Source organism: Aquarana catesbeiana, linkage group LG10, assembly GCF_042186555.1.
Source record: "Aquarana catesbeiana isolate 2022-GZ linkage group LG10, ASM4218655v1, whole genome shotgun sequence".
NCBI classification, from domain to species: domain Eukaryota; kingdom Metazoa; phylum Chordata; class Amphibia; order Anura; family Ranidae; genus Aquarana; species Aquarana catesbeiana.
Window position 1 is genome coordinate 205,479,400 of NC_133333.1, and position 72,089 is coordinate 205,551,488.

Genomic DNA, 72,089 nt, shown 5'->3' on the forward strand with positions numbered 1-72,089 from the left:
AAGTATTGCATCAAAAATTGTAATTACACGCCCCTGTTAGACAGGGGCAGAAAAATTGGGCCTTAGGCACTGGTGCTGGTGCCACAACACTGCAACCCCTCACAGACACTCTAGTTGGAACGCGCCCTGCTGCAAAGTATTGCATCAAAAATTGTAATTACACGCCCCTGTTAGACAGGGGCAGAAAAATTGGGCCTTAGGCACTGGTGCTGGTGCCACAACACTGCAACCCCTCACAGACACTCTAGTTGGAATGCAGGAACGAGCCCTGCTGCAAAGTATTACATCAAAAATTGTAATTACACGCCCCTGTTAAACAGGGGCTGAAAAATTGTGCCTTAGGCACTGGTGGTGGCGCCCAGAACCAAAAATGTTCTTACAAGCTATCAGCGTGATGATTGAGGAGGAAGAGGATAATTACTCAGGGATAGTCACTCAGCATCAGCATAGGCAGTCTTTGAAGGGATCTGAGATTTCAAAAAAAATTATTCGGTTACATCAGCATCAGGTGCTTGGTAGCTGGTGGTGATCCAAGACTCATTCATTTTTATGAAGGTCAGCCGATCGACCGAGTCGGTGGACAGACGCACCCTGTGATCGGTTACCACGCCTCCAGCAGCACTGAATGTGCGTTCCGAAAGAACGCTGGATGCAGGACAGGCCAGTAGCTCAATTGCATACTGTGCAAGCTCTGGCCAGTGATCCATCCTCAAGACCCAGTAACCCAGAGGATTTTCGGTGGGAAAGGTGTCCAAGTCTGATCTTGCCCCTAGGTATTCCTGCACCATGTAAAACAGACGCTGGCGATGGTTGCTGGAACCGATCATACCTTGGGGCTGCGGACCAAAAAATTGTCTGAACGCATCGGTCAGACGGCCACCTTCTCCACCGCTCCTTCTTTGACTGACCGAAGCCTCAGCAACACGTTGTCCAGAAACAGGAGTTTGTAACCTCCCAGTCTCTGGGAACGCGTTGCACAGACCTTTCTGCAAGGCCTCCCGAAGATGTTTCATCCTCTGCTCCCTCTGCGATGGCAAGATAAGGTCCGCAACCTTACCCTTGTAACGTGGATCAAGGAGGGTTGCCAGCCAGTATTGGTCCTTCTCCTTGATACCACGAATACGAGGATCCTTACGCAGGCTTTGCAGGATCAGGGAGGCCATGCAGCGTAGGTTTGCTGAGGCATTCGGTCCGGAGTCCTCTGGGTCACTAAGAACGACATGGTCCGCAGCCACCTCCTCCCAGCCACGTACAAGTCCATGTGTTTCTTGGGACTGATCCCTTAAAGACTGCTGCTGATGCTGAGTGCCAGGCTCCACCTCCATACTGACACAATCTTCCTCCTCCTCCTCCTCTTCCTCCTCGTCCTCTTCCTGTGTGATCGGCGGGCACGCAGGAACACTGTCTGGATAAAGGGGGCCTTGAGAGCTAAGGAAGTCCTCCTCTTCCTGCCTCTGTTCTGCCTCAAGTGCCCTGTCCATTATTCCACGCAGCGTGTGCTCCAACAGGTGGACAAGGGGGACAGTGTCACTGATGCATGCACTGTCACTGCTCACCATCCTCGTGGCCTCCTCGAATGGTGACAGGACAGTGCATGCATCCCTGATCATGGCCCACTGGCGTGGGGAAAAAAAAACAAGCTCCCCTGACCCTGTCCTGGTGCCATAGTCGCACAGGTACTCATTGATGGCCCTCTGCTGCGTGTGCAGCCGCTGCAGCATGGCCAACGTTGAGTTCCACCTGGTGGGCATGTCACAGATTAGGCGGTTCTTGGGCAGGTTAAACTCCTTTTGGAGGTCCGTCAGCCGAGCACTGGCATTATATGACCGGCGGAAATGCACACAGACTTTCCTGGCCTGCCTCAGGACATCCTGTAAGCCCGGGTACCTGCCCAAGAACCGCTGCACCACCAAGTTAAGGACGTGAGCCAAACAGGGCACATGGGTCATTTGTCCCTGTCGGAGGGCAGAGAGGAGGTTGGTGCCATTGTCGCAAACCACCATTCCTGCCTTAAGTTGGCGTGGCGTCAACCACCTCTGAACCTGCCCCTGCAGAGCTGACAGAACCTCTGCCCCAGTGTGGCTCCTGTCCCCCAAGCACACCAGCTCAAGCACCGCATGGCATCTTTTGGCCTGCGTACTTGCGTAGCCCCTTGAACGCCTACGGAGCACCGCTAGTTCCGAGGAAGAGGCCATGGAGGAAGAAGAAGAGGAGGGGGTGGAGGAGAGAGGTGTGTCACAATCAGCATTTTGGAGGCGTGGTGGCGGAACAACCTCCAACACTACTGCACCTTGTCCTGCATCCTTCCCAGCTGCCAGCAGAGTCACCCAATGCGCCGTGAAACTTAGGTAACGTCCCTGTCCATGCCTGCTGGACCATGAGTCAGCGGTAATATGCACCTTACCGCTGACCGCCCTGTCCAGCGAGGCATGGACATTGCCTTCCACATGCCGGTAGAGAGCCGGAATCGCCTTCCGTGAGAAAAAGTGGCGTTTGGGTACCTGCCACTGAGGAACCGCACATTCCACAAACTCACGGAAGGGGGCAGAGTCTACCAACTGAAAAGGCAGCAGTTGAAGTGCTAGCAATTTTGCCAAGCTAGCATTCAACCGCTGGGCATGTGGATGGCTGGGAGCAAACTTCTTTCGGCGGTGCAGCAGCTGGGGCAGGGAAATTTGCCTGGTACAATCTGACGTCGGTGTACCAAAAGCAGATTGCCCACAAGTACTTGGCTGTGACACACCTAATTCTACACCTTCATTCCTCTCACTGCAGGTCTCAGAGAGGACTGAAGGTCTAGTGGGGTTGGAAATCTCAGCTGATGAGGAGCAAGGAGAGATCCTCTTTGTTCTTTGGTGTGGGTCTTTTAGATACGCTTGCCAACGAACTGCATGGCAGGTCAACATATGTCTGGTCAAGCATGTGGTACCCAAGCGGGAGATGTTTTGGCCACGCGAGATACGCTTGAGACATATGTTGCAAATAGCAGCGGTGCGATCTGATGCACTCGTCTCAAAAAAGGCCCACACCAAAGAACTTTTTGAATAACGCGCAGAGACTGCAGCGCCCTGCACATGTGGAGCTTTGGGGTGTGATGCAGTCAATGTGCTGCCCTTAGGCTGGCCCCTGGAGGGCATCCTGCCTCGTTGGTGATGTGCCGCCGCCTCCTCCTCCTCCTCCTCCTCCTCCTCCTCCTCCTCCTCCTCTCTCCTATCAGGCACCCACGTTGAGTCAGTGACCTCATCATCCCCTCCCTCCTCATCACTGGAGCAAACCTGGCAGTATGCTGCAGCAGGGGGAGCATGACTGCCAGATTGCTGTCCTTCTTGGGCACCCCCTCTGTCCGTGCTCATGTTACTGCCTTCATCGAGCTCAGTATCGTCATCAGAGCCTTCCAAACGCTGGGCATCCTCCTGGAGCATGTACCCAACACTGTGGTCAAACAGTTCGAGGGAATCCTCATGAGGACATGGTGGAGCTAGGGAAGGAGTCACTGATGACATTGAGCTGAGGGAAGAGGCCGCTGCTTTGCCAGACAAAGCACCCTGGGCATGGGTGAGAGAGGATGAGGAGGATGAGGACGGCTTGGTCATCCACTCGACCAAGTCTTCCGCATGTTGCGGCTCAACACGGCCAGCTGCCGAAAAAAAGGCCAAGCGTGTCCCATGGCCACGTGCTGATGAGGATGCACCGTCTCCACGACCAGCACTAGACACAGAGCCTGCTTGCCCTCTCTTATTGGCTTGTGACTGTCTGCCTCTCCTTCTTGGCCTTCCAGACATACTAAGGGCCTGTAGCTGCACTAAGCTGGGATAGAACACCTGTAATTTTCTTCAGGTAGCTTTATATACTGTAACCAGACAAGCCTGCCTGTCAGTAGGAAGATAACAGGAACGGATCTAGCTGAACACTGTGAGCAGGACGCACTGTACTAAATGTAAATAGTCTAGCTGCCTGACCGTGGTACTAATAGGATCAAATAGAACACCTGTAATTTTCTTCAGGTAGCTTTATATACTGTAACCAGACAAGCCTGCCTGTCAGTAGGAAGATAACAGGAACGGCTCTAGCTGAACACTGTGAGCAGGACGCACTGCACTAAATGTAAATAGCAGGAACGGATCTAGCTGAACACTGTGAGCAGGACGCACTGCACTAAATGTAAATAGCAGGAACGGATCTAGCTGAACACTGTGAGCAGGACGCACTGCACTAAATGTAAATAGCAGGAACGGATCTAGCTGAACACTGTGAGCAGGACGCACTGCACTAAATGTAAATAACAGGAACGGATCTAGCTGAACACTGTGAGCAGGACGCACTGCACTAAATGTAAATAGCAGGAACGGATCTAGCTGAACACTGTGAGCAGGACGCACTGTACTAAATGTAAATAGTCTAGCTGCCTGACCGTGGTACTAATAGGATCAAATAGAACACCTGTAATTTTCTTCAGGTAGCTTTATATACTGTAACCAGACAAGCCTGCCTGTCAGTAGGAAGATAACAGGAACGGATCTAGCTGAACACTGTGAGCAGGACGCACTGTACTAAATGTAAATAGTCTAGCTGCCTGACCGTGGTACTAATAGGATCAAAGATAAAACACCTGTAATTTTCTTCAGGTAGCTTTATATACTGTAACCAGACAAGCCTGCCTGTCAGTAGGAAGATAACAGGAACGGATCTAGCTGAACACTGTGAGCAGGACGCACTGCACTAAATGTAAATAGTCTAGAAGATAACAGGAACGGATCTAGCTGAACACTGTGAGCAGGACGCACTGCACTAAATGTAAATAGCAGGAACGGCTCTAGCTGAACACTGTGAGCAGGACGCACTGCACTAAATGTAAATAGCAGGAACGGCTCTAGCTGAACACTGTGAGCAGGACGCACTGCACTAAATGTAAATAGCAGGAACGGATCTAGCTGAACACTGTGAGCAGGACGCACTGCACTAAATGTAAATAGCAGGAACGGATCTAGCTGAACACTGTGAGCAGGACGCACTGCACTAAATGTAAATAGCAGGAACGGATCTAGCTGAACACTGTGAGCAGGACGCACTGCACTAAATGTAAATAGCAGGAACGGCTCTAGCTGAACACTGTGAGCAGGACGCACTGCACTAAATGTAAATAGCAGGAACGGCTCTAGCTGAACACTGTGAGCAGGACGCACTGCACTAAATGTAAATAGCAGGAACGGATCTAGCTGAACACTGTGAGCAGGACGCACTGCACTAAATGTAAATAGCAGGAACGGATCTAGCTGAACACTGTGAGCAGGACGCACTGCACTAAATGTAAATAGCAGGAACGGCTCTAGCTGAACACTGTGAGCAGGACGCACTGCACTAAATGTAAATAGCAGGAACGGATCTAGCTGAACACTGTGAGCAGGACGCACTGCACTAAATGTAAATAGCAGGAACGGATCTAGCTGAACACTGTGAGCAGGACGCACTGCACTAAATGTAAATAGCAGGAACGGATCTAGCTGAACACTGTGAGCAGTACGCACTGCACTAAATGTAAATAGCAGGAACGGATCTAGCTGAACACTGTGAGCAGGACGCACTGCACTAAATGTAAATAGCAGGAACGGATCTAGCTGAACACTGTGAGCAGGACGCACTGCACTAAATGTAAATAGCAGGAACGGATCTAGCTGAACACTGTGAGCAGGACGCACTGCACTAAATGTAAATAGCAGGAACGGATCTAGCTGAACACTGTGAGCAGGACGCACTGCACTAAATGTAAATTGCAGGAACGGATCTAGCTGAACACTGTGAGCAGGACGCACTGCACTAAATGTAAATAGCAGGAACGGATCTAGCTGAACACTGTGAGCAGGACGCACTGCACTAAATGTAAATAGCAGGAACGGATCTAGCTGAACACTGTGAGCAGGACGCACTGCATTAAATGTAAATAGTCTAGATAGAAGATAACAGGAACGGATCTAGCTAAACTGAATACAGTGTATATATATATATGCAACACCTGGGATGCATATATATACACAATACACTGTAAGTGCAGCTAACTGACTGACTGTTCTGCCTAATCTATCTAACTCAAATCAAATGACACTGTCTCTCTCTCTCTCTATCTCTCAGCACACCGGAACACACACTACACAGGGCCGCCGTGCAGGCGGCCTTATATAGTGTGGGGTGTGTACTAAATCCCCTGAGCCATAATTGGCCAAAGCCACCCTGGCTTTGGCCAATTACAGCTCTCTCTACTGACGGCGCTGTGATTGGCCAAGCATGCGGGTCATAGTGCATGCTTGGCCAATCATCAGCCAGCAATGCACTGCGATGCCGCAGTGAATTATGGGCCGTGACGCGCCACACGAATTTAGCGCGAACGGCCCATAAAGTTCGGAATTCGGCGAACGGGCGAACAGCCGATGTTCGAGTCGAACATGGGTTCGACTCGAACACGAAGCTCATCCCTACTGGTCATATGACTATCCGGACACTGGGCACTTAACTTGTTGCAGAGTATGATTGCTGGGTGCGCTGGAGTCAATTCAGAACAGATGTTGTGGAGAAACAGGAACTGGCTTCTTTATTGGAACATAACCACACTAGCAAAGATGTCACCTTACATGGTAATGCCCCGTACACACGGTCGGATTTTCCGATGGAAAATGTCCGATTGGAGCGTGTTGTTGGAAATTCCAACCGTGTGTGGGCTCCATCGGACATTTTCCATCGGATTTTCCGACACACAAAGTTGGAGAGCAGGAGATAAAATTTTCCGACAACAAAATCCGATCGCGTCAATTCCGACCGTGTGTGGCCTGTTCCGACGCACAAAGTGCCACGCATGCTCAGAAGAAATTCCGATACGGAACAGCTCATTCTGGTAAACATAGTGTTCGCAATGGATACAGCACTTTCGTCACGCTGCAATGTAAAAAATGGTTTAATACAGCGCACTCTCTTCTTCTTTATAATGTGAGAAGAATGAAGTAGTTTTGCTGCTCATATTCACACACACTTATCACAAACTTATTTTTTGTTTTTTTTATTGGGATTCCCTGAATATATTGTTATTTGTCACATCTGACAGAATGTATTTTTTTTTTTTTTTTGGATTTTAAGCCATTTTTGTTTTAGATTTTATGTTTGTATTTTTCCCAAGGCTGATCTTTGTTTAATGTTGTTTTTAGTTTTACTCCAGACTATTTTTGTGTGTGTTTTGTGTGTCAAGTTACCACAACACCATTGATATCTTTTATTATTTAATCTCAAGGAGATTGTTTATTGTTGGTGTCCCTTGTTAATTTCACATTGTATTTTTGAAATGTACCAGAATCCTCACAAACAAACTGTCCTTTTTGAAGTTAAACACACATAGGCAAGTATAATTCAAACCAAAATTCCTTTATTAGGGCTCAGAACCAAACAAAGAGGGAGGCAACGCTGGATAAACAGCAGAAATTAGCGAAGCCTGGGACCCCCAGGGCAGACATCAATTCTTCAACATCAAAATTGGTGGCCTGAGGAGTCCATATGTAAGGGAGGGCAGTCTGGTCCAGAAGTCGCAGAGATCCGGAAAGCAGCAGATGACATCTGTGTCCCCAGGCTGTGGTACCACAAGAGGCTGCATTTTTTGGCCGACCAGACTGGATCCAGGGTCCTCACTTTCTGGTCTTCCTTCCACGCTACCTTCCGGGCTGTGGCTGTGACTGTTGGAGATGTGGCAGGAGGAGGAGTAGGACCTGGAGGAGGAGGAGGACTGGGAGGACCTGGAGGAGAAGGAGGAGGAGGAGGAGGAGGACCTGCAGGAGGAGGACCATCTGTGAGTTCGCAAAGGTGTGTCTGAGATGTAATTTGGCCCCTCATACCTTTATTAAGAGTCTCCAATATGAGCGACTCACACATGAGTTGTTGTCCCTCCTCCATCCTCTGCATTTTAGAGGCAATGATGGCAGCAATGTCCTCCTCCACGGTGTGTGGTGCTCCCAGGACCTCTGTAGCCCTCCAAAAGAGGTCTATGGCAGCCTCCTCTAGGGCACTCCTCCTCCTGCCACTTTCTCTTTCCAGGGGGAGTGGAGGGACTGGCTCGGCACGGCCACCTCCTGGCTGAGACTTCCCTGTGTATGAAAAAGGGACATGGTTTTAGTTTAGTTTTTGATTCATCAATCACAATCCTAAATTAGTACTCCAAACTAACATCTAGTTAACATCATTGATTGGACAACCTGAACTATTTAGAGGAATGCTATACCTGGCTCAAGCTGGGCTCCTCCACATGTTGTTGCCTGGAAGGCCCAGGTTGGGCGTCAGAAGCCTCAGCTGGAGGGGAAGGAAGCATGGAAGGAAGACTGGAGAGGGATGACCTGGGTTCAGTCTGGCCTGCCAGAAAATGCAGCCTGTCATAGTACCACATCCTGGGGGCATAGATGTCATCTGCTGCTCCGGATCTCTGCGAATCCTGGACTTTCTGGCGCTCCCTTACATATGTGCTCCTCAGGCCACCAATTAAGATCTTCAAAAATGTGATGTCTGCCTTGGGGATCACCTGCTTCACAATTTCCAACAATTTATCCAGTGCTGCCTTCCTCTTTGTTTGGTTCTTGTAATGTGGGTTGTTGATCTCCCACAGACATGGCAGCTCCCTTAACATATCAATGAATAGTGACATGAAGTCATTATCTTTTAATAAGATATCCATGTTCACTGCAAGACACAACACAAGACAAAGCCTAATGTCAGTCAAAACTCTCCTAATCTTGTTACAATATAGGCCTCAATCTAGAAGCAGTATAGGCACAAGTTTGTCTCTTACCTTCGTTCTTACGATCGGCGTGTCCAATGCTCCTTCGTCCGCTCACAGATCGTACGTACTACGCACGCGTGTTACGCTTTATACACACTGCGCATGCGTGTAACTCCGCCCGCCCCTGACGTTCTTTCTAGTCTATTCCCCTCCCCTTTTCATTCATCGCAGTGGGTGAAGAGCACATGGCGGAGTCAGAGCAGGTGCGTGCTAATTATAGCAACGAGGAGGAGGAAAGCCCGGATCCGGACACGTCCCGATCCAGAAGGAGACGATTTAAGGCCACAAATATGTCCTTTGGGGAGATGTTGGAGATGGTGGACATCCTGAAGAGGGCCGACTATGACGGGAAGTATGGGCCTTACCCCAACCCCAATGTCAGAAAGGCCAAGATCATGGCGAAAGTGGTCAAAAGTCTGCACAGGAATTTCTGGGTACGACGATCGAAAGATCAGCTCAGGAAGCGGTGGTCGGACCTAAAATTAAGAGAGCCCGAGCAGTACCGAGAGTGCTGCAAAAAAGTAAGTAGTTGTGCTGTGCTCCTATTCTTTTTGTCTTTATTACGTTCGTGCTGTTCCATATGCTTTTCTTAATTGTACAGTTTAAAATGTCAATTTTAATGTTCATGGGCCCATTATTCGTTCGTATCAAACATTTTTTTTTCGCCCTTTTGTTTTTGTGTGGTACAATGTTTAAAATATTTTTGCAATGTTTCGAAAAGCCAAATTTGGAGGATGCACACAGTGTGCCAACATGTGCTATCTGCCATCACGGGAGATTAATGGACGCGTTTTGGGGGTGCAACCCCTTCCTCAATAATAAAGTAGCAGTGAGGAAGGGCTTGCTCCCCCAAAACATGTCCCTTGATCCCCCGTGATGGCAGCTAGCACATGTTGACATTCGTAAATTGGTGTGCATCTTCCAAATTTGGCTTTTCAAGGGGTGATTTGACCCCATCTGAACGCAATATCAAACACAGTTCCTAAATACTCATGTCTGATATTGCCTTCAGGTTTTACCATATGTGAACTTTGTAAGTTCAAGTTTTTTGTCTTTCTTGTTGGTTTTACACAGGCCTGTTTTGTCGTAAATGGACATTTCTATTTTTGATAATGCCACCCCAAAAATTGTTATACAACAAACATGTTGGTTGGTTCTAAAAACCGTTTCTAAATGCACATGTGATTGTGCAGGTATTAAAAAGTTTGTTAATCAAGAATGTGTGGATTATTGTCTCAACGCTACAACACTTTTGTGGTGATGTAATTGCTGTTTTCGTAAAAAATGGTGGTTATTTCCTAAGGGCAAATCCTCTTTGCACTACAAGAGCATTTTCATTGCAGCTTCAAGAGCACTTGTAGTATAAAAAGTGTATACGCCTTTAGTAAATAACAGCCAACAGTGCTTTGTATAAGGTTACACAATCACGCCATTTTCAGGACTCCACACATTGCTGTCAGGGTCAGCTAAAACAAACACAAGCAGTAAATGTCCACAAAGAATTTCTTTTTTTTTTTATTGGAAAAAGGCTTCACAAATTTGAAGGCATATTGATGGCCCCCCTACCCGCAAAGAACTCCAGATATTGTAACCGGACATCACGGGCACTCAGGGAGGGCAAGCCAGGACGGCCGCTTTCAAGCACCGTCAGTGTTTCAGGTATCACTCCGGCCTCAGGCCCAACTGAGCCAGCATAGTTGGCTGAATGTTTCCTTAAAAAGTTATGGAGAATACAGCACGCCAGTATAATATGATTCAGTTTATACTCCGCCATATGGATAGGTGTCAGAAAAAGGCGGAACCGGCTGGCCAGGATTCCAAATGTGTTCTCCACCACTCTTCGGGCTCTGGCCAGCCGGTAATTAAAAACCCTCTGTTCCGGGGTGAGGGTCCTCATCGGGAATGGCCGCATCAGGTGGTCCCCCAGCGCAAATGCTTCATCAGCAACGAACACGAATGGGAGTCCTTCCACATTGTCCTCTGGAGCTGGCAAGTTCAAGCTGCCATTCTGGAGACGCCTGTAGAACTCCGTCTGGGCGATGACTCCACCATCGGACATCCGGCCATTCTTCCCCACGTCCACATACAAGAAGTCGTAATTAGCCGACACCAGCGCCAACATCACAATACTATTGAACCCCTTATAGTTGAAATAGTATGACCCCGAGTTAGGTGGTGGGATGATGTGGACATGTTTCCCATCAATTGCCCCTCCGCAGTTAGGAAAGTCCCACCGCTGGGCAAAGTGGGAGGCCACAGTCTGCCATTCCTGTGGCGTGGAAGGAAACTGTTGATGAAAAAAAAAAAATTAATATTTTTGCTCAGAAACATGGCAAGCAGATTAGGCACAAACATTCTGGGGCAACCTCCAGATAGCATTTATTAAGGGGAATTTAACAACACCAAAGTATAAGGTACACTTATCATATCCCCCCCCCCCCCATGGGCCATTTCTAACATTATAGGGGGTGTGGAAATCTTGGACAGGTAACCCTCTTCACTTCATTGAGAGATGAATGCCTAAATACAGGGTATTACTTGGAACAGCCCCTCCTTAGTTACACTATTGGCAGCCCAATGGACAGGTAAGAAGTGTCCGAATACAAAGATATAAATACACATTGTACACATTTGAGCACATTTGAACATTCTGCTATTACCTGACTCAAGATAATAATAGGATCTTAAAAATTCAAACAGTACCATTTGAAAGTATACAGGCAGTCCCTTGCACTACATGCTTTGGGGAATTCATCCATAAATCAGAGCACAAAAGAGATGGGTATAGTGTGTATGGGTTTGGCAAAGTCAGCAGATAGATGATTGAGGATAGATAGAGAATTGGGATCAGCTGACTTAGCAGTTGGGGGAGGGAGGGTTACTAAAAATGATTTGGGGACACCACAAAAAATAAGCCTCTGCCACTCTTCCTGATTTTAAAGCTAAAATAACATTTCAAAACATTTTAGGGGGTGTTTGGGGTAAAGCACTACTATGGAGCTGATAAAATCCATTGTTTTAAGTGACTACATGCGGTGAATATAGGGCCCGTAAAGCATTCTGGGGAGGTTAGTGAAGGACAATCTGTATGAAGGACCTAAAAAATTAATTATCTAAAAATCCAGCATGCATGAGGACAAAGGGGACATTCACAGCATATTCCAATCATGGTAATTAGGGAATGAGGAAAGAAATACAATATATTAGCACACATTAAATACATTAAATACTTTGTGCGACCGTGTGTACGCAAAACAAGTTTGAGCCAACATCCGTCGGAAAAAATCCTAGCATTTTGTTGTCGGAATGTCCGATCAATGTCTGACTGTGTGTACGGGGCATTAGAAGAACACAGACAGGAAAAAGAAGCCAACAAGTACATTATGTATAGGAAATACAACACATCATAGAAAAATGCATAGCATAGCATATCACTGAGCATTAGCGACATCTTGTGTCCTGTTTGTGAACTGCAGTCAATAGGCTAAGCTGAAAGTTGTTGTATCTCCAACAGGCCTTGTGCTATTTGGCTCTGCTTTTATTTCTTATAATTATATAATAATGACATAGGGCATATTGCTTGACAGAGCAAAAATATTTGACCGTATGCCCCAAAAGAGCTGACAACCCCATGTTCCTACTACTCTCATCCATAGACTGGTGTCATTTGGGAGGAATGGTGGGATTCTATGCACTAGGATACTTGTTTTTTGGTGTCAGCTTAAATGGCAACGATTACAAGGAGACTGTTCAAGATTCGGTTCATATACTGAAGGTTCCGTGCTAAATTTTTCACAGGGTGCTAAATATCCCAAGGCTGGTCCTGTTCATCTTGATGTTTTTATTTGTCTCAGCTGTCAAATACCACAATATTGACAAAAGAAGTGTGATGGTTGTGATTGAACTGAAACCTCTATATTCCATGGATATATAAAGGGTGACGGTCATTTGAAGGAGTAGGACACCTACCCAGCGAAAATCCAGTGTAGAAAATGTCAGATACCATTCACAAGCATTATCACGATGATGATTTTGATGCCAAGGAGTTTGTTAATACTCATTTTTCCCATGGGAAGATCAGTATAATCGAACAAAGCATGGGCTTTCCTACAAGGATCATCCATGAGATGGCTTCCACAGGTAATGTAATGATCATTCATGAGATGGCTTCCACAGGTAATGTAATGATCATCCCTGAGATGTCTTCCACAGGTAATGTAATGATCATCCATGAGATGGCTTCTACAGGTAATGTAATGTATATCAATGCATAAAAGCTCAGCTAAGAAGGCACAGTGGCCAAATGGTCAGCACTGAGGGTTCCCAACCATCCACAATTTCATAGAAAGCCTGTAAAAATAGCTGTGAATTGGTAAAATTGATAGGGGGGGGGATTTGTGCTAGAAGGAGGAATGAAGGGGGACATTTGTGCTAAAAGAGGGAATGGAAGGGGGGGGGGGATTTGTGCTAGAAGGAAGAATGAAGGGGGACATTTGTGCTAAACTAATAGGCTTGTGGAGGAGGGTGCTGGGGGGTTGTTTATGATGGAAAGGGTAATGGGGGAAGGGGAATTTGTGGTAGAAGAAGGAATGAAGTAGGGGGATTTGTGCTAGTAGGAGGAATGGAGGGGGATTTGTGCTAGAAGTAAGAATGGAAGGGGGGGGGATTTGTGCTAGAAGGAGGAATGGATGGGGGGCTTTGTGCTAGAAGAAGGAATGAAGAGGGAGATTTGTGCTAGAATGAGGAATGGTTGGGGGGATTTGTGCTAGGAGGAGGAATGGGGGGGGGGGGGGAGATGTGCTAGATGGAAGGGGGGGGGGATTTGTGCTAGAAGGAAGAATAAAAGGGGACATTTGTGCTAAAAGGGGGAATGGAAGGGGGGGTTGTGCTAGAAGGAGGAATGGAGGGGGGGGGGTTGTGCTAGATGGAAGGGGGGTTGGGATTTTTGCCAGAAGGAGGAATGAAGGGGGACACTTGTGCTAGAAGTAGGAATGGAGGGGGGATTTGTGCTAGAAGGAGGAATGGATGGGGGTATTTGTGCTAGAAGTAGGAATGGAGGGGGCGGGTTGTGCTAGATGGATGGGGGGGGGGGATTTGTGCTAGAAGGAGGAATGAAGGGGGACATTTGTGCTAAAAGGGGAATGGAAGGGGGGGATTTGTGCTAGAAGGAGGAATAGGGGGGGGGTTGTGCTAGAAGGAGGAATGGATGGGGAGATTTGTGCTAGACAGCCTGGAGGATGTGCGGGCTCTCTGTGCTCTCTCCCATCCTGTCAGTGGAGCGCTCCTCCATACAGCAGAAGGATCGTTCTTACAGGGCTTCATAACCCCCCCCCCCCAGAAGGAGGAATGGAGGGGTGATTTGTGCTAGAAGGAGGAATGGGGGGGATTCTGTGAATACCCTGTCGCCAACCACCCCACCAACATCCGAAAAGTGGATCAACCTAAGGAAAATAAAATTGCATGAATCAGTGATAGAGTAGTCCCTTGGTGTCCTGGTGGATCATCCACATGGTAAGTGCTCTTTACTGTAAAGGCTTGAAAAATAGTCTTTCACATGAGCTGATTCTTATCATTAAACTGATTAAAAAAAGACCTGGGTGTGCTTCTAAACATATCAAATTTTCTAATGTTTGCAAGAAACAATACTGTATTATGTTGACTTAGAAAGTATCCAACTGCTAATAAGACTGGGCCATGCTTTATGAGGGCTTTTTTGCCTTTCTCTGTATTAACTGCATATGCTAGTACACGAGCACTGCAGCAAACGAATTGGCTACTTTTGCCATTTCTCCCTCTTGTAGTCTGATCTCTGCTACCTGGACTGCAAGAGGCTTGCAGTTAAAATTATGTATTTACAAGGCTTGCATTATATAAACACATTTAATGACATATATATATATATATATATATATATATATATATATATATATATATATATATATATATATATATATATATATACATATATAAATATAACAATCAATGGGTGGGTTACCTTCTTTTCTTTCAGGATGTTTAGATCAAAGCACAGGGTGGACTCCCACTGCTCCACCAATATGAAAATAAAGTAAAAGACGGGGCCAATGCTTCAATGCAATTCTTCTTTACTCCGATATTCAATCCAAAATGTACAAAATGCAAGCCACTGTACAGTTGCGAGCATCACTGTTCTTCATCAGGCTTATTTGGCCACGCACAGCCAAATAAGCCTGATGAAGAGCAGTGATGCTCGCAACTGTACAGTGGCTTGCATTTTGTACATTTTGGATTGAATATCGGAGTAAAGAAGAATTGCATTGAAGCATTGGCCCCGTCTTTTACTATAAATATATACTGTATATATATCATGCTGTTGCTGTTTTACCAACAGACAGCTGAAAGTAATATGTTAAATTATATATATAAATAAATACAGATCTGCATTAATTTGTGTTTTTATTAAATCTGCCTAGAGTTCAGCTGTAAAAGGTTTGTGGTTTTATTGTTGTTTTTCCCCACAGGGCAGCTGAAAGGAGACAAGGTACTTGATAACAGTATGGGGTCCATAATCTACCAACTCTTTTCAGTCAGCAATATTTACAAAGAGATCTATGTTGTACAGATGAATGATTCCAGCTTCAAACACTTCAAGCAATGGCTGGACAATGACATCAAAGCCACTGATTGGTCACATTCTGCCAAACGAGTCTGCCATCTTGAGGGTAACAGGTATGCTTTACATTAGGGGAACATCAGAGAAGAATATGATTTGGTCACCAAGGCCCACCATTTAATTGGGAAGAGCTGTATATTTTTTCCATTCACTAATCCCTTTTAGGTGTGTTGGATGGCTGCCATCCCTGACAAGCCTTGTGGTTCCATCTGCCAGCCCCTACATAACTACTGTGTGTTGTACCTTTAAGTAGGATGCAGCTACCTCCAAGGCATGACTGCGTTAAATAGATTCATTGCAGTTGTAGGTTCTTGTACTGTGTTAGTCATCAATAAGTTTAAATGCAAACCTTTACATCTTTAGGTCATTGCACAAATCGCAAAAAAAAAAAAAAATGTAGGTGGGTTATCCTTTTTTGTTCAGAGCTCAGCTCACATTTTCAGTTTTCTTGCCTAAACAGATTGATGTCCCCCTCACCCAAAGCCTGACGTCATCAGGAGGCTGCTTGTCTTTTAAAGGTCCTACCAGCTGGCCTCCTGATGATACTACATTGAGCAAGTACAGTGTGTTCAACATAGCCCCAAAGTGTCCTGGGATACATATGACATGGGCATCATCAGGGCTGGACTGGGACAAAAATTTGGCCCTGGACTTCCTCATGACTGGCCCACTTTAACTTTGAGTGTCCCAGACAGCATCCCCCTTACATCAGAGTGTCCCCAACAGCGCCCCCCTTACATCAGAGTGTCCCCAACAGCGTCCCCCTTACATCAGAGTGTCCCCAACAGCGTCCCCCTTACATCAAAGTGTCCCCAACAGCACCCCCCTTACATCAAAGTGTCCCCAACAGCGCCCCCTCTTACATCAAAGTGTCCCCAACAGCGCCCCCCTTACATCAAAGTGTCCCCAACAGCGCCCCCCTTACATCAGAGTGTCCCCAACAGCATCCCCCTTACATCAGAGTGTCCCCAACAGCGCCCCCTTACATCAGAGTGTCCCCAACAGCGCACCCTTACATCAGAGTGTCCCCAACAGCATCCCCCTTACATCAGAGTGTTCCCAACAGCGCCCCCCTTACATCAAAGTGTCCCCAACAGCGCCCCCCTTACATCAAAGTGTCCCCAACAGCGCCCCCCTTACATCAGAGTGTCCTCAACAGCGCACCCTTACATCAGAGTGTCCCCAACAGCATCCCCCTTACATCAGAGTGTCCCCAACAGCACCCCCCTTACATCAGAGTGTCCCCAACAGAATCCCCCTTACATCAGAGAGTCCCCATCAGCACCTCCCTTCACATCAGAGTCCCCATCAGCAGCTCCCTTCACATCAGAGTCCCCACCAGCAGCCCACTTCACATCAGAGTCCCCATCAGAGAGTCCCCACCAGCAGCTCCCTTCACATCAGTGTGTCCCCATCAGAAGCCCTTCACATGTACTCACCGTTTTGAAGGCAGCTTCTCTTTCCTCTTTCCAGTCATGTGTGATAGGGGAGAGAGGAAGGAAAGTCTGCTGCTGGTCTATCTCCCCCTGCAGGCTGGAGGGAGCATAACGCCTAATGCTCTCTCCAGCAGGTGATGGAAGCAGCTCCTCCTGACAGGAGTGAAATTGCGATCACTCACTGTCAGAGAGGAGCGGCTCCAGGACCGCACCTGACTGGCCCACTGAGCCATCGGCCCACCGGGAATCTCCCGGTAGTCCCGATGGCCAGTACATGCCTGGGCATCATCAGGAGGCCAACTGCTAGAACCATTAAGAGACAAGCATCCCCTGATGATGTCACAAGGAGGATGGCAAAGAATGACCCGGAGTGTGGCAGGTTTCAGCAGATGACCACATGACAGCACTGGATTTGCTGGGCTGGTGACTAGGTTATTATACCTCAACCCAACAGACCAGGTAAGAAGGGATTAAGAGCAAAATAACCCACAGGAGTGACGTTCCTTATTAAAAAGGCAAGCTTTTGGGATCTCTTAGGTCCCTTTATCAGGCTTTTTACAATGCATTGCCATGTGTGTGTGTTTTTAATATATATATATATATATATATATATATATATATAATTATATATATATATATATATATATATATATATATATATATATATATATATACTCAGGGGCGTAACTAGAAATAGCAGGGCCCCATAGCAAAATGTTGTATGGGGCCCCCCTGCAAACAGCCCCCCCCCCCTAGTGTCAATGCAGCGTGAGTTGTGCCACATACAGCGTGACCTGGGCACAATGCAGCGTGACCTGTGCCCAATACAGCGTGACCTGTGCCCCATACAGCATGACCTGTGCCCCATACAGCGTGACCTGTGCCCCATGCAGCGTGACCTGTGCCCCATACAACGTGACCTGTGCCCAATGCAGCATGACCTGTGCCCCATGCAGCGTGACCTGTGCCCCATGCAACGTGAACTGTGCCCAATGCAGCGTGACCTGTGCCCCATACAGCGTGACCTGTGCCCCATACAGCGTGACCTGTGCCCCATACAGCCTGGTCTGCCTGTGCCCTATACAGCATGACCTGTGCCCCATACAGTGTGACCTGTGCCCCATACAGCGTGACCTGTGCCCCATACAGTGTGACCTGTGCCCCATACAGCCTCACCTATGCAGAGGAAGAGGCAAGCCACCCGGATCAGCAGAGAGCGGGATTGCCCGCTGTAATAGCTTTCATTTGAATTTTCCGTCTTCTCGGGGCTCATCGTCACATAGCCCCACCTCTTGGCCCAATGCCTTTGATGACGTCACATGTCCTGCATTGGAACAGCGTTTTGTCTATCAAAAGCGCCGGGCCAAGAGGTGGAGCTATGTGACGTGAGCCCCGGGAACACTGGAAGTTCTAATGAAAGCTATTACATCGGGCAATTCAGCTCTCTGCTGATACGGACAGCTTGCCTCTTTCTCTCCTCTCTCTTCCCCTGGCTGGGAGACTGTGCCGGCGGTGCTCTCATCCTCACTGGGCCCCACTCGGTTGCGGGCCCCATAGCGCCTGCATGGGTCGTTATGGTGGTAGTTACGCCCCTGTATATACTGTATTATATACACTATATTGCCAAAAGTATTGGGACGCCTGCCTTTACACACACATGAACTTTCATGTCATCCCAGTCTTAAGGCCCATACACACTTTGTACAAGCTTTCCAGTGGATTTTTGTACAAAGGGCATCGGCCATAAACGAATTAAGCATACACACGGCAGGACTTTTTCAGCCAACTTTCACCAAATCACGTGGTTTTTCAGCTCTTTACCACCACCCTTTGGTCAACTTCTGTATTGTTGTCTGATCTTTTGCATTGGTTCTGAGCATGCGTGTTTGTACTTTGGAGCAAAGTCCTATGGATTTGTGTACACACGATAGGATTTTGCACCATAGGACTTTTGATGCCGGAAAGTTTGTCCGATGGAGCGTACACACAATAGGATGTTGCCTTAAAACAGCTAATTTGCATGTTTGTTGTCAAAAAGTCCTATTGTGTGTATGGGCCTTTAGTCCGTAGGGTTCAATATTGAGTTGGCCCACCCTATAACAGCTTCGACTCTTCTGGGAAGGCTGTCCACAAGGTTTAGAAGTGTGTCTATGGGGATGTTTGACCATTCTTCCAGAAGTGTATTTCTGAGGTCAGGCTCTGATGTTGGACGAGAAGGCCTGGCTCGCAGTTTGCACTCTAATTCATCCCAAAGGTGTTCTATCGGATTGTGCAGGTGTTTTGCTTGCGTCTATCTAGTAAGGTTACTTTGTAGTATAAGCAAGGAAGCTGAGACCTCTGCAGTGTGTAAATGTGTTTTACTATACAAAAATGCTGTACATACAAAACTATTACAATATACAAGACTGACAGATATCTATAGTAAGATGCCTAGCAAATAAGCAGAAACTATGGTCTATACACAATAAAAGTATGCTTAAAAGTTACTTAACTCCGGTTACTGTGTGTTCATGATCTCCGTTGCTTCTGGAGATCAGACACCTTCTTCTTGGCTGGGACAGATTCGAGTGTCCTTGGTTCCAATGCATGATGAGTGGCTTTTGGTGTTAATCCATGTTGAGTGGTTTCAGCTTATGCCTGGCAACCTTTATATAGCTCAGGTTGTTTTCCATAACAACCGTCTACAAGTCATACTTTCAGTATGAGAGACCCTCTCTTACCTGTTTAATGTAGCTATAGAGACAATAGCCTGTTCAAACTGTCAATTGAATACAATGGTATCTACATTCCCATTGTATCCAACGGCATTTGTTTGAAAAGTTCTGTGTCTGTGAAACCAGAATGCTATTAGTCTTATAGAAAAATCATATTTATATCAAACGCAACACAGCAGGCCAGTTAAGTTCCTCCACCCCAAATTTGCTGATCCATGTCTTTATGGACCTTGCTTTGTGCACTGGTCCTATTCATTTGGTGGAGGGGGGGATTATGATGTGGGGTTGTTTTTCAGGGGTTGGGCTTGGCACCTTAGTTCCAGTGAAGGAAAATCTTAAGGTGTCACCAGTGCACAAAGCAAGGTCCATAAAGACATTGATGAGTGAGTTTGGGGTGGAGGAACTTGACTGACCTGCACAGAGTCCTGACCTCAACCCAATAGAACACCTTTCAGATAAATTAGAGCGGAGACGGCGAGCCAGGCCTTCTTGTCCACTTCAGGTCCTGACCTCACAAATGCACTTCTGGAAGAATGGTCAAATATTCCTATAGACACACTCCTAAACCTTGTGGACAACCTTCCCAGAAGAGTTGAAGCTGTTATAGCTGCAAAAGGTGGGCCAACGCAATGTTGAACCCTACGGACTAAGACTGGGATGCCATTAAAGTTCATCTGTGTGTAAAGGCAGACGTCCCAATACTTTTGGCAATATAATGTATATATATATATATATATATATATATATATATATATATATATATATATACACTACCGTTCAAAAGTTTGGGGTCACCCAAACAATTTTGTGTTTTCCATGAAAAGTCACACTTATTCACCACCATACGTTGTGAAATGAATAGAAAATAGAGTCAAGACATTGACAAGGTTAGAAATAATGATTTGTATTTGAAATAACATTGTTTTTACATCAAACTTTGCTTTCATCAAAGAATCCTCCTTTTGCAGCAATTACAGCATTGCACACCTTTGGCATTCTAGCTGTTAATTTATTGAGGTAAGCTGGAGAAATTGCACCCCACGCTTCTAGAAGCAGCTCCCACAAGTTGGATTGGTTGGATGGGCACTTCTGGCGTACCATACGGTCAAGCTGCTCCCACAACAGCTCAATGGGGTTCAGATCTGGTGACTGTGCTGGCCACTCCATTACCGATAGAATACCAGCTGCCTGCTTCTGCTGTAAATAGTTCTTGCACAATTTGGAGGTGTGTTTAGGGTCATTGTCCTGTTGTAGGATGAAATTGGCTCCAATCAAGCGCTGTCCACTGGGTATGGCATGGCGTTGCAAAATGGAGTGATAGCCTTCCTTATTCAGAATCCCTTTTACCCTGTACAAAGCTCCCACCTTACCAGCACCAAAGCAACCCCAGACCATCACATTACCTCCACCATGCTTAACAGATGGCGTCAGGCATTCTTCCAGCATCTTTTCATTTGTTCTGCGTCTCACAAACGTTCTTCTTTGTGATCCAAACACCTCAAACTTGGATTCATCCGTCCACAACACTTTTTTCCAGTCTTCCTCTGTCCAATGTCTGTGTTCTTTTGCCCATCTTAATCTTTTTCTTTTATTGGCCAGTCTCAGATATGGCTTTTTCTTTGCCACTCTGCCCTGAAGCCCAAAATCCCGCAGCCGCCTCTTCACTGTAGATGTTGACACTGGTGTTTTGCGGGTACTATTTAATGAAGATGCCAGTTGGGGACCTGTGAGGCGTCTGTTTCTCAAACTAGAGACTCTAATGTGCTTATCTTCTTGCTTAGTTGTGCAACGCGGCCTCCCACTTCTTTTTCTACTCTGGTTAGAGCCTGTTTGTGCTGTCCTCTGAAGGGGGTAGTACACACCGTTGTAGGAAATCTTCAATTTCTTTGCAATTTCTCGCATGGAATAGCCTTCATTTCTAAGAACAAGAATAGACTGTCGAGTTTCAGATGAAAGTTCTCTTTTTCTGGCCATTTTGAGCGTTTAATTGACCCCACAAATGTGATGCTCCAGAAACTCAATCTGCTCACAGGAAGGTCAGTTTTGTAGCTTCTGGAAGGAGCTAGACTGTTTTTAGATGTGTGAACATGATTGCACAAGGGTTTGCTAATCATCAATTAGCCTTCTGAGCCAATGAGCAAACACATTGTACCATTAGAACACTGGAGTGATAGTTGCTGGAAATGGGCCTCTATACACCTATGTAGATATTGCACCAAAAACTAGACATTTGCAGTTAGAATAGTCATTTACCACATTAGCAATGTATAGAGTATATTTGTTTAAAGTTAGGACTAGTTTAAAGTTAGCTTCATTTAAAAGTACAGTGCTTTTCCTTCAAAAATAAGGACATTTCAATGTGACCCCAAACTTTTGAACGGTAGTGTATATATATATATATATGTATATATATCCCTAATTGGAAGCTCATATAGTTGTTTTGCTTGGTGTCTATTAAAGTGGTAGTAAACCGGCGGTTGTTTTAATTTTTTTTTTTTTTTAAAGCACCTGTGAGGCAACTGCATAGTTTGCTAGTATGCATTGCATGCCACATTATGAAATACTGGGAATGAAGCCCTTCAGTGCTGTGCTGTCACCGCTGAGAGGGCTGACATCTTCCCCTGGTCTTTATTCTGGGTTTGTGCATTTTGGCTATGTGATTGGCTACAGCCGCAATTATATCACTCCCGTGCATGCACGCAGGAACCCTTGGTTTCCGACACAAAGCTCTGAAGATCTGGCAAGGTATGCTGGACTTCAGACCATATGCGCCGGTGACGCAATTGGCTATATTCAGGGCGAATATCTCCTAAACAGTGCACGTTAAGGAGATATTCTTTTTCCTACAGGTAGGCCATAGGCTTACCTGTAGGTAAAAATAACCAAGCAGGCTTTACTACCACTTTAAAGTGGATGTAAACCCGATTCATAAAATGAGAGCTGGGTACATATATCTGCAGTGTTTTCTTATCTTTCTTCAAATTCCTAAGTCCCGTGGCTTTCTCCTGCTCTGTTCTTCTGTTATCAGCATGATAACTTCTGACAAGTTCTCTGTCAACTGTGATAAAACAATTTTATGTCAGGGAGGGTGCTATAAATAGATTAGCAGAGAGCTGGTCTATTCACAGCACAGCTCTGCACGTCTCGGTCTATGTGGAGTGGGGGTGTGTGTCTTTCCTCCAATCAGCTGTCTCTCAGTGTATGGCAAGAATCCACACCCACAGGTGAATCAGGTAGAGAAAATTCTAACAGGACGTGCACTTTTTTAAAACTGCATATAAAGCTGAAGACAGCAGATATACATGTAAAACTTATGAAGGAAGATTTATTTAATCTCTGTGTATCATCTAAGGCTGTTCACTTCACTGGGTATATGTGAGGGTTTACATCCACTTTGCAATATAAGCCAAGGAAGCTATTAAAACTCTGTAGTGTAGTAATGCTTTTAGTAAACAGAAATTTATAGCATATGTAGCACCCTGATAGTAGGCAGGGTTGCTAACCAATTTAGGTGGCTAGCTGATAACTAGCCTGGCTGATTGATAGGGGGTGCACTGGTTCTTTCCCTAACTCTGGATTTGATGCACTTCTCTCTTCTGTCACTAGGTGGCATTGTTGCCTGTGGCATTAGAATGATGAGGGCATAGTGAATTCAGATCAGGAGTGAATGGGTTGTTTCAGCCAATTGGCAGGGATTTCTTTGGTCCCTTGGCATGCTGGGAGAGCCTATTTATTCAGGAGGAGTCAGGTGATCGGAGTTCTGTGCCATCTGTACAGCTGTCTGGGTGGACGTGTGTTACAAGGCCCTGGGTTGCTAGGGCAGAAGGCCTATCCTGGGAGCACCTGGCTGCTAGGCAGTTAGAGGCCTATCCAGGTTTGAGAGAAGCAGCGTGGGGTTGGGGCTTCAGGCTGGAAGCTCAAAAAAGTTGCAGAGGTTCCACCAGACGGGGGAACTGGATCGTTGCCAGCGGTGAGGGAGAAGCAGTTGCTATAAGAGACGACCACTCCTGTCACCAGGGGCTAGTGTTGATCAAGGCCAGAGGTAAAGGGAGGAATAGTCACCAGCAAGGGATCCTCATTCCTGTTATCAGAGGCCAGTGCATGGAAGTTTGAAGAAGTACCAGAGCAGCCTTTTCACCAGCCGGGGACAGTGATGAAGTGGGAAAGCTTCAGCAGAGTGCCAAGCCAGGTACCCAGCAGGTTAGCAGGGGTGACGCTTGAGGAGTATACAGTGGGTTAGCTGTGGAAGAGCTTAGTTAGGGGATCCAGTGATGACTGGGATCTTGAAGTCTAGTGAGAGACCGAGAGCTCAGAGAGTGAAGATTTAAAGTAGGATGCTGTGAGATGTGGGTGAAGATCTAAAACGAGTTGTTATGAGTTACGTGTACAGATCTCTATTAACTGTTGCAAGTTCAATTGCCATAGGAGACAGTAGTTATACAAATACAGTTGCTACATCCAGCTTAAATGCCCTCCACCTGTATAGCAGTCTGCCTATTATTTTGTCTCGGAGTCTGACAATTACCATTGCATCTGCCTAAGGGTGTCCTGGCCCTAACCTTCTCTCCCCCAGTTCTGTTAAGACACAATAAATCTCCTTTTCTTGCATTCAAAAGGTGACTGGCGCCCAATCATTCTATCTTGCATTACACCCACAATGTGCTTTGGGGGGGACATGGGGCCATGGGGACCGCAAAGCACCCTCCCCATGTTGAGGGCATGTGGCCTGGTATGGTTCAGGAGGGGGGCGCTCTCTCTCTTCCCCCCCCCTTTTTCCTGCAGCCTGCCAGGTTGCATGCTCAGATAAGTGTCTAATATGGATTTTGGGGTCCCCCACGCCATTTTTTTTTTGCCACGGGGTTCCCCTTAAAATTCATACCATGCCATTATTTTCAAAAATTTGGGCACGGGGTTCCCCTTACAATCCATACCAGACCTGAAGGGCCTGATATGGATTTTGGGGGGTACCCTTACGACATTTTTTTTATTTTGGCACTGGGTTCCCCTTAACCACTTTTTGCAGGTTGAAATGTCTGCTAATGGCTACTCATGTAGCAGGGTAAGTATTAGTCTCATCAATCAAAGTAAGTCTAACACGCTGTGTGGAACAAGCCACTGAGGACCTGCCAGGGTCCGCTGCCAGGGTCTGCTGCCACACTGTCAGATGTTTAAGGAAGCCGACCAGACATTTCCAAGATGGTGCTGGTACTCCAGTGACGTCATCACGTGTGCATTACAGCGACATCTTGGAAGTGTTTGGCCGGCTTCCCTAAACATCTCACGGCATGGCAGCGGACCCTGGCAGCTCCTCAGCATTTTGTTCTACACAGCGTCCCGGGCTTACTTTGATTGATGAGCCTAATACTTACCTTGCTATGTGAGTTGCCATTTGGCACCTTTTTATTTTTTAATAAAAAGCTTTTAAACAGTCTGCACTTAGATGTGCTTCTCTATTTGTTTTTTGTGTTCAAAACAACTCTGTCCTCCTCTGCCTCCAGAAAAAGTGTTCCTTCTTTGTCTTCCCTATCACTCTGCCTATTTTCTGAGACCTCATTTCCTGTAAGGAGCTTATAAACCAGTCCAACATATCAGTAGAGCTTTATTTTCCAAACACAACACATGTAACTAATTCATTTATATCTAAGCTATAAAAAATCACCAACATAGCCATAGCAACACAATAGTTCCGAGTTTTTGCACTTCGCAGAGGTGCCTTGATGTAACATTGTGGCTTTACATACATTTGCAAACATATGCAACAAAAAAGCTCTTTTAACCTAAAATTTGGAAACAGTAAAAAAAGAACTAAATTTCCACTTTGAAACTATTTCTAGGAATTTTTTCCCCAAAAAAACTTTATCTCATGCTTCTAGTAATTTTCCTTAGAATGGTAAACATCCCTGGTTATTTTTGGCATTTTGAAAATAGAGATGGTTGCTGGGAATGAATGCCCAGGAGTTTCAGTACATCAGTAACCATTCACTGGCCAAAGAGAAGCATCACGAGACCTAGAAGAAAGGCCGGGGGGGGGGGTATTATTAGTATTTCTGCCTTCCTTAGTAGTAGGATCATTACTTATAGTAGGAACAGTAATCATAGTGCTACAAAAATATTATTATTATATGACCTGTAGTAGTAGTAGGAGGAGAAAACGCAATACTATTATTACCTTTATGAATAGTAGTGTCTACAGCAACATACCCATTAGTAATAACAGTAATAAAAAGGTGTAATTGTAGTAATATTGCTAGCATTAGTAGTTGGATCAATTTTAATAATAGTACAATAATTGTAGTAATAAAATATATATATATATATATATATATATATATATATATATATATATATATATATATATATATATATATATATATTCATTATCTGGTGTAGTCTTTTTTTTATCTTTACTTCTAGTAGTAATCAAACTTTGGAATTAACAACAGTAGAAAAGAAAAAGTAGCATAATATTTGTAGTAATATGGCTAGCATTATTAGTTAGATCAATACTAATAGTAGCAGAAGTAATTGGAATAATAAAAAGCTATTATACAGAATTATGTCATAGTAGGAGAGGGAGAAGCAGTTCTTTTATCACCTTTACTACTAGTACTACTAGTAGTAAATGCAGAAGCAAAACTAATAATAGTAATAGTAGCAGTAATGTGGTCATATTATTAGTAGCATTACTGACATTATTTGTACAATGGTCCTAACAGCAGTGCAAGTAATCATAGAAATAAAAAAATTATTATATTATCTGTAGTGGCAGTAGGAGGAGAAGTAATTCTATTATCAACTTACAACTAGTAGCGATTACAGTTGAATATGCATACAAAAACAGTAAAGTTGTAGTGGTACACTATTATTAGTAGTATTGCCAGCTTAAGTAGTAGGATCATTACTGATTAGGGTTGTCCCGATACCGATACTAGTATCGTTTCCCCCGATACCTAGAAGTCAGCTGTGATCAGGAGCGTGGGGGAGTTACAAGATTTTCCCCCAGCGGCTTTCAGCGCCTTTAGTGACATACAGCGGTGATCGGTCACCGCTGACTGTCACTGCATCCTCCTCCATGCCCCCTCCGTTCCTCTGTCCCCCTCTGTTCCGCCGTTCCTCTCTCCTTCTCTGTCCCCCTCCGCTGTCCCCTCCGTTCTGCTGTGCCTCTCCGCTGTCCCCTCCGTTCTGCTGTGCCTCTCCGCTGTCCCCTCCGTTCTGCTGTGCCTCTCCGCTGTCCCCTCCGTTCTGCTGTGCCTCTCCGCTGTCCCCCTCCATTCCGCCATTCCTCTCTCCATCTCTGTGCCTCTCCGCTGTCCCCCTCCGTTCTGCCGTTCCTCTCTCCTTCTCTGTGCCTCTCCGCTGTCCCCCTCCGTTCCTCTCTCCTTCTCTGTGCCTCTCTGCTGTCCCCCTCTGTTCCTCTCTCCTTCTCTGTGCCTCTCTGCTGTCCCCCTCCGTTCCTCTCTCCTTCTCTGTGTCTCTCCGCTGTCCCCCTCCATTCCTCTCTCCTTCTCTGTGCCTCTCCGCTGTCCCCCTCTGTTCCTCTCTCCTTCTCTGTGCCTCTCCGCTGTCCCCCTCCGTTCCTCTCCCCTTCTCTGTGCCTCTCTGCTGTCCCCTTCCGTTCCTCTCTCCTTCTCTGTGCCTCTCCGCTGTCCCCTCCGTTCCGCCGACCCCTTTCCTTCTCTGTCCCCTCCGTTGTGCTGTCCTCCTCCTCCTTGCTTTGTGAATGGATAGAGTCAGCTGACTCTGTCCATTCACATAACTGAAACATTGTAATCTCTTGTGATTACGATGTGTCAGTTTATGAATGGAGAGGAGCCGCTGTCTTCTCTCCATTCATTTTCAGTGCAGCTGAGGCTGCAGAGAAAGGGACTGGGGAATGTCTATCCTCTGTCTCTTTCTCTGTCTCAAGGGGGAGATATCAGAGGTCTGTTAAGACCCCTGATATCTCACCAAAGCCCCCCAACAGCGCTGGTTAAAAAAATAACAAAAAAAAAAACACACATTGCAATAAAGAATAAAAAAAATATTACTGTAAAAAATAAAAATTGTAAATAAATTTAAAAAAAAACACATACACCGTCCCCCCCCCCCCCCAAAAAAAGAAAGCACTGTTAAAAAAAAAAAAAAACACTGTCACGTGACATTAAAAAAAAAGTATCGGTAATCGGTATCGGCGAGTACTTGAAAAAAGTATCGGTACTTGTACTCGGTCCTGAAAAAGTGGTATCGGGACAACCCTATTACTAATAGTAGTGGAAGACATCACAATAGTAAAAAAAAAGCTAATGACATCTATTGTAGTATCTCTGTTAGTAGTAAAACCAGCAGTTATAGTACAAATGATTCCTATTGCTATTATCAGACATGATTTCTTGTTCCAGACAAGGGTGGAAGGAGAAGGAAGACCAGGTGAGAAAAGTAGTTAAAGGGGTTTATAAGTGGGACAACCATGAAACCAATGGCCTGGATCCTGAGGTTGTGCCACAGGTGGATTGTGTCCTCAGTCTATGGATATTAAATGCCATCAGTAGAACAAAGGAAGACTTCCTTAGGAACCTGGAGAGATTCACATCCAGACTGAAACTTGGAGGCCAGCTGATGCTGTTTCTGGTGCTGAACATGACCTTCTACAAGGTGGGCCACCATCGCTACTTTATGCTGACCTTGGACGAGACAGAAGTACAAGAACTCGTGATTAAAGCCGGCTTCGTCATTGAAAAGTCATCTGTCATTACAGCTGTGGAGCCCAGTGATAAAGTTGACTACAGCCATTTGAGTTATGTCCTTGCTCGCAAAGTAAAAGAAGCCTGAAAGCCAAAACCCAGAGATCTCATCTCATCATGGTGAACCAAACTTAGAACATTAATAAAATATTTAATACAATTTGCTATTTCCTAAAACTTATTTATTTTTTCTTTGGGAGAAAGGTACAAGCCTTTATTTAAAGCCAACTCTTCTCTCCAATAGGGAAACGGGCAACAAAAAAAAATTACATTTTTTTGTAAAAATGTTGCTGTCCATGCCTTCCTATCCCGGTGACAACCACACTACCCCATTTCTTGTACAAGTTTCAAGTTTCAGAGAGTTATAAAATCCTGATTTTAAAGTATATGTGACATAATTATTTGTCTTTTTGTCAAGTGGAATTGTTTGTATACCTTACTTTGTAGTTTTAGTATGCAGTCATGTGACCACACACCCTCTCTGCCCATCCCTCTTTCTGCAGGGGGTCGGTGTCTGAGGGCAGAGAGCGAATGACATGTAGGACAGCAGAGAAATGCAGCAATGCTATTGGGCTACAGGCGCACCATGCATCAGCACAGAATCCTGTAGCTACAATCATAAAGCTGAGAAACACAAACTGACCACACTAGCATGGATCTGCCTCTGTGCTTGGTGCGGTCAGAATGCTACAAGACTCTAAAAGAATAGGCAAGAGCCCCATGGATTTGTTCATTGTAATCGCACAAGAAGCAACATATACAATATTATTTAATAAAAGGGGAATTCCTTACATGAATATCAATTATAAGGCTTTATATACTTCTCCACTTTATCCAAAACAAAAAACTGTCTGTAATCAGGCTTCAGGAGGCATTTTCTTTCTTGAAATAAGTCCAATCCTCCCCTTGAGCCTTTTGAAATTCCAGCAAAGTTTAGATTTTGTGTAGTTTCTCACTGAAAATCTCTTTAACTCTGACCTGTTTACATCTGTCCTGGTTTGTGTGTAAAGACTGAGCAAGGGAAGGACTAAAACTTCCAGAATTTACAAAATTTATGACCAGGTCTCATTATACAGCAAGCATTGCTAGTTGAAAACAGTAGGGAGTATGTCAGATTAATGCAGAGGGGCCGCCCACAGCTCTCACACAATGGCCCTTCTATGTGGAATGCTACAAACCAGGGGCTCTTAGATTAGGGAAGGATAAGATGAGATAAGACATTGAAGCTTACCGGAACTTAGATATGAAGGCTAAGTTGAGCTTTAAGATGAAGGTTAAAGCTAGTCCAAGCTTGAGGGTTAGGAGTAGAGCTAGGATGAGGGTTAAGGATAGGGCCAAGGTAAGAGTTAAGAGTAGGGCTAGCTTGAGGGAGACGGATAGTGCTAAGGTAAGAGTTAAGTGTAGGGCTAGGTTCAGAGTTAATGATAGGGCTAGGTAAGGAGTAAACGGTAGGGCTAGATTAAGAGTTGAGGAAAGGGCTACAGTAAGTTGAAAGTTAATGATAGGGCTAGGTTGAGGGTTAAATGTAGAGCTCAATTAGGAGTAAAGGGTAGAGCTAGGTTGAGAATTAAGGATGGGGCTAAGGTAAGAGTTAAGGGCAGGGCTAGGTTGAGGGTTAAGGATAGGGCTAGGTTGAGGGTTAAGTGTAGAGCTTAATTAGGAGTAAAGGGTAGAGCTAGGTTGAGAATTAAGGATAGGGTTAAGGTAAGAGTTAAGGGCAGGGCTAGGTTGAGGGTTAAGGATAGGGCTAAAGTAAGAGATAACAGTAGGACTAGGTTGAAGATTAAAGCAGAGTGTCACGGAACGTCCCACACTCCGCTTGAGTGCTTCCGTCATATACCACTTCCTCCCAGTCTATATACAGATAACAGATATTCCAACCTCTCTGAGCATCAAGACAAGGCGACACTTGCTTCACTGCTACCATGAACTCACTTTATTCAGAACCAGAATACAGTCTTATATACACAGGCGAAGATTACTCTAACAATACAAACGTAACCTAATTACCATGAGCTAATTATCTCATCCTTTATACAGCCTAGGTGGCTGAGACATGACCTTTTGCCCAGACTTGTGGTCACCGAGCTTCACACAGGAATATAAACACAATAGCTGGAGCTAATTACAATTAACAATACAAACATAACCTAATTAACCTAATTAACATGAGCTCCAATAGGAGTCGTCCCGTCTCCTACATTGTATAGAGGACAATGTGATCAGCTCATTCAATTAACACACATTACCATAAACATCAACACAGGGTTAATTAGAACAAACAACAATGAGTTGAATACCCTTAGAACCTAGACTAAACTTATTTACATTAAACCCATTATAGCTGACATCAGACAGGTGAGTGGAGATGATGACATTAGCATCTCCTCACAGGATGTGTCCCAACAGTATAATTCAGTCTTATCATTCTAATATGGCATATAACGGGTTCCAGAATCTGTGTGTTTTGGGGGGACATGGAGCTGAATCCAAAGTAACACCAACCCCAGGGTCCCCAGGCATACAGCTCACAGAGAGCACCATTCCCCCAAATGCTAGGGCCCATAATCGGTGGGCAACAGGCTTGCATACAGTCCTCTCCAACAGCCTCTGTTCTGGCTAGGTCTGTGACACAGAGTTCCACCAAAAAGTGGAACTTCCACTTATCCGACTCCTCCCTCTCTGGTGCCACATTTGGCACATTTCGGGGGGGGGGGGGGGGGAGAAGCAGGTACCTGTTTTTTACAGGTACCCTGTCCCCACTTCCAGAAGATCAGGCCACGGCAAATTACGCCAGCAGCTCAGCCCCCTCCTCCTTCTCCTTCTGCTGGGCCAGTGAAAGAGCGCAAAGCGCTTCGGGCATGTGCAGCAGGGACCCGGCCGTGAACTGCTGGGTTTCCTTACCCTTTCTTTACATCGGCTGTGGTTCCAACATCGCTGGACTTCAGGGCAGGTAAGTGTCCTAATGTTAAAAGTCAGCAGCTTCAGTATGTGTAGCTGCTGACTTCTAATTTTTAAAGGGGCAGGCGGAACTCCGCTTTAAGGATAGGGCTACAGTAAGTTAAAAGTAATGGTTGGGCTAGGTTGAGTTTTAAGTATAGGGCTTAGTACTAGAGCTGCACAATTAATCGTCAAGAATCGTTATCACAATTTTTTCCCCGTTGCAATCTTGACAAAGGGTTTCCCGATCTTTGGTATGCAGAGAATTTTCTCTCTGCTCTCTGCTCTCAGCCATCAAAAGTCAAAGCCTGGGTAATCTGTCAAGTTTTAAAACATTCTATCAGTGGAATGTTAAGTCTAAACATTGTATCAATTTGTTTTTTACATCAAAGGAATAGACTTCTGTATGTAATATAGGAACGTTTAACCACTTAAAGCGGGATTCCGTCCTAAAAAAAAAAATTTTTAAAGTCAGCAGCTACTAACACTGTAGCTGCTGACTTTAAATAAGTACTTACCTGTCCTGGGTGCCCGCGATGTCGGCCGCCCGAGGCCGACCCGTCCCTCCGCTCTCGGGTCCCGGCACTGCCATCCTAGGAAAGGGAAATAGGCAGTGGAGCCTTGCGGCTTCACTGCCAGTTTCCTACTGCGCATGCGCGAGCGGCGCTCCGTTCTGTGAATGGCCCCGTGGTGTTCTGGGAACACACACAGTTCCCAGAAGACATTGGGGGCCGCTCACCGAGGAGAAGAACTCACCGCGGAATAGGAAGAGGCAGATTAGGAAGATTGCCTAGCAACAAGGGTTTAGGTAAGTTTAATTTTGTTTTTTTTTCAAATTTTTTTTTTCAAATTTTTTTTAGGATTTTTGGTGATTTTTTTTTTCAGGGTGGCCCTCCACTTTAAACACTAAACGTTTTTCTGACAGTTGTTGTTTTCAAGTTAAAATCATTTTTTTTTTTTTTTGCTAGAAATTGCTAGACATTACTTAGAGCCCCCAAACATTATATATTTTTTTTTAGTAGAGACCCTAGAGAATAAAATGGTGGTTGTTGCAATATTTTAGGTCACACTGTATTTGCGCAGCGGTCTTTCAAATGCAATTTTTTTGGAAAAAATTACTTTAATGAATTAAAAAAAAAAACTAACCAGTAAAGTTAGCCCAAATTTTTTTTGTATAATGTGAAAGATTTTACGCCGTGAGAATTGTGATCCTTTTCGTGATTCTCATCGTGATTCTCATTTTGGCCAGAATCATGCAGCTCTACTTAGTACTGCAAAGTACTGCATGCAACACTCAATGACACAGGCAGAATGAAGAAACGACAAGCACATGACTTTATTTTAATGTAAAAATTCCATCAAACTGTACAGTACAGTAAATATTTATACCCTCAAAGAGATCCAGAGGGATGAGACATTATCCTTGAAACTTGTGAACACGCTGCTTCTATCATAATATAGAAAATACTACAAACAAAAAAATGCTGAACGTCACATTTTGCAACAAGGTAGAGAAAAGGCACAATACTAAGAAGGCACAACCATTAGGGGGTGCTGTTCTTTAAATCTTAGTAATGCAGATTTGCCACTAGGAGGCACCATTCAAGAGAAATGTAAACTACTGTGTATTTTTCATTTACTGACTTTTGATTTTCATTAAAAGTGTATCTGAAGTCAATACGTCTAGGATTACTATGTGAATATCTGTATTAATTAATATAATTTTCTGGTAAAATAGGACTTTGGTATTTTTTAAAATTAATCTTTGATAGCACCATAGCATATCATAAATAACAGCTTAGCAAAATATAACACACACAAAGAACAGGATCGAAAAAGCTTAGAAAAGTTGACATTACTGAAACTGGTATGATCATAGTTACATTGGTTCAGCTTGGCACGATGTAAGTATGCATATCTTATATCTGAGGGGCCACTGGAGAATCTGCCCATCACTGTAGTAGTTGGCGCTACTTCAGTGATAACCGTGATCTTTCGGGTCCTGTTCCAAGTGGCGTACCCACTGCATAATGACCATAGGAGGTTGCTCGCACATACAAGTCATTAACAGAACACTTTTTTTTCTAATGAACATTCTCTGATTGGACAAGGTGGAGTAGTGACATCACAATCTCCACCTCATCCAAACATAGAATGCCTTGTCATCATTAAAAAAAAAAATACAAGCCCTTCTGTGATTGGTGGCTGTACCGATCAAACACCCCCTGTGGTCAATGTGCAGAGGGGAAGTCACTTGGCACAGGACGCAGAAGATCTCGGCTAGCATTGTAGTAGCAATTATTACTACATTGATAGTCAGCTTCCCCAGCTGTCCATCAGGTTTGAGATATGCATATATCTCATATCTCTCTCATATGTTCCCCATGATTAAGCTCCAAGGGGCAGAGCGAAACACGTTTGGTACATGGCCTGGCTGAGGCTGCCATTCATCTCACTTTATGCACATGGGTCTGCTTTAGGACGTGCGGCTTATGGATTGTTTCCAATGAGATATGCATACTTAGATTGTGCCAAGCTAAACCAATGTGCCTATGCAGTAAAAAAATACAGCTGGAATTCAGCTTTAAAGAAAAATTCAGTCATTACTTCTTAGCTGCTCATTTTACTGGGTCTGTGATAGGTTGCAGCAAAGAAAGTTAGAACAGACATAAAGGTCCAGACCAACACGCTAAGATCCTCAATTTCAAGGCACATGGCTCTTGTTTTCATTCACCACCCCCTCTGATATCACGTCATCCTTTCCAGCGTCCGGATCATTGCATCCTGGATGGCAACAGCAAGAGGAATGACAAATGATATCACTGGGGTTGGCACTCACAATGGTATGGTCAGTGTTCACAAACTGTACCACTATTGATACAATACAATCAAGATGTCCAGTTTAAATATTTTTTCAAATTTTTGTAATTGGAACCTCTGATTGGATGAAACTGGATATTAATTGCCTTGTCTCATGGAGGTCTATTTAGAAGACATTTGTTGGATGAATCAGGGCCATCTTAAGAGCATAATAGGCCCCCGGGCAACACAGTGCACTGCTGCCCTGTCTACACAATCACGCACGAGAATAAAAATGCAAATTATCAATAAGGCTATATTTATTGGTACTTCCAACAAAATCAGTGTTTAAACATTAACACAACGTTTGGACAATATAACACAAGCTTGAAAAGCAAGAAATTGAAAAACAAGAAATTAGAGATTGAAATGGGACAGTACAAAAGCTTTAATTATTTATTAAATTTGTGATATTTCTTTGTAGAGAATTCCTTTATAATTGGCTTGGCAATGGTTTTTAGGATGTCATTTGATGGGCACGGTGGCAGCTTTTGATGGGCACAGTGGCTGCGTTTAATGGCACAGTGGCTGCCTTTGATGGGCACAGTGGCAGCTTTGATGGGCACAGTGGCTGCGTTTGATGGGCACAGTGGAAGCTTTGATGGGCACAGTGGCAGCTTTGATGGGCACAGTGGCTGTGTTTGATGGACACAGTGGCAGCGGCACAGTGGCAGCTTTGATGGGCACAGTGGCAGCTTTGACGGGCGCAGTGGCAGCTTTGATGGGCACAGTGGCTGTGTTTGATGGGCACAGTGGCAGCTTTGATGGGCAGTTGGCACAGTGGCTGTGTTTGATGGGCACAGTGGCTGTGTTTGATAGGCACAGTGGGAGCTTTTGATGGGCACAGTGGCTGTGTTTGATGGGCACAGTGGCAGCTTTGATGGGCAGTGGGCACAGTGGCTGTGTTTGATGGGCACAGTGGCAGCTTTTGATGGGCACAGTGGCAGCTTTGATGGGCAGTGGGCACAGTGGCAGCTTTTGATGGGCACAGTGGCAGCTTTTGATGGGCACAATGGCTGTGTTTGATGGGCACAGTGGTGGCAGCTTTGATGGGCAGTGGGCACAGTGGCTGTGTTTGATGGGCACAGTGGCAGCTTTAGATGGGCACAGTGGCTGTGCTTGATGGGCACAGTGGCAGCTTTTGATGGGCACAGTGGCTGTGTTTGATGGGCACAGTGGCTGCTTTTAATGGGCACAACTTCACTTGAACTTACTTAAGTCTGACTTAGACAGTTAGACTTACTTGAGAGGTCTTCAGAAACCGAAAGTTTCGCTCCGCTGAGTCCGCTCCGCTCCCTCTGAGCCACGCTGTCTGAAGAACATGGCAGAGGTGGGGGAAGCTTGTTCACTAGCCGCGGCACGCTATGAATGCTGAGGCGGCCTCTGACTGACGTCACTGGTTGCTAGCTAGATGCCGGGCGGCCAGCGATTCTAGCAAGTGAGCAACCAGTGCAGTCAGTCAAAACTTTCCAATACAAATGTTTTTTTGTTTGTTTTTTTTTTTTAAGAAAAGAAGTGACTCAAATTAATAAATGAAACAAGGCACATGCGTGGCAGTACTGCATGGGATAAACGATCACAATGGAAAACTAATGCCAAAAAATGGATCACAATTGATAAGACTATTTGTGGCCCAGACAGGGACTCTGGCTGTAGCCATTTCCTCACCAGGTGAATTAGGTCGAACATCTGCGATCTTGGGGGCCTCTCGTCTTGGAAGAACCAGCTGTGGACCCGCTGTGCTCGAACTGCCAAGGTCGCGCCAGGATTTCCCGATTGACCTTTTCATAGTCTCCCACTTCTGCTGACTCCAAATCATAGTAGGCCTTCTGCGCTTCTCCAGACAGAAAGGGGGCAACCAGTCCTGCCCAGTGGGTTTTAGGCCAACCTTCCCAGTCAGCGGTCCATTCAAACGTTAGCAGAAAGGCCTCTGGCTCATCATCTTCAGTCATCTTAGAAAAAAAGCGACCCACATGGATGGCCAAGGACTTGTCTCCAACATCATCAACTTTAGCAGGTGATCACTGTGCTAGCGTCTCCACAACCTCAGTCAAGGCTTTCCTATCCACTTTTGCATCAGTGGCTAGCTGTTCAAACAGCCTCTGCGATTGCTCCTGTACAGCACCAATCTGTTGGCACAGCGCCTTGGTTTGCTAATGTGCGATAGCGCTGGCTTGCTTTAATGCAGCGATTGCTTGCTGCTGTGCAGCAATGGATAACACCAATTGTTTTAGGATTTCCTCCATGTTTAGTCACTCTAGGTACTAGCCTTTTAAGTAGTAACTTACTACAGCTGCCCGCATTCTCCACGATATGTAACCTGGGGGACAGGTAGCAGGTACAAAGCTCCCTGGGATTAGCAATCTTTCAGCCACAGATACCAAATCCAGTGAGGTAGTGACAAACAGTGCAGTGTTTATTTGTGATATATACAAGTCTATATACAGGTGCTGTACAGTGTTCCAAAAACAAATAGGAACACAATTAGCCAACCAAAACCCTAGCCATGTCTCGGCACTAACTATACAATATTTACAGAGCCTAACTACCAGGCTGAGCAAGCCTACAGTTTGTCAGCTTCCACAATCACAGCTTAATAGCTTTTACCAACCTTTTGCTCTCCTAGACAGAAGTTGTCTGAGGTTCCCAAGCCAAGAGCAAAAGCTGTCTGCCCAGGTGAACTTAAATTAGCCTGGGGAAGAGGACCAAGACCCGAACTGGACCATGGATCAGAGATCCCTGAACATATATGAGAGGAGCTTGGGAGACGTATAAACCCCAAACAGGACTTTTCCTGGCTATATATATATATATATATATAGAACATATATTTATATGTATATATATATATATATATATATATATATATATACAAAGCCGGGATGTGTGTTTATATATATGTGTATATATATATATATATTGTGATGGAGATATTGAATATATATATATATATATATATATATATATATATATATATATATATATATATATATATATATATATATATATAATATATATCTACGTGTATATGTGTGTATCTATGTATAGGTATATATATTTATATATGGGTATATGTTTCTTAATATCATGATAGAACAAAGCTCACCTTAGGAATATAGTTACACGAGAAGGCCCCTCTCAGGCGTTAATTGGATCAAAGGGTATTGGCAGACCTTAAGGCATCTATTATTCAGGGGGCCATTAACATGCTTCCAATACACTGGTGGTCCCCAGGCGTTAATTGAATCAACTCACCAGGGGGCCATTAACATACTACTGTCGGGACTGTTTGGGCTGGGAGATCAAAGGAGATTGTTCATTAATTCATAGACTGTTAGGCACCGAGGGGGTCTCAAGATTCCAGCAATGTCCGAGCATGAACTTTCAGACAGCTTCAGATATGACCAATCAGAATTTAAGGCAGCTGTAAGCCAATTAGCAAAGGGGCTTCAAATGTAGCCAACCAGACTTTGAGACATCTCTGACCCAATCAATATGTTGCATCTGTATCTGCATCTGCATCTGTATATGAGAGGAGCTTGGGAGACGTATAAACCCCAAACAGGACTTTTCCTGGCTATATATATATATATATATAGAACATATATTTATATGTATATATATATATATATATATATATATATATATATATATATATATATACAAAGCCGGGATGTGTGTTTATATATATGTGTATATATATATATATATTGTGATGGAGATATTGAATATATATATATATATATATATATATATATATATATATATATATATATATATATATATATATATATATATATATATATATAATATATATCTACGTGTATATGTGTGTATCTATGTATAGGTATATATATTTATATATGGGTATATGTTTCTTAATATCATGATAGAACAAAGCTCACCTTAGGAATATAGTTACACGAGAAGGCCCCTCTCAGGCGTTAATTGGATCAAAGGGTATTGGCAGACCTTAAGGCATCTATTATTCAGGGGGCCATTAACATGCTTCCAATACACTGGTGGTCCCCAGGCGTTAATTGAATCAACTCACCAGGGGGCCATTAACATACTACTGTCGGGACTGTTTGGGCTGGGAGGTCAAAGGAGATTGTTCATTAATTCATAGACTGTTAGGCACCGAGGGGGCCTCAAGATTCCAGCAATGTCCGAGCATGAACTTTCAGACAGCTTCAGATATGACCAATCAGAATTTAAGGCAGCTGTAAGCCAATTAGCAAAGGGGCTTCAAATGTAGCCAACCAGACTTTGAGACATCTCTGACCCAATCAATATGTTGCATCTGTAGGCTGGTGGAGAATGCATATAAAAGAGAGAGGGCTAAATGGTTTTACACTGTCCAGCCCGAGACCATCTGGGATATGCTGTCTGAGTAATGTATACTGGAATCTCTGTTCTTTTCTTTCTTTCTAACCTTTTTGTATCCTAGGATATAGCTTTTTTTTTTTTCTTCTTTGGTTCCTTCAGGCTATTAATTAGGGGGAGGGGTAATTGCTCACAGGTGCCTGCAGTCTATATAACTGTGTGTAGGACTCATCCTGAGCCTGCTCATTGGGAGATTGCTGGAACTTAAACCAAGTGGAACTTTTCTAAGTGGTGAGTTAAAAACCAGAGTTTAAAACAGGAGATTATAACAGGGGTCATAGTACCTGTGTAGTGTAAGTACATGAGTGTTGTCTGAGTAGTGTGTGTGGATCGTTAGTACTTGTGTATTGTATACTTGAGTATTGCGAGTGTACATAGGTCTGCGACTGTTCTGCGATTTCACGTAGGTCTGTGAGTACCTGTGTATTGTCTTGTGTACCTATGTACCTGTGTATTGTCTTGTTGTGTACCTGTGTATTGTCTTGAGTATTTGTGCCAGGAAGCTAGCTGTTAGGTAATTTGGACAGAGTAAAATCCCCAATCCTCACTAAATTTAATAGGTACGATGCCCGGCGGGTGTGGAGAGGCGACTCTTTGTACATCTTGCCGCATGTATGCGTTCCTTGATCATCCGATCGAGGGCAAATACTGCTGTGCAAAATGTAAGCACATTGTTTCCCTGGAAGCCCAGGTTCTGAATCTGGGGAAGCAACTGTCAGCACTGAGAAGTCCCTCCATACTAAAGGAGAGCCAGGAACGTACACGGCAGGTGCCGGCAGGGGCCAGCACAGAGGCGGGTGGAGACAAAGAGGTGCTGGCACTAGCAAAGAGTAGATGGGTGACAGTCAGGAGGGGTAGAGAGGGAAGTGCCAGGGAGGCCGATCCAGGACTGGAGCATCCCATTCTGCCAACTGTCTCATTTAAAGTCCCTTCTTGTTTCTCTGAACTTGGGATGGAGGCACCATTTCGTGCCTCACTCAAAGTCCCACACTTCCATTGATACTTGATATTTAGGATGGAGACAGTTGACAGTAGCAGGCAGCCATCCCCTGCCTAGTCCCTTTTGTGTGTTAATGAACCCTTTGGTCTGCACGCACTGCTTGCGGCGATGTGTCGTTTTCCATCCTGGCGTTACCATACACATTCTCCAGCATGGTGGCCGGTCTTGGGCCATTTCTTGTTCCACATCCGGAGCTGCGATGCGCTCTGCGGGCCCCTCTCACCCCCTCCACGTCCACCCCAAGGGGGGTTGGTTTGGTGTTGGGGGTCGGGTGGGCGCCGCACATCGCATCGGCGTCACGCACCACTCCCGCACATGATGTCATCTTTTGGCGCCGTTGTGCGGGAGTGAACTTTTTCCATCTTGCTGACATGGCTGGGCGTGACAGTGCCTGTCATGGGCGGACTCTCACGGCCCAGGCAGGGGCCACGCCCTATGCCTCGTCAGCCTTATGTGACGTTGGCGGCAATCTCCGACGCAGATGGGCTGCATATCAGGTGTCTCCTCTCGTGCAGTCCTCCTCTCCACTCACATGCAGACGCCGCATTGATGCAGACGCCGCATTCTTTTTGGACAATTCTTTTTGGACAATTTCTGTTTCTAGCACTCTAAGGTACTATATTCTTGACCACCCTTTCCAAAGTTTTTTATTCTTTCTACCCCCCCCTCTTTTAGTTCAAACACTTTTGGTATATCTTAGTGGATTTATTTATCCATTTCAGACATTCCTCACCAATTGAAGATTATGGTCACCATATTGTGGAAATAACATGCACTAAGTGGAGGATACCTGTGTGCGTCTGTCGTGTGTTGGTTTCTCTGTCGCCTCAGCTCCGGAGAGGGGCAATGCTTGCTGACCCGGTACCTGCATTTCACCATAGCTTGGCCACGTATGTAAATATCCAGAAACTGACGTGTTGTCCTTCCTGGTTATCAACCAGTCCACCTCCTGATGTTACTTACCTAGTTATTTCAGAAATCCTAGAGCATCCGCCCCTGAAGAAGTGTATTTCACAGAAACGCGTCAGGCATGATGGATGCAGCCCCTGTGCGCCCTTTAGGATTCTATTTCTATGAATTACTCATGCATCAACTTTTAAATTCATTTTACATCATTATGCTCTGTGATTTTCACATGTACAATCTCTATATGACATACGTGCTAGCTACTCATTACTGGAATTTAGTACTGCTTGTTCTTCATGCATGTATATATATAGACTATGCTTGGTGCATATGCACCGTTAACCTTCCACATGTTGAAAGCATATATCAGCACAAATCATATGTAATAAATTGTATTTTTACTTCTAACCCCAATCTGTCAACTGTTTCATTTAAAGTCCCATTCCCCCTTTTGTTTCTCTTATCCCAATAAGTACGCTACTTTGAGTGACATTGGGGAAACCAGTCAGGGACCAGCACTGCTGGAGCTGAGGGACTCTCCTAGCTGCCGGGGGAAGAACTCCTCCAGTGAGAGTGGGGGGGCAGCAAAGGGAAAGGAAAGACAGATTCTGGTGGTAGGGGACTCAATTCTTAGAAGGACAGAGAGGGCAATCTGTAACCAAGACCTGAAGCGCCGAACAGTATGTTGTCTACCGGGAGCTCGGGTTCGGCACATCACGGATCTTGTGGACAGATTACTGGGAGGGGCTGGGGAAGACCCGGCTGTCATGGTGCACGTTGGCACCAATGACAAAGTCAGAGGCAGATGGAGTGTCCTAAAGAAGATTTCAGGGACTTAGGAGCTAAATTGAGGAAGAGGACCTCCAAGGTAGTATTCTCAGGAATACTACCGGTACATTGAGCCACACCAGAAAGGAAGAGGGAGATTAGGGAAGTAAACAAGTGGCTGAAGAGCTGGTGTAGTAAGGAGGGGTTTGGGTTCCTGGAGGACTGGGCCGACTTCTCAGTCGGTAACCGGTACTATAGAAGGGACGGACTGCACCTAAATGAGGAGGGTGCAGATCTGCTGGGAAGGAAGATGGCCAAAAAGTTAGAGGGGTTTTTAAACTAGGCGATGGGGGGGAGGGTCCAGAGGCAGAGATAGCCAGTGCGGAAGATATTCCAGAGGGTAGTATTGGGGGCATTAGTGGTAGGTTAACCAAAGCACAAAAACACAAGGTGAGTATAGTAGCAAGTCCTAGTTGCAATCTCGAAACACCCAATACGAAGACAATATGCGACCAGTCTAAACTATGTGGCATGTTCACCAATGCCAGGAGCATGGCGGACAAGATGGGTGAACTAGAGATACTGTTGTACGAGGAGGATTTGGATTTTGTGGGAATTTCAGAGACCTGGTTCAACAGCTCTCATGATTGGCTGGCAAACATTCAAGGGTATACCCTATACCGCAAGGATAGAGAGGGTAAAAAAGGGGGAGGGGTATGCCTATATATCAAGAATAATGTACAAGTGAATGTGAGAGATGACATCACTGAGGGAGCTAGAGAGGAGGTGGAATCCTTATGGGTAGAGCTCCAAAGGGATAAAGCTAAGGGGAAAATAATACTGGGAGTATGCTATAGGCCCCCTAACCTGAGGGAGGAAGTGGAGACGGATCTCCTATCACAAATTGGAGTAGCAGCAAGGATGGGAAGTGTTATCATAATGGGGGATTTTAATTATCCAGACATAGACTGGGCGGAGGGAACCGCGCATTCATTTAAGGCTCGCCAGTTCCTTAATGTCTTGCAGGACAATTTTATGGGTCAGATGGTAGATGCACCAACTAGAAATAAAACATTACTGGATCTACTGATTACCAACAATACAGACCTGATCACGGATGTGGAAATGCGGGGCAATTTAGGTAACAGCGATCAAAGGTCAATTAGTTTCAGTATAAATCACACAAATAGGAAACATAAAGGGAATACAAAGACACTGAATTTCAAAAGAGCCAACTTCCCTAAACTACAAACCTTGCTAAAAGGCATAAACTGGGATAAAATATTAGGAACAAAGAATACGGAGGAGAGATGGGTTTGCTTTAAGAGCATATTAAATAAGGGCATTAGCCAATGTATCCCATTGGGTAATAAATTTAAAAGAGCGAACAAAAGTCCTGGATGGCTTAACTCCAATGTAAAAATGCATATAAAAGCAAAGGAGAAGGCCTTCAAAAAATACAAGGTTGAGGGATCATCCTCAGCATTCAGACTTTATAAAGAATGCAACAGGAAATGTAAAGGTGCAATTAGGACAGCTAAGATAGAACATGAAAGACACATAGCGGAGGAGAGCAAAAAAAATCCCAAGAAATTCTTTAAGTATGTAAACAGTAAAAAAGGGAGGACAGACCATATTGGCCCCATAAAGAATGAGGAAGGACATCTGGTTACAAAGGATGGGGAGATGGCGAAGGTATTGAATTTATTCTTCTCCTCAGTCTTCACGAGTGAATCGGGGGGCTTCAGTAACCAAAACTTCAGTGTTTATCCTCATGACACAACACAGGAAGCACCTCCATGGTTAACAGAGGACAGAATTAAAATTAGACTTGAGAAACTTAACATTAATAAATCACCGGGACCAGATGGCTTGCATCCGAGGGTACTTAGGGAACTCAGTCAAGTGATTGCCAGACCGTTGTTCCTAATTTTTACAGATAGTCTACTGACTGGAATGGTACCAGCTGATTGGAGAAAAGCCAATGTAGCACCAATATTTAAAAAGGGCCCAAAAAACATCCCTGGGAATTACAGACCAGTTAGCCTAACATCGATAGTATGTAAACTCTTGGAGGGGATGATAAGGGACTATATACAGGATTTTAGTAATACGAACGATATCATTAGCAGTAATCAGCATGGATTCATGAAGAATCGTTCTTGCCAAACCAATCTATTAACCTTCTATGAGGAGGTGAGTTGCCATCTAGATAAAGGAAGGCCTGTAGACGTGGTGTATCTGGATTTTGCAAAAGCATTTGACACAGTTCCCCATAAACGTTTACTGTACAAAATAAGGTCCGTTGGCATTGACCATAGGGTGAGTACATGGATTGAAAACTGGCTACAAGGGCGAGTTCAGAGGGTGATGATAAATGGGGAGTACTCAGAATGGTCAGGGGTGGGTAGTGGGGTTCCCCAGGGTTCTGTGCTGGGACCAATCCTATTTAATTTGTTCATAAACGATCTGGAGGATGGGATAAACAGTTCAATCTCTGTATTTGCAGACGATACTAAGCTAAGCAGGGCAATAACTTCTCCGCAGGACGTGGAAACCTTGCAAAAAGACCTGAACAAATTAATGGGGTGGGCGACTACATGGCAAATGAGGTTCAATGTAGAAAAATGTAAAATAATGCATTTGGGTGGCAAAAATATGAATGCAATCTATACACTGGGGGGAGAACCTCTGGGGGAATCTAGGTGGAAAAGGACCTGGGGGTCCTAGTAGATGATAGGCTCAGCAATGGCAGGCAATGCCAAGCTGCTGCTAACAAAGCAAACAGAATATTGGCATGCATTAAAAGGGGGATCAACTCCAGAGGTAAAACGATAATTCTCCCGCTCTACAAGACTCTGGTCCGGCCGCACCTAGAGTATGCGGTCCAGTTCTGGGCACCAGTCCTCAGGAAGGATGTACTGGAAATGGAGCGAGTACAAAGAAGGGCAACAAAGCTAATAAAGGGTCTGGAGGATCTTAGTTATGAGGAAAGGTTGCGAGCACTGAACTTATTCTCTCTGGAGAAGAGACGCTTGAGAGGGGATATGATTTCAATTTACAAATACCGGACTGGTGACCCCACAATAGGGATAAAACTTTTTCGCAGAAGAGAGTTTACCAAGACTCGAGGCCACTCATTAAAATTAGAAGAAAAGAGGTTTAACCTTAAACTACGTAGAGGGTTCTTTACTGTAAGAGCGGTAAGGATGTGGAATTCCCTTCCACAGGCGGTGGTCTCAGCGGGAAGCATTGATAGCTTCAAGAAACTATTAGATAAGCACCTGAATGACCACAACATACAGGGATATACAATGCAATACTGACACATAATCACACACATAGGTTGGACTTGATGGACTTGTGTCTTTTTTCAACCTCACCTACTATGTAAGGATTCGTCTTATGAGTCTGTATATCTTGTATATGTCCATTTGCAAACATTTATGAGTTCAGCCTAAATTAACTTTGCAGCCTAGAATAACAATGTACTTATGACATCACTGGAGATATATGACGAATTCTAATTATTCTAACTTTCTTTTCTGTGTAAATAAATGTAATTGTTTATCTTTTTCCCTGTTATCGTTCGTTTTTATTCACACACTCTCTCCCTCTCTCTCTCTCTCTCTCTCTGCATGCTTGGCCAATCATCATCCAGCAATGCACTGCGATGATGCAGTGAATTATGGGGCGTGACGCGCCACTCGAATTTGGCACGAACGCCCCATAATATTCAATCTTCGTTGAACGATCGAACAGCCGATGTTCGACTCGAACTCGAAACTCATCCCTAGTCACCAACACCACCATGGAGAAATTCTGCAACTCAAGATGAAAACCATAGATATGAAAATGGCAATAGAGACAACAGGCCCTATTATTATTATGATGTAAGCACCTTATGATAATCAATACAATATTCCAACGTATAGCAGCTATGAACATATGAGAAGAAATGATGAGGGAGGAAGAACTCCCAGAGATCATTACGAAAGAGGGAGAACACCTAAACATCAGTATGAAAGACGAGACAGAACTCCGGTGCGTTTTTTAGAAACGAGACGCTGGGATTCTCCCAGGCGTCATCAGTTGGAGAATGGAGCCCGGAGATCATTAAGGCAGAGCCCAGATCACAGATTGGGGAAAGAAATGATGAGAGAAGAAAGAAACCAAGATCCACAGAAAGACAAAGACAGGGAAGAGAGATCAATGAGATCACCGAGAAGAATTTTGGAAAATCCATCTGGAAGAAACGCAAACCAAGGCGCGGATATAGAGCAGGAGCAAAGAAACAGAAGAAGACGAGAGTGATAGGAGAAAGAATGATAAATATTAGTGGAGTGGAGTGGAACTTACAAAAGATGAAATCAAAGTATTAGATAAAGGTCTTAAGTTTGCACCAAAAAGGAATAAATTTAACGCCTATGTAGATATCAACAAATTTGTCAGGAGTCTACACATCAAGAAATATATGCTAAATAAACCAGGAGAGAATATAACAAAAAACAATATTGCGGAGAATGAGATCAAGTATAGCGATTTAAAAAATATATCTTTGTTCAATCCTCCTATTGGAACAGAAGGACGCATCAAAGTGTTTCGAAGAATGGTCTTAAAAGGTCTTCAAGATTTGAAGGTGAAGAAGATTTATGATCCAGGTGACATAAAGAATGGTATAATGGTAATGGTAAAAACTTGAAGAGAGGAAATATGTTGTAGTAAGGCAAGCTGACAAAGGAGGAGCCATAGTGATTCAATCGAAGAAAGATTACCAAGAAGAATTGGATCGACAATTAAGGGATAGAGACACTTATCAGATAGGGATGGGCTTTATGTTCGGGTCGAACATGAGTTTGACTCGAACATTGGCTGGTAATGGTAAAAACTTGAAGAGAGGAAATATGTTGTAGTAAGGCAAGCTGACAAAGGAGGAGCCATAGTGATTCAATCTAAGAAAGATTACCAAGAAGAATTGGATCGACAATTAAGGGATAGAGACACTTATCAGATAGGGATGGGCTTTATGTTTGGGTCGAACATGAGTTCGACTCGAACATTGGCTGTTCGCCAGTTCGCCGAACATCGAACAATTTGGGGTGTTCGCGGTGGAACACCTTTTAAAAGTCTATGGTTGAAATTAAAAGTGCTAATTTTAAAGGCTTATATGCATGGTATTGTCATAAAAAGTATTTGGGGACCTGGGTCCTGCCCCAGGGGACATGTATCAATGCAAAAAAAAGTTTTAAAAACTGACGTTTTTTCGGGAGCAGTGATTTTAATAATGCTTAAAGTGAAACAATAAAAGTGAAACATTTCTTTAAATTTCGTACCTGGGGGGTGTCTATAGTATGCCTGTAAAGTGGCACTTTTTTCTGTGTTTAGAATAGTCTGACAGCAAAAAGACATTTCTAAAGGGAAAAAAAAGTCATGAAGTAACAGCGGTGTCGGCTATAGTGAATTGTCTATGGGAAAAATCAAAAGTGCTAATTTTAAGGGTTAATATGCAAGTTATTGTCATAAAAAGTGTTTGGGGACCTGGGTCATGCCCCAGGGGACATGGATCAATGCAAAAAAAAGTTTTAAAAACGGCTGTTTTTTCGGGAGCAGTGAGTTTAATAATGCTTAAAGTGAAAGAATAAAAGTATAATATTCCTTTTGAGGGGATTATAGCCGCGAGTAGTTTTAAATGACTTTTTTTCCTTTACAAATTTCATTTTGCTGTCAGACTGTTCTAAATACGGGAAACATGTGCCCCTTTACAGGCATACTATAGACACCCCCCAGGTAGGAAATTTAAAGGAATAGTACAGCCCCCCCTCTGATCCCGCCCAGGACCACCAGGGAAGCCGCCCTGGAGCACCAGGGAAGCCATCCACACTGGACCACCAGGTATGCCCCCTAGACCCCCAGGGAAATACCACTATGTGCCCAGGCAGCTGCCAATCAGTGCCCGCTCCAATGCCTACCACTGCCAGTGCCACCAGGGATGCCTATCAGTGCCTCATATCAGTGCTGTGTATCAGTGCCCATCAGTGCCACGTATCAGTGCCCAGCAGTGCCGCCTATCAGTGCCCGGCAGTGCCGCCTATCAGTGCCACCCTATCAGTGCCCAGCAGTGTCGCCTTTCAGTGCCCATCAGTGTCGCCTATCAGTGCCCATCAGTGCCAACCAGTGCCACCCATGAGTGCCCATCAGTGCCGCCTATCAATGCCCATCAGTGCTGCATATCAGTGCCACCCATCAGTGCCGCCTACCAGTGCCCATCAGTGCCGCATATCGGTGTCCATCGTCAGTGCCCGTCAGTGCCCGCTCATTGGTGCCACCTCATCGATGCCGCTGTATCAGTGCCTGTCAGTGCTGCCTTATCAGTGCCCATCAGTGAAAGAGAAAATGTACTTATTTACAAAAATTTTTTACAGAAACAAAAGCAAAACTTAAATTTTTTTCAAAATTTTCGGTCTTTTTTTATTTGTTTAGCAAAAAATAAAAACCGCAGAAGTGATCAAATACCACCAAAAGAAAGCTCTATTTGTGGGAACAAAATGATAAAAATTTAGTTTGGGTACAGTGATGGATGACTGCGCAATTGTCATTCAATCTGCGACAGCACTGAAAGCTGAAAATTGGTCTGGGCAGGAAGGTGTATAAGTGCCCTGTATTGAAGTGGTTAAGCATTATTAAAATCAGCTGTTTTTAAAACTTTTTTTTGCACTGATACATGTCCCCTGGGGCAGGACCCAGGTCCCCAAACACTTTTTATGACAATAACTTGCATATAAGCCTTTAAAATGAGCACTTTTGATTATTCATGTTTGTGTCCCATAGACTTTAACGGTGTTCGCGTGTTTGAACTAATTTTTTGCCTGTTCGCATGTTCTGGATGCGAACCGAACTGGGGGGTGTTCGGCTCATCCCTATTATCAGAAATTACCCAGTAATCCATTAGTAGGATATAAAGATGATCTAGTTAACCTAATAGAAAAGGGTATGGCTAAAGGCTTACTAAATAAGAAAGAAGGGAAATACCTTCAGCCGTTTGGATGCCGGATTCATGTAATATACACTCTCCCCAAGATTCATAAAAATAAGGAAAAACCACCGAGAAGACCGATAGTTAATGGAACAAACTCGGTTGGCGCTAGAATAGGAGAGTATATAGACTGGTTCTTGCAGCCGATAGTGAGGAAAATGAAGTCATACCTAAGAAATACAAAACACTTGATACAACTAATGGATCCTATTAAACTTGATGACAGACCAGTGTACCTTGCAACAGCAGACGTGACGTCGCTATATACAATAATTAATCATGGAGAAGCAATACAAGCGACGAAATGGGCCCTGAAAGAACTTAGCGGATTGAAGGCTGTACAGAGGAAAATCCACGTGAATTGTTTAAGATACAGCCTAGACCACAATTACTTTTGGAATGAGAGTAACTATTATAAACAGATCTGTGGAATAGCAATGGGCACTAAATAAGCGCCCAGTGTAGCTAATCTCTACATGGCGGAATGGGAGGAGGGTGCTCTATATAACAGGAAACCACAGCAACTCCTCCTGTTCAAGAGATTCATTGACAATATCATTGTAATCTGGGCTGGTGATAGAGAAAGTTTGATGGACTTTGGTTTTGACTTGAATATAAATAATAAGAATATTAAATTGACATGGGAGATAAGCGATGAGAAAATTCATTTTCTAGATCTGGAAATCTCAAAAGAAGAATGATAACACAAACATTTTAAGCAGGTTGATAGGAACAGCTACCTCTCACTGGATAGCTGTCATTATGCCCCTTGGTTGGAGAACATACCTAAAGGCCAATTGATTAGGTTAAGAAGGAATTGCACCAAGAAGGAAGTGTTCATGAAACAAGCAGAATTCATTGGTGAGAGATTTATCCAAAAGGGGTACCAACGCAATTTCATTAAAGAAAAAATAAAAGGTGTAACTGCTCTTGATAGGAAAAAACATATTGAAGATTCAACCAGAAACAAAGAAGATATGAGTGGTTTACCCATTGTGATGGATTACATTATCCAGCATAAACAAATGGAAAAGATATGTAAAAAATACTGGAATATTGTGAAAGCTGATCGACATCTAGGGGCAATATTACCAGAAAAAACAAAATTCACATATCAGAGAGCGCCCACTCTAAGGGATCTCATTGCAAAGAATGTACTGGACCCCCCTGCTCAAAAAAGTTTTCCTTCTTTGAAGGTAAGGGGTTTTATCCATGTAAAACATGCTATACCTGTAGGCATACGAAAGAAACCAAAAAGAAAAAATTGAGCTTTAAATAAACTGTCACTGGCAGAGAATATCAGATTAAAGATTTTATATCATGTAGAACAGAAGGGGTGGTTTACCTCCTAGAATGTCCTTGTACTTTGGAAGAACTAAAAGGGAACTTTGGAAGAGACTGAGAGAACATAAACAAAACATAAAGAACGGTTTTCCAAAACATAGTCTGTCTAGACATTATGACCAGTTTCACAATAGAGACACCTCCTCATTATTGGTATGGGAGATAGAAAAATATAAACCCCATTGGAGGAGGGATAATAAAGTTATAAAACGGAGTCAATCAGAATCTCGTTAGATACACGAGCTCCGTACATTAGTACCATTGGGACACAATGTGAATTCGACTTGAATTGTTTTATTTCTAATTATTGATCTTGGATTCACCCTGCCCTATTTTTAATATTTTTTTAAAGTGGATGTAAACCCCAGTTTTTTGGTTTTTTTATGTCATAATGTAGAGTATAAGATTTTCTATCATTTGAGCCCAGTCTTGCTGCAAAGAGTTAATCCATCTCTGAGCAATCCTCTTTTATTGTTCAATAAGATAAATCTTGACAAACAGAGAAAAACTTTGTCAAATCCTCCCCCTTGCTGTGAGTGACAGGTGATTTACATATCTCGTGCACGAGCCTAAGAGACATGCATTATTTTTAATTCCCTCCCCCACTTCAGCAGCTCTGCCAGGATTGGATGTTCCACACCTCAGCATGATTTGGCATGCTGAAGTCATGTGGTTACTTTCCTGTCTAATCACTGGATGTTAAAGATCATAGCAGAAGTTCAGTGTAAGAAATACACAGGAGAAAATGCATATTGACAAGGGGTGTGTAGAGGTGGGCGGGGAGTCTACTGACATCACGACTCCACCCACCGAGCTCCAGACAACAGACCCGCCCACAGAATCTGCAGTTTTTCGAGTCTCATAACAGACAGAGGGGAGACATTTGACAGGTAAAGATACATGCAGGGGGCATGTATATCCTTATAGATAACCCCTATGGCAGTAGTTTAGAAAGGATGACATTGGGTTTACATCCACTTTAAGATTTGTTTTTAATATTTATTATTCATCTCCCACTCAATTTGAATAGTTCAATTCTATTCACTCTCCTTATTGCTAAAATATTTGTACCTCTTGTAATTTAAACACTCCAGCGAATTTATGGCATTTTTAAATTATATTTTGTATTTATCTGCCTAGTAAATGGAGTTTCTTAACTTCTTAACTTGAGCTTTTAACCACTTCCCGCCCGCCCTATAGCGGATTGACGTCCGGGAAGTGGTTCCGTTATCCTGACTGGGCGTCATATGACGTCCAGCAGGATAACATGCCGCCGCGCGCCCGCGGGGGCGCGCATCGTGGCGATCGGCGGAGGCTCTGTGTCCAATCACGGCTGATCACGCTGTCAATAGGAAGAGCCGTTGATCGGCTTTTCCTCACTCGCGTCTGACAGACGCGAGTAGAGGAGAGCCGATCGGCAGCTCTCCTGACAGGGGGGGTCTGCGCTGATTTATTATCAGCACAGCCCCCCTTTAGATCACCACACTGGACCACCAGGGATCGCCACTAGGACCACCAGGGAAGGGGCAACATGTGGATGGCCAGGTATGTACCCCATGGCCATCCACATGTGCCCAATCTGTGCCAATCAGTGCCCACAAATGGGCACTGATTGGCACCATTATGTTTTAGTTATGCCCAGCAATGCCACCAATGCATTTTATCAGTGCCACCAATCAGTGTCATCAGTGCCACCTGTCATTGCCCATCTGTGCCACCTGTCAGTGCCCATCTGTGCCCATCAGTGCCCATCAGTGCCCACCTATCAGTGCCCATCAGTGGCACCTATCAGTGCCACCCATAAGTACCCATCAGTGCCACCCATATGTACCAATCAATGCCACCTACGAGTGCCCATCGGTGCCACCTATGAGTGCCCATCAGTGCCGCATACCAGTGCCACCTATCAGTGCCCATCAGTCCCACCTATCAGTGCCCATCAGTGCCCATCAGTGCCACCTCATTGGTGCCACCTCATTGGTGCCCATCAGTGCCGCCGTATCAGTGCCCGTCAGTGCAGCCATATCGGTGCCCATTATTGAAGAAGAAAACGTACTTATTTACAAAAAATTTTAACAGAAACAAAGAAAACTTGTTTTTTTTTTTATAATTTTTGGTCTTTTTTTATTTGTTGCGCAAAAAACAAAAACCGCAGAGGTACCACCAAAAGAAAGCTCTATTTGTGGGAACAAAATGATAAAAAAATTGTTTGGGTACAGTGTAGCATGACCGCGCAATTGTCATTCAAATTGCGACAGCGCTGAAAGCTGAAAATTGGTCTGGGCGGGAAGGTGTCTAAGTGCCTGGTATTGAAGTGGTTTAATTATTAAGACTGCCATTTCTTGAGACATCCACTAGATGTCATGTTTGTGTCGTCAGCAGCTATCTCTTTATGCATTAGATGTCAGTATAGTTGTTTCAGCTCATAAGAGCTATTATGGATTTGTCCACCAGATGGTGCTGTGTAATTAACTATTGCGGTCGGATTGTAGTATCGTTTTTCAAATTTTCTTTTTTCTTTTTCATTTTCTCTTATTTCTCTATTTTTAATTATTATGAATATTATAAGGATGTTATTGCAGGAATGTATTAGAGACAGGATTTTATATATATATACATATATAGTGAGGGTTACTATGACAACTGCTCTGCTATATTAGTCACCTCTGTGCACCCGACTCTATACCCTTTGAAAAAGTCACGTGATCATTGACGCAACGCGTCAGTGAAGAGAGTCGGGTGACGTTCGTTTCTGGTCGTGGCCGAGATCAGGAACATTACATGATACACCCTGTCTTTTATCTTATTAACTGTAATGCCCCGTACACACGGTCGGACTTTGTTCGGACATTCCGACAACAAAATCCTAGGATTTTTTCCGACGGATGTTGGCTCAAACTTGTTTTGCGTACACATGGTCGCACAAAGTTGTCGGAATTCCCAATCGCCAACAACGCGGTGACGTCAAGCACGTACGACGAGACTAGAAAAGGCCAGTTCAGAACCAAGCGCGGCACCCTTTGGGCTCCTTTTGCTAAACTCGTGTTAGTAAAAATTTGGTGAGAGACGATTCACGCTTTTTCAGACTTGTGGCTTTCAGACCGTTTTCTGCGGTTCAGTTTGTGCTTGTGGGTTTGTATCTGCTCTTCAGTGCGTGCAAGCAAGTTCCGCGTGACTTTAAGTAGTCATTGTGTTCTTGTTCGTTCGTTACTGTTTTTCAGGTCGCTCTTCACAGGCCTTGCTGTTCTTCAGTGCGTTCTGTTACTGCGTTCTGAGCAGCCGACCATTTTCTAGCCATGTTGCGTATGCGTACTCCTCGTAGAGTTCGTGCTGTGCGGGGGCTTAGTGTTGGGGTCCTGACCTTGACACAAGTCCAGTCCATGAACAGGGTGGGAAGGAGTTCATGGACCAAGAATTGGTTGCTTCAGCGTGACCAGTTCTCTCATATGCCTTTGCTCCGTGAGATCCATGAGAATAATCCTGATGATTTCAGGAACTTTCTCAGGATGTTGGACCCCGTGTTTCACCGTCTGCTGGCTTCGCTCACCCCTTATATTAGCAGGCAGGATACCTGCATGAGGCAAGCCATCACTACGGAGCAGAGGCTGGTCGCTACCCTGCGGTACTTGGCGACAGGGAGAAGCCTGCAGGACCTCAAGTTCTCGACAGGCATCTCCCCCCAGGCTCTGGGTATCATAATCCCAGAGACCTGTTCTGCCATCATTCAGGTCCTGCAGAAGGAGTACATGAAGGTAAGATTTTTATCCTTTAATATCACATTTTTTTGTATTTAATGATTGATAATATATTGTATTTCTTTCCTCATTCCCTAATTACCATGATTGTAATATGCTGTGAATGTCCCCTTTGCCCTCATGCATGCTGGATTTTTATGTAATTAATTTTTTAGTCCTTCATACATATTTGCCTTCACTAACCTCCCCAGCATGCTCTCCTGCCCTATATTCACCTCATGTAGTCACTTAACAATGTATTTTATCAGCTCCATAGTAGTGCTTTACCCCAAACACCCCCTAAAATGTTTAGAAATGTGATTTGTGCTTTAAATTCAGGCAGAGTGCCAGAGACGTTTTTTTTGGGGTGTCCCCAAATCATTTTTATTAACCCTCCCTCCCCAAAACTGCTAAGTCAGCTGATCCCAATTCTCTATCTATCCTCAATCATCTATCTGCTGACTTTGCCAAACCCATACACACTATAGCCATCTCTTTTGTGGTCAGATGTATGGATGAATTCCCCAAAGCATGTAGTGCAAGGGCCTGCCTGTCTACTTTCAAATGGTACTGTTTAAAGTTTTTATAGCCTATTATTATCTTGACAGGTAATAGCAGAATGTCCAGATGTCCTCAAATGTGTACAGTGTGTATTTATATCTTTGTATTATGACACTTCTTACCTGTCCAGTGGGCTGCCAATAGTGTAACTAAGGAGGGGCTGTTCCAAGTAATACCCTGTATTTAGGCATTCATCTCTCAATGAAGTGGAGAGGGTTACCTGTCCAAGATTTCCCCACCCCCCATAATGTTAGAAATGGCCCATGAGAGGGGGGGAGGGGGAATATGATAGGTGTACCTTATACTTTGGTGTTGTTAAATTCCCCTTAATAAATGCTATCTGGAGGTTGGCCAAGAATGTTTGTGTCTAATCTGCTTGCCATGTTTATGTGCAAAAATACTATTTTATTTTTGTTTTCCTCAACAGTTTCCTTCCACGCCACAGGAATGGCAGACTGTGGCCTCCCACTTTGCCCAGCGGTGGGAATTTCCTAACTGCGGAGGGGCAATTGATGGGAAACATGTCCACATCATCCCACCACCCAACTCAGGGTCGTACTATTTCAACCATAAGGGGTTCAATAGTATTGTGATGTTGGAGGTGGTGTCGGCTAATTACGACTTCTTGTATGTGGATGTGGGGAAGAATGGCCGGATGTCCTATGGTGGAGTCATCACCCAAACGGAGTTCTACAGGCGTCTCCAGAATGGCAGCTTGGACTTGCCACCTCCAGAGGACATTGTGGAAGGACTCCCATTCGTCTTCGTTGCTGATGAAGCGTTTGCGCTGGGGGACCATCTTATGCGGCCATTCCCTATGAGGACCCTCACCCTGGAACAGAGGGTTTTTAATTACCAGCTGGCCAGAGCCAGAAGAGTGGTGGAGAACACATTTGGAATCCTGGCCAGCCGGTTCTGCCTATTTCTGACACCCATCCATATGGCGGAGTATAAACTTAATCATATAATCCTGGCGTGCTGTATTCTCCATAACTTTTTACGCAAACATTCGGCCAACTATGCTGGCTCAGTTGGGCCTGAGGCCAGAATGATCCATGAAACAACACTGACGGCGCTTGAAAGTGGCCGTCCTGGCTTGCTCTCCCTGAGTGCCCGTGATGTCCGGTTACGATACCTGGAATTCTTTGCGGGTAGGGGGGCCATCAATATGCCAGCAAATTTGTGAAGCCTTTATCAAATAAAAAAGCAAAAAAAATAAAATCTTTGTGGACATTTACTGCTTGTGTTTGTTTTAGCTGACCCTGACCGAAATGTGTTGAGTCCAGAAAATGGCGTGATTGTGTAACCTTATACAAAGCACTGTTGGGTGTTATTTACTAAAGGCAAAGCCACTTTGCACTACAAGTGCACTGAAACTGCACTTGTAGCGCAAAGAGGATTTGCCCTTAGGAAATAACCCCCATTTTCACAGAAAACACCAATTACATCACCAACAAAGTGTTTTAGCGTTGACACAATAATCCACACATTCTTGCTTAACAATCTCTTTAATACCTGCACAATCACATGTGCATTTAGAAAAGGTTTTTCTAACAAACCAACATGTTTGTTGGAAAACAATTTTTGGGGTAGCATTATAAAACAGATAAATGTCCATTTAAGATAAAACAGGCATGTGTAAAACCAACAAGAAAGACACAAATCTTGAACTTACAAAGTTCACGTTTGGTAGAACTTGAAGGCAATATCAGACATGAGTATTTAGGAACTGTGTTTGATATTGCGTTCAGATGGGGTTATGTCACCCCAGGAAAAGCCAAATTTGGAAGATGCATACAAATTTCCCAATGTCAACATGTGCTAGCTGTCATCACGGGGGATCAAGGGACGTGTTTTGGGGGAGAAACCCCTTCCTCTCAGCTAATTTATTATTGAGGAAGGGGTTGCACCCCCAAAACGCATCCATTGATCTCCCGTGATGGCAGATAGCACATGTTGGCAGACTGTGTGCATCCTCCAAATTAGGCTTTTCTACAAATCTTTCAAACATTTTCAACATTGGAGCACACAAAAAAACAAAGGGATTGGGAGGGGTTTTAAGCTCGCCCCAATACATCAATGATTTTTTTATTTTTTGAATAACATCATTGATGTTTTTCTTGAGGTTTTCCAATTCTAAATTACACCCCATGATCTCCCCGATCAGGATCTGGGCACTTTCTGATGTGAAAGGATCTGGATACACAACATCACGATCACCTAAAAAGAGAGAAACCCAAAAAAAAAGGTATCAAAAATATGCCAGCATCCATCTCTTACCTGAGCCTGTGGTCGCAGACACTCACCTGTTGTGGTGACAATTTACACCACATCTTCCTCCTCCTTCACTTCTTGGGTTGGGGGTATTTCCCCTTCTTCCAGAGGTGGGGGGTCTCTGGTCTCCTCGGATGAGGGGTGTCCTCCGAGTCTTTTCTCCCCTATGTCAAACAAAAATGCTATACTTAGCACACAGTGATTTGATGGCAGAACTATAAATATAAAACATTGCTTGGAAGTGGGGTACAATTGTCTGTTTTGGCAGAGTTCCAAAATGTTGCATTTTCAGTGTCCTTTGTCAAGCTTCAATACTTTACCTGTTTGGTACAAGCTTCACAGATGTAGCCCCCCCCTATAGTATACACTGGAGCACCTGTGTGGCCCCCTAATAAAAATGGTGTTCTTGTGTCCCACACTAGTGCTCCAGTGTCCAAATGTGAAAACAGCTGCTCAGTGTCCTCTCCTTACACAGAATCTAGTTTGCATTTCATTCTAGTAACAAAGCCATCTACCCAACCAAAATAGTTTCTGACAAGTAGGGCGTAAAAATTGTGGCCATATGCATATGGCCTAAACAATGGTGTTTTATTGGCCGAAAGAAAAATGTTTGAGACGAACGAATAATGTACCCATGAACATGAAATTTGCCATTTAAAAATGTACACTTGTAAGAAAAGCACATGGAGCAGCACGAATGTAATAAACATAAAGAATAGGAACACAGGACAACTACTTACTTTTTTGCAGCACTCTCCGGATCTTTCTGTACTGCTCATGTTCTCTTAATTTCAGGTCCGACCACCGTTTCCTGAGCTGATCTTTCGATCGTCGTACCCCGAAATGCCGGTGCAGACTCTTGACCACTTTCGCCATTATCTTGGCCTTTCTGACATTGGGGTTGGGGTAAGGTCCATACTTTCCCTCATAGTCGGCCCTCTTCAGGATGTCCACCATCTCCAACATCTCCCCAAAGGACATATTTGAGGCCTTAAATCTCCTTCTGGATCCAGACGTTTCAGGCTCCGGGCTTTCCTCCTCCTCCTCCTCGTTGCTATAATTAGCACACACCTGCTGTGTATCCCCCATAGTTGATGTGTACCCTGGGGGTCCAAGGCTTCACTCATTTCTGCTGTTTCTCCAGCATTGCCTCCCTCTTTGTTTAGTTGTGAGCCCTTAATAAAAGTTATTTTTTGGAAAATTATACTCTCCTATGTGTGTTTTCATCCAAAAAGGACAATTTGTTTGTGACGATTCAGGTACATTTCTAACATAAAATGTGAAATTAACAAGGGACAACAACACCAAACAATCTCCTACAGATTAAATAGAACAACATATCAATGGTGTTGTGGTAACTTGACACAAAAAAACACACACAAAAATTTTCAGGAGTACAAATAAAAATCCCAAAAAATAAAAATAAGCCTTGAAAAAAATACAAACCAAAAAAAAAATAGTCGGCCTTAAAAACAAAACAAAAAAAAAAAACAAAATAATGTTGTCAGATGTGACAAATCAAAATATATTGAGGGAATCCCGATAAATAGTAAAGAAATAAGTTTGTGAGAAGTGTGTGTGAATATGAGCAGCAAAACTACTTAATTCTTGTCACATTATAATGAAGAAGAGAGTGCGCTGTATTAAACTATTTTTAACATTGCAGCGTGACGAAAGTGTTGTATCCATTGCGAATGCTAATTTTACCAGACCGAGCTGTTCCGTGTCGGAATTTCTTCTGAGCATGCGTGGCACTTTGTGCGTCGGAACAGACCACACATGGTCGGAATTGACGCGATCGGACTTTGTTGTCGGAAAATTTTATATCCTGCTCTCAAACTTTGTGTGTCAGAAAATCCGATGGAAAATTTCGATGGAGCCCACACACGGTCGGAATTTCCGACAACACGCTCCAATCGGACATTTTCCATCGGAAAATCCAACCGTGTGTACAGGGCATAAGTGTATTACCTTTTATTAAATTTGTTGATCTAATTACTGCACCATGGAGCCCTCCCTTTCCTTTTCATAATACTGAAAGGTATTTGGCTGAGAGTCAGAAATACTAGATAGATAGATCCGGCACAGTATAAAAAGAGATCCATAGGAGCGGTGTCACCGAGGGAGCCTGGGAACGGATCAGCCAGTGTGGATCAGTCAGTAAGACTCATTGTTCTCTTATATGAGGTGAGAGGCTGGGGGAAATATTACCACGCACATCGGAGGTTGGCTGGATGGTGTCACTCGTTTATTTGATGAACTGTATCTCACATTTAAAGAGATTGTCACAATTGGATTGCACCGTGTATGGGAATTTTTTTCACAATTTTTGAATGTATTCACAAATTTTCTTCTGATGATTATTATTATAACTTTTGAGCACTCCATTGGAATATCTTGGACATTATATATATTGTTAGTTTCTGCGTGTCTGTTTTTTGCACATTTTTTTGCACAATTTATTTATTGTTGCATTTTTTTGCTACACTTGCACAGATTGTTTATTTGCACTATTGTAGTTTTTGCACAATTAGTTATTGTTGCATTTACTTCACACAGATCACTTATTTGCACTTGGATTTCTATATTTTTTATTGCTATTTTGCACAGATTGCCTATTTGCACTTGGATTTTTTATTTTTTTTAATCTTTTGCTACATTTTTGCTTTTAGATTATTTATTTGCACATGGATATTTTTATTAATTTTTGCACTATTTATATGTTGTTGATGCCGTGATCTTTTACTCATATATTATTCCATTGCTATGGCCTGGATGCAACATTGAATTGTTATTTGTCTGGGAACGGCTAGCTTTCTTTATTATTAATTTTTGTGGACATTATTCTATTGCTTGGAGGGTGTTATTCATGAATTGTTATAGCATTGGTTTGCTAATCTCTGGCTATATAATTCTGATGAAAGACTAAGGACCCATCATTCATTTGGATTTATCCCTTTGGAACTTCCAAAGAATTATTATTATTATTGATTGTTACGTTATAACTATTTGCTCTTTTAATAAGCGCCACATTACCTTTTATATTACAATTGCCCACCTTTGCAAACCTTTCCTTGTTACTTCACTGGGACACTGTGTACAGACAGATTCACCTTGGGAATACTTTACTGCACCTATCTTTGAACACTGTACATAGACAACTTTAGCTTCATCATAGTTACATAGTAGGTAAGGCTGAAAAAAATACAATTGTCCATCCAGTTCACCCTGTGTAGGTAACATTCCAAAAAATACCATTGTCTTGTTACTGCACCTTTTTGGGTATAGTTAATGAGCTCTGACTGCCGGTGAAGACCATTAGGCCTGCAATGTGGACATTGCTGTCATTATTGCTTAAAGGGCCCTCATACCATTCTTATTAAGCTTAATCTTTCATTAGGATTAAAGGTTTAATAGGCCGGCCTGGGTTCCCCCTTTAGACGTTTTGCCAGAATTAATGTTTAACTCTTGCTTATCCTTTCAGGTCATGTTCAAGTGGTTTGACATTGTACATACGTGTATATAATATACTGTTGTGTCCAAATTTTCTTAACTTGTGTTATTGTAGAGGAATTCCTCTGCTGAGCTAGGACTGTTATCCAAAGCTCAGTGGATCTATTACCTCCTCTGTGTAACAATATTCTCTTTGAGTTACTCCAGTAAACGTTAATATAAACGTACTGAGTTGTTGGATTTATTACTTTAAGGGGGTGCAAAGATGTCTGAACCCAGAGTGTCAGGTGGGTTGGAATGTTCACAAGATCAAGCAGTCCCCAAGGGGGTCGTGCTACATGGGTATAAGGTTTACTCACAACCCCATGTTTTTCTCACACAGTTAAGAGGGAGAATGAGAATCTGCTGCTGTTGAAAAGGTACTATTTTAATCAAGCTAAATCATATATTTATATGCTATATGTTATAAAGTAATAATTTATTATTCATCTATTTACTGTGAATTTACTAGTTGGAAGTTATAACTTCAAACTTCAGTAATTTGTCCATTAAGCCACCTGCTTGAGTACAGTTTTTGAAAATATAGTAAAGTACTTTAAAAACAATATATAATAATTATTTGTATATTACTTACTTATGGCAATGAACCCCTTGCCACCCAGGCAAATTCTAACACTTCTCTCCTACATGTAAAAATCATATTTTTTTTTGCTAGAAAATTACTCAGAACCCCCCAAACTATATATATATATATATATATATATATATATATATATATATATATATATATATATATATATATATATATATATATATATATATATATATAGTCAGGTCCATAAATATTGGGACAGCAACACAATTCTAATCTTTTTGGCTCTATACACCACCACAATGGATTTGAAATGAAACAAACAAGATGTGCTTTAACTTTAGACTTTCAGCTTTAATTTGAGGGTATTTACATCCAAATCAGGTGAACGGTGTAGAAATTACAATAGTTTGTATATGTGCCTCCCACTTTTTAAGGGACCAAAAGTAATGGGACAGATTAACAATCATCCATCAAACTTTCACTTTTTAATACTTGGTTGCAAATCTTTTGCAGTCAATTACAGTCTGAAGTCTGGAACGCATAGACATCCCCAGACACTGGGTTTCATCCCTGGTGATGCTCTGCCAGGCCTCTACTGCAACTGTCTTCAGTTCCTGCTTGTTCTTGGGGCATTTTCCCTTCAGTTTTGTCTTCAGCAAGTGAAATGCATGCTCAATCGGATTCAGGTCAGGTGATTGACTTAGCCATTGCATAACATTCCACTTCTTTCCCTTACAAAACTCTTTGGTTGCTTTCGCAGTATGCTTCGGGTCATTGTCCATCTGCACTGTGAAGCGCCGTCCAATGTGTTCTGAAGAATTTTGCTGAATATGAGCAGATAATATTGCCCGAAACACTTCAGAATTCATCCTGCTGCTTTTTTCAGCAGTCACATCATCAATAAATACAAGAGAACCAGTTCCATTGGCAGCCATACATGCCCACGCCATGACACTACCACCACCATGCTTCACTGATGAGATGGTATGCTTTGGATCATCAGCAGTTCCTTTTCTTCCACATACTCTTTTCTTCCCATCACTCTGGTACAAGTTGATCTTGGTCTCATCTGTCCATAGGATGTTGTTCCAGAACTGTGAAGGCTTTTTTAGATGTTGTTTGGCAAACTCTAATCTGGCCTTCCTGTTTTTGAGGCTCACCAATGGTTTACATCTTGTGGTGAACCCTCTGTATTCACTCTGGTGAAGTCTTCTCTTGATTCTTGACTTTGCCTCATATACACCTACCACCTGGAGAGTGTTCTTGATCTGGCCAACTGTTGTGAAGGGTGTTTTCTTCACCAGGGAAAGAATTCTTCGGTCATCCACCACAGTTGTTTTCCGTGGTCTTCCGGGTCTTTTGGTGTTGTTGAGCTCACCGGTGCGTTCTTTCTTTTAAGGATGTTCCAAACAGTTGATTTGGCCACACCTAATGTTTTTGCTATCTCTCTGATAGGTTTGTTTTGTTTTTTCAGCCTAATGATGGCTTGCTTCACTGATAGTGACAGCTCTTTGGATCTAATATTGAGAGTTGACAGCAACAGATTCCAAATGCAAATAGCACACTTGAAATGAACTCTGGACCTTTTATCTGCTCCTTGTAAATGGGATAATATGGTAATAACACACACCTGGCCATGGAACAGCTGAGCAGCCAATTGTCCCATTACTTTTGGTCCCTTAAAAAGTGGGAAGCACATATACAAACTGTTTTTAATTTCTACACCGTTCACCTGATTTGGATGTAAATACCCTCAAAGTCTGTAGTTAAAGCACATCTTGTTTGTTTCATTTCAAATCCATTGTGGTGGTGCATAGAGTCAAAAAGATTAGAATTGTGTCGATGTCCCAATATTTATGGACCTGACTATATATATAATTTTTAGCAGACACCCTAGAGAATAGAAATACAAATTATGTATCTGATAGATGAAATAATGTGAAAATAATGTGTGAAAAATGTGTCACAAAATAAAAATGCAAAAAAATATAAAGTGCAGCGCTAGGTTTAAACACAAGATGATCATGTGTATAAAAACATATGTAAAAGTAAATATAACACTGTATTATTAAAGTGCAATATGGCGATAAACATTAAATAGCATAAATTCAAATAAAGTGCAACTATACAGTGCACATATGATGAATTGTATTATACGCAACCAAAATATTTAATTTTAGTGCAATCCCATGCGACAAATGCAAGATGAAAACAAAGTCGCACAAAAAAATGCACAAAAATGCAAGCAATATGTAACACTAAAGTGCAACACTAAATTTGGACACAAAGAAACTCTATGCATGAGAACATATGTGAAGAAAATATTTAAGCACTGACAACGCAATCAGCAATCGGTAACACCACCGAGGAGGTTATGTTTTCCTGTTTAAAATCACATTTCAAAACCTGCTTGATGAATGACTTTAGGCGCATTTCTATGTCCTGAAGTTGGTCTAAAAAAAACAAGATTATGGTAATTTGTATTTTTTGTGTTTGTATTTTTTTATTATAGGTGCTTTAAATGGCTCTGTTTGTGTGCCCTTGTTTTTTGTTTTTGTGTTTTTTTGGAGGGGGGGTGGATTTTGTTTTTCGTTTTTTTTTTTTGTTTTTTTTTGTTTTTTTTTAGACAAAGTAGAAAAAAATTATAGGAAAAAAAAAAGCAGGTTTGAACAGGAAACTGATGATGGCAAATTAAAGCGGAACTTCACCCAAAAGAAGTTCTGTTTTTCCTCCTCCCCCCTCCTCTCCCATATTTGGAATGTCTTTTTTTGGGGTTTTAGGGGGGAGCGGGTACCTGACTTGACAGGTACTCGCTCCCACTTCGGTCAGATCGCCACGGAAGTTTAGCCCCCCCTTCGCCTGCAGCCTCTTGGGACACATCACAGGTCCCAGGAGACTGTGGGACCATTCACGGGGCGCAGCGTGGATGCCGGCGCCTGGACCCAAAGACCGGTAAAGAGCCGGGTTGGGTCAAGACATTGCAGGATTCCAGGATGGGTAAGTGTGTGTTTTTTAAAAGTCGGCAGCTACAGTAGTTGTACTTTTAAATTTTTGTTCACTATTTGAAGATCCTCTTTAAGGCCTGATGTACACGGGACACTCAGGCAACCCCATCTGAACATTTTTCTTGACATCTTGAAACCGGCGTTTAAAAACGTCCATTTAGCCGCGTTTGCATGCTGTGTTTAGTCGCGTTTAGCCACATTCGCGTCTAGGAGCTTTTGTTTAGGATAACATCATTAGACCCTCAAATAAAAGAGGGCACCTTTAAAAATGCTTCTAAACGAAAATGCATCTAAAGGCCGGTACCTCGTTTAGGCGCGTTTAGGCGTGTCTGGCGTCTGAGGCCTCAGGTACACTGCTGCTGGTAAACAGACATTTAGGAGCAGTTGGGCATTTTTTTCAACTGCTTCTGAACTCTCCTCTATGTTATATTATTAGTACATTTACACAGGTTCGTTTATAGTTGTTTCTAGGCAGTTGAGTTTAGAGGCTTTTTTTGGAACACAAAAAAATGGGTTCAGAAGCTAAGTTTAGAGGCATTTCAAGCGCCAAATGCTTCTAAACGCGGATAAACACAGTAACTCGTGTTCAGCCGCGTTTCATTTACAGGCGTTTTTCATTTTTGCCTATTTTTAAAAAAAAATATATATTTTTTTTAAACGCTTCTAAATGCAAACGTGGCAAAACGCTGCCGCGTTAAGCAGCGTTTTGCCGTGTTTTGCCACGTTTGTAATATAAAAGGTAATGTGGCGCTTATTAAAAGAGCAAATAGTTATAACGTAACAATCAATAATAATAATAATTCTTTGGAAGTTCCAAAGGGATAAATCCAAATGAATGATGCGTCCTTAGTCTCTCATCAGAATTGTATAGCCAGAGATTAGCAAACCAATGCTATAACAATTCATGAATAACGCCCTCCAAGCAATAATATAATGTCTACAAAAATTAATAATAAAGAAAGCTAGCCGTTCCCAGACAAATACCAATTCAATGTTGCATCCAGGCCATAGCAATGGAATAATATATGAGTAAAAGATCACGGCATCAACAACATATATATAGTGCAAAAATTTATAAAAATATCCATGTGCAAATAAAGAATCTAAAAGCAAAAATGTAGCAAAAGATAAAAAAAAAAAATCCAAGTGCAAATAGGCAATCTGTGCAAAATAGCAATATTAAAAAATATAGAAATCCAAGTGCAAATAAGCGATCTGTGCAAAGTAAATGCAACAATAACTAATTGTGCAAAAACGACAATAGTGCAAATAAACAATCTGTGCAAGTGTAGCAAAAAAATGCAACAATAAATAAATTGTGCAAAAAATGTGCAAAAAACAAATATGCAGAAACTAACAATATATAAAATGTCCAAGATATTCCAATGAAGTGCTCAAAAGTTATAATAATAATCATCAGAAGAAAATTTGTGAATAGATTCAAAAATTGTGAAAAAAGTCCCATACACAGTGCAATCCAATTGTGACAATCTCTTTAAATGTGAGATACAGTTCATCAAATAAACGAGTGACACCGTCCAGCCAACCTCCGATGTGCGTGGTGATGTTTCCCCCAGCCTCTCACCTCATATAAGAGAACAATGAGTCTTACTGACTGATCCACACTGGCTGATCCGTTCCCGGGCTCCCTCGGTGACACCGCTCCTATGGGTCTCTTTTTATACTGTGCCGGATCTATCTCACTAGTATTTCAGACTCTCAGCCAAATACTGTCAAGTACCGTTCAGTATTATGAAAAGGAAAGGGAGGACTCCATGGTGCAGTAATTAGATCAACAAATTTAATAAAAGGTAATACGCTTACAGTTAATAAGTTAAAAGACAGTGTGTATTATATAATGTTCCCGATCTCGGCTGCGCCCGGAAACAAACGTCACCTGACTCTCTTCACTGACGCGTTGCGTCACTGATCACGTGACTTTTTCAAAGGGTATAGAGTCGGGTGCACGGAGGTGACTAATATAGCAGAGCGGTTGTCATAATAACCCTCACTATATATATATATATAATCTGGTCTTTAATACATTCCTGCAATAACATCCATATAATATTCATAATAATTAAAAATAGAAAAGTAAGAAAAAACGGAAAAGAAAAAAGAAAATGTTAAAAACGATACTACAATCCGACCGCAATAGTTAATTACACAGCACCATCTGGTGGAAAAATCCATAATAGCTCTTATGAGCTGAAACAACTATCTGGATCTGGATTATCTGGATTTTGCAAAAGCATTTGACACAGTTCCCCATAAACGTTTACTGTACAAAATAGGGTCCGTTGGCATGGACCATAGGGTGAGTACCTGGATTGAAAACTGGCTACAAGGGCGTGTTCAGAGGGTGGTGATAAATGGGGAGTACTCAGAATGGTCAGGGGTGGGTAGTGGGGTTCCCCAGGGTTCTGTGCTGGGACCAATCCTATTTAATTTGTTTATAAACGATCTGGAGGATGGGATAAACAGTTCAATCTCTGTATTTGCAGACGATACTAAGCTAAGCAGGGCAATAACTTCTCCGCAGGATGTGGAAACCTTGCAAAAAGACCTGAACAAATTAATGGGGTGGGCGACTACATGTCAAATGAGGTTCAATGTAGAAAAATGTAAAATAATGCATTTGGGTGGCAAAAATATGAATGCAATCTATACACTGGAGGGAGAACCTCTGGGGGAATCTAGGATGGAAAAGGACCTGGGGGTCCTAGTAGATGACAGGCTCAGCAATGACATGCAATGCCAAGCTGCTGCTAATAAGGCAAACAGAATATTGGCATGCATTAAAAGGGGGATCAACTCCAGAGATAAAACGATAATTCTCCCGCTCTACAAGACTCTGGTCCGGCCGCACCTGGAGTATGCTGTCCAGTTCTGGGCACCAGTCCTCAGGAAGGATGTACTGGAAATGCAGCGAGTACAAAGAAGGGCAACAAAGCTAATAAAGGGTCTGGAGGATCTTAGTTATGAGGAAAGGTTGCGAGCGTTGAACTTATTCTCTCTGGAGAAGAGACGCTTGAGAGGGGATATGATTTCAATTTACAAATACTGTACTGGTGACCCCACAATAGGGATAAAACTTTTTCGCAGAAGAGAGTTTAATAAGACTCGGGGCCACTCATTACAATTAGAAGAAAAGAGGTTTAACCTTAAACTACGTAGAGGGTTCTTTACCGTAAGAGCGGTAAGGATGTGGAATTCCCTTCCACAGGCGGTGGTCTCAGCGGGGAGCATTGATAGCTTCAAGAAACTATTAGATAATCACCTGAATGACCGCAACATACAGGGATATGTAAGGTAATACTGACACATAATCACACACATAGGTTGGACTTGATGGACGTGTGTCTTTTTTCAACCTCACCTACTATGTAACTATGTAACTATGTAACTTTATTGACATCTAATGCATAAAGAGATAGCTGCTAACGGCACAAACATGACATCTAGTGGATGTCTCAAGAAATGGCAGTCTTAATAATTAAAAGCGCTAATTAAGAAACTCCATTTACTAGGCAAATAAATACAAAATATAATTAAAAAATACCATAAATTCTCCGGAGTGTTTAAATTAAAAGAGGTACAAATATTTAAGCAATAAGGAGACTGAATGGAATTGACCTATTCAAATTTAGTGGGAGATGAATAATAAATATTAAAAACAAATCTTAAAAAATTATTAAAAATAGGGCATGGTGAATTCAAGATCAATAAATAGAAATAAAACAATTCAAGTCGAATTCCACATTGTGTCCCAATGGTACTAATGTACGGAGCTCGTGTATCTAACGAGATTCTGATTGACTCAGTTTTATAACTTTATTATCCCTCCTCCAATGGGGTTTATATTTTTCTATCTCCCATACCAATAATGAGGAGGTGTCTCTATTGTGAAACTGGTCATAATGTCTAGACAGACTATGTTTTGGAAAACCATTTTTTATGTTTTGTTTATGTTCTCTCAGTCTCTTCCAAAGTTCCCTTTTAGTTCTTCCAAAGTTCTGTTCTACATGATATAAAATCTTTAATCTGATATTCTCTGCCAGTTACAGTTTATTTAAAGCTCAATTTTTTCTTTTTGGTTTCTTTCGTATGCCTACAGGTATAGCATGTTTTACATGGATAAAACCCCTTACCTTCAAAGAAGGAAAACTTTTTTTGAGCAGGGGGGTCCAGTACATTCTTTGCAATGAGTTCCCTCAGAGTGGGCGCTTTCTGATATGTGAATTTTGTTTTTTCTGGTAATATTGCCCCTAGATGTCGATCAGCTTTCACAATATTCCAGTATTTTTTACATATCTTTTCTATTTGTTTATGCTGGATAATGTAATCCATCACATAGGGTACACCACTCATATATTTGTTTCTGGTTGAATCTTCAATAAGTTTTATCCTATAAAGAGCAGTTATATCTTTTATTTTTTCTTTAATGAAATTGCGTTGGTACCAGGGGAGGGCTGGCAGCCTTAGGCCTGGGAGGCAAGTCCAGTCAAGTGGCCCACTGAACCACCGAATCAGCTCACCATCCATCTACACCACATTCTCCGCACAGAGAGAGAGGGGGGGGGGGGACTGCTCCATATTGCCCCAAAGAGAGAGAGAGAGACTGCTTGACACTGCCTGCACAGAGAGAGATCATTTGACACTGTATGCACAGAGAGTGAGAGAGACCGCTTGACACTGCCTGCACAGAGAGAGACCGCTTGACACTGCCTGCACAGAGAGAGAGACCACTTGTCACTGCCTGCACAAAGAGAGACCGCTTGACACTGCCTGCACAAAGAGAGACCACTTGTCACTGCCTGCACAAAGAGAGACCGCTTGACACTGCCTGCTCAAAGAGAGACCACTTGTCACTGCCTGCACAAAGAGAGACCGCTTGACACTGCCTGCACAAAGAGAGACTGCTTGACACTGCCCACAGAGAGTGAGAGAGAGACCGCTTATCACTGCCTGCACAGAGAGAGAGAGAGACCGCTTGTCACTGCCTGCACAGAGAGAGAGACTGCTCCACATTGCCCGCAGTGCAAAGGGGTCACTCTCTGTGGGGGCAGTGCAAAGGGGTCACTCTCTATGGGGGAAGTGCGAAGGGGTCACTCTCTGTGGGGGAAGTGTGAAGGGGTCACTCCCTGTGGGGGCAGTGCGAAGGGGTCACTCTCTGTGGGGGCAGTGCGAAGGGGTCACTCCCTGTGGGGGCAGTGTGAAGGGGTCACTCTCTGTGGGGGCAGTGCGAAGGGGTCACTCCCTGTGGGGGCAGTATAAAGGGATCACTCCCTGTGGGGTCAGTGCGAAGGGGTCACTCTCTGTGGGGGCAGTGCGAAGGGGTCACGCCCTGTGGGGGCAGTGTAAAGGGATCACTCCCTGTGGGGTCAGTGCGAAGGGGTCACTCCCTGTGGGGTCAGTGCGAAGGGGTCACTCTCTGTGGGGGCAGTGTAAAGGGATCACTCCCTGTGGGGTCAGTGCGAAGGGGTCACTCTCTGTGGGGGAAGTGCGAAGGGGTCACTCTCTGTGGGGGCAGTGCGAAGGGGTCACTCCCTGTGGGGGCAGTGTGAAGGGGTCACTCCCAGTGGGAGCAGTGCAAAGGGGTCTCTCTCTGTGGGGGAAGTGCGAAGGGCTCACTCTCTGTGGGGGCAGTGCGAAGGGCTCACTCTCTGTGAGGGCAGTGCGAAGGGGTCACTCTCTGTGGGGGCAGTGCAAAGGGCTCACTTTCTGTGAGGGCAGTGCGAAGGGGTCACTCCCTGTGGGGGAAGTGCGAAGGGGTCACTCCCTGTGGGGGAAGTGCGAAGGGGTCACTCCCTGTGGGGGCAGTGCGAAGGGGTCACTCTCTGTGGGGGAAGTGCAAAGCGGTCACTCTCTGTGGGGGTAGTGCGAAGGGGTCACTCTCTGTGGGGGTGAAAGTTTCCCAGCCATCAGAATACAGCAGTGATCACCAAAAAAAAAGAAAAACATGCTTGCTGTACTGAAGTCAGTTGATAGATTGAATTCTGTACAACCAGTCTGCACATAGATAGATCGAAATTCTGCTGGTTCAGCAGAAAGTTAAATCTGTCTATGGTGGCTTAAGTTCACCAGTCTCTGGGTTTAATGATATCCTCAAATCTTCTGAAAGGGGTGCTCCACTTAGGTTTAGAAATTCACTTTGAACTCCACCTTATTTACAGAACTGTTTATGTATTAGATGTGCAAACAATAATGTGAGAGCGCATCAAATACCTACAGAGAGTAATGGAAATAAGGTGGAGTTCAAGGTGAACCGTGCCATTACCTGCAGGGACTGGCATTTAGGTTACGGTGACCAGATGTCCCCGGTTTCCGGGGACAGTCCCCGGACTGAGGGAATGGTCTCTGGACCCCGTCCGTCCCCGGTTTTGTCCCCTCTTTTGCCGCGGGCACTTGGGCAGGCAGCCGCCCGGTGGACAGGGGCCGTGTTGGCTGTGAGAGGAGTCAGATTCGTGGTCACGGTAGTATTCACAGAGCTGGAGAGGAGGAGCTGGAGTGGCTGTGTGCTACTGTAGCCGCCACTCTTCCTATCCATTTGTCAGTTGAAGATCCGCTGCGATCCCGGGGTCACATGACCGCCCCCTCTCCCAGCATCCCGCCCCTCTTCTCCAATCACTCCCTCGGCAGCGTAGGGCAGAGAACAGAGCACAGCATTCCTCCCCCCTCCCTCCTGTACTGCAAGGAACTATGGGTATGGTAGTCCAGAAGGGCGGGATTACCTGGAGCTACAGAGTGTAATGATTACACTTTGTAACTCCAGGCAATCCCGCCCCTCTGGACTACCATACTCATAGTTCCTTGCAGTACAGGAGGGAGGGGGAGGAATGTTGTGCTCTGTTCTCTCCCCTATGCTGTCGGGAGAGTGATTGGAGGAGGGAGCAGTAATGGCCACAAGCACAAGAAGCAGATGAGTTTGTGTGTATTATAACATAATAAGTCTTTTTTTTCCTTCACTGGTGGGCACTGATAGGCGGTACTGATGGGCACTCATGCAGTGGTACGGATAGACACTGACAGACAGTGGCACTGATAGGCGGCACTGAGAGGCAATGGCACTTATAGGCGGCACTCATGCAGTGGCACTGATAGGCGGCACTCATGCAGCAGCACTGATAGGGGGCACTCATGGGCTCTGATGAGGCTGAGCTGATGGGCAATGATGAGGCTGCATTGATGGACACTGGTGAGGCTGCATTGATGGGCACTGATCATGGTGCATTGATGGGCACTGAACTGATCATGCTGCATTGATTGGCACTGGTGAGGCTGCATTGATTAGCACTGCTGAAGCTGCACTGATGGGCACTGATGAGGCTGCGCTGATGGGCACTGACGAGGCTGCGCTGATGGGCACTGGTGAGTATAATATACTCTTCAATTGTGCTTTAAAATGCATGGTTTTCCCTTTTATGAACAAGAAAATAATGACGTTATGTGGTTGGGCTGGTATATTAATGCTATGGGGCTGGTATGAAATGATTTCCAGAAACAATGTATAAATTATACGATCAATACATAAACACGTACCACATACACTGCATATATCATTTTAGGGAAATATGCTTATAAAATAATTTACTATTTGCCAATAAAAGAAAAAAAAAATATGTCCCCAGATTTCATTTTAAAAATGTGGTCACCTTAATTTAGGGGGTTAAAACAGGCAGGGAGGAAATGTGATATCACCTCCTCTGCCTGTCACTTTTCAGTGGAGTGGCAGTGCCTGCTGCAAGTGAATACAAGCCTTTGAGCTCACACTGGAGTACTGGCAGTTTTCCATAGACATAATCCCTCAGACTTCTTTTAGGTTGCACATTTTTGCTGCATTTTCTGGAAGTGCACCAAAGATGTAGCATGCAGGACGTTTTGTGCACTTTCAGAACATGCTGTAAAAATGTGCAGCCTCTATGGGACCAGGGGGAACATGCAGGAAGACTGCCAAGGAAGCATGCCAGTGTGAGCCCACATCATAACACCTAGGGCAAGCAAACAAAGTAGTGTGGCTGCTAGGAAAAAAAACTTTAGCTGCAGAGAGGAGGAGGGAGGAGGAGCTCACTTACTTGGATGGTCCCCGCCTCCAGGAGACTCACTGATTCCAGCCGACTGCTCAGATTTAACTTTCCCGCCCACACATCCTCTTCACAGACAGCACACTGGCTGCCCGGAGTGTGGGCGGGGAAAGAGAGCAGCTCCAGCCTCTGCCAGCCATTGGTGTGGAGGAGGGAGGGGCCGGGCGGGGCTGTGCTGTGCTCTGTAATACAGACTGTCAGCCCTGAGATATCACTGGCTCACAGTACTGGATGGAGATGCCGCATTCGGCCAGCTCAAAAACTGCGCATGTGCGGTTCTGAGCTGGCAACACAGTGGCCTTTATAGAGCATATGAGAGCAGCCCAGGGGACAATTGCATCTCTGCCCCCTGGCCCAGCCCGCCCCTGGTTGGTACCCCTTTTGGATAAATCTCTCACCAATGAATTCTGCTTGTTTCATGAACACTTCCTGCTTGGTGAAATTCCTTCTTAACCTAATTAATTGGCCTTTAGGTATGTTTTCCAACCAAGGGGCATAATGACAGCTATCCAATGAGAGGTAGCTGTTCCTATCAACCTGCATAAAATGTGTTTGTGTTATCATTCTTCCTTCTTCTTTTGAGATTTCCAGATCTAGAAAATGAATGTTCTCATCGCTTATCTCCCATGTCAATTTAATATTCTTATTATTTATATTCAAGTCAAAACCAAAGTCCATCAAACTTTCTCTATCACCAGCCCAGATTACAATGATATTGTCAATGAATCTCTTGAATAGGAGGAGTTGCTGTGGTTTCCTGTTATAGCCTTCAATACGCTAAGTTCTTTCAGGGCCCATTTCGTCGCTTGTATTGCTTCTCTA

General features: G+C 43.7%; 1 protein-coding gene across 1 annotated transcript; it reads left to right on the plus strand.

The window, feature by feature from the left end:
* The first annotated feature begins 12,720 nt into the window (after positions 1-12,720).
* On the plus strand, positions 12,721-28,658 carry LOC141110107 (indolethylamine N-methyltransferase-like). The gene is made up of 3 exons (XM_073601324.1): positions 12,721-12,943; positions 15,304-15,511; positions 27,984-28,658. The coding sequence occupies exons 1-3, from the start codon at positions 12,796-12,798 to the stop codon at positions 28,411-28,413; spliced, it is 786 nt and encodes a 261-aa protein (XP_073457425.1). The 5' UTR covers positions 12,721-12,795; the 3' UTR covers positions 28,414-28,658.
* Positions 28,659-72,089: the final 43,431 nt, after the last annotated feature.

Excerpts from the sequence above, each read along its gene's own strand:
- LOC141110107 (XM_073601324.1), top strand. The coding sequence starts at position 12,796 with ATGTCAGATACCATTCACAAGCATTATCACGATGATGATTTTGATGCC. Across the intron at positions 12,944-15,303 it reads CCATGAGATGGCTTCCACAG|GGCAGCTGAAAGGAGACAAG; the intron begins GTAATGTAATGA and ends TTTTCCCCACAG. Across the intron at positions 15,512-27,983 it reads TGCCATCTTGAGGGTAACAG|ACAAGGGTGGAAGGAGAAGG; the intron begins GTATGCTTTACA and ends TTCTTGTTCCAG.